Raw genomic sequence first — 72089 nt, forward strand, 5'->3', positions numbered from 1 at the left:
CACACTCTGAGGGCCCTCACCTCCTCCCTGTAGGCCGTCTCGTCGTTGTTGGTAATCAAGCCTACCACTGTTGTGTCGTCCGCAAACGACACAACAGTGGTAGGACGATTCGCTCCAGCTGCACGAAACTGTGGTGAAAGTATCCAGCCTTCCCAACAGAGTATCCTCCAGCCAAAACCACTTACTCACTTGAATAGACCACTCTATCCAGATTTCCACCAGCCCGCATCGGCAATAGTGCTATGATCCCAACCATGGCCAGCTAACTCCATCCAGCTTCACCAGGTAATGCCAACGCCCCTTCATTCATATCCTCAGAGCAAACCAAGAAGCTAGCCCGTCTGGTTGAACCAGATCTAATTCCACATCAGTCAGCGAGCTACCACCCAAAACCACTTAGAGAGGGAGACACTGCCAAACTTGAATTGTGCGCACATAAGAAGTAACACGAACAAATTCCCTCAAATTCACCTGCCTGCCCATTTACTCCCATGGCCTCCTGACCTTAGCCACATTTGACATCTTATTTAAAGACACAATCCTGAAGCTGTTTACCTCACTTGCGAAATACCCAAATTAGAAATAACCTCTGTGATCTCCATCCTGCTAGCTACTATTTTGTGTCTGGGGGATGTTTAGGCTTGGGCGACAATAAGGCCCAAGGCAGAGACAGTAAGAACGCTGTATGTCCCAACCATGCTCTTTCCTCTATGCCAAACTGATGTTGTATATGTACAGAATACATATGTTGTATACGAAAGCCAGAACATTGGTTCATTGTGGGAAACAACCCGTCTGTCTAGAGAGATTAGTAACCGAGTGACATTGTAGCACTTTGCTACAAAGAGTGCAAATTATTAACTCATTTCATATTAAAGCTAAAATACATAAAATACATGATTTTACATGAAATTCCACACGTGAATTTATGTGAAAACATGTGTTTTTGGAACACTTCACATGTGATCACGTGTTCAAGTGTAGTTGAATGTTATCGTATGTCGCTTTACATGTTGTCACATGTTATCACATTAACTTCACGAAAGATCACATGGGTTCACATGAAAACATGTGTTTTTGGAACATGTGGCTTGTCATAAGGGTTGAAACGCAGGCGAGAATTGTGCTGGTGTACAGCCAGGCCAAAAAGCGGATACGACAGTGACGTTAAAGGTGACGTGCTTCCCATTTCCGACTCGTCCTCTCTGTCTCTGTCGCAACTGACGCCGGAACCCACTACAGACGTGTTAAGCTGGAGTACTGGTAAATTGCCGGAAGAAACCCGTCTGTCCCGATGATCACAGTAAGGGAAAAAAACATTTCCAGTATGGCATTGCCATTGGTAAGAGTAGGCCTACAGCCTCTGTGGGTTAAACATATTGATTTAGTGTTATGTTACAGGGTATCTTTCCCCACTTCGTCCCCCTAAATTTGCTACAATACTTATTGGGTCCTGATACAACAACAAGCAATTGTTACATTTTTTTATTGTGTTGCAGTCTATAGGCTACTGCAGAAGAGTGTTTGCTAATATGCCCTATTAAATAAGACCCAAAACATCTGAAAGACAGTCCACTGTCAGCAAACAGAAACACATTTATTAATCCTGATGTGAGAGGAGTAAATTCCAGATCGAGAGACTAAAAAGTTTGGCTGCACATGTGATATATTTAGTGAAGCCATTGTTTGTTTTATTTAGGGAACAAATTGAAGATTTTGCCAGGCCCATAAACTGGAAGGCACATAACGTATTTTATCAGGTGTACCGTCCGGCTATGGGTTACTGTAACGGCTGTTGGTGGAAGAAGGTGAGGACCAAGGTGCAGCTTGTACGTGTTCATCTTTTTTATTTGAACTGAACACTGACTAACAACAACAAAGAGAATGAACGAAACCGAAACAGTTCTGTCTGGTGCAGACACAAAAAGAGAAAACAACTACCCACAAAACCCATGTGGGAAAAAGCTACCTAAGTATGGTTCTCAATCAGAGACAACGATAGACAGCTGCCTCTGATTGAGAACCATACTTAGGTAGCTCTTGCCCACATGGGTTTTGTGGGTAGTTAATTTCTGTTTTGTGTATTTCTGCACCTGACAGGACTGTTTCGGTTTTCATTCATTCTCGTTATTTTTGTATTTAGTGTTCAGTTTCAAATAAATAATATGAACACGTACCACGCTGCACCTTGGTCCTCACCTTCTTCCACCAACAGCCGTTACAGTTACACATTAGAGTTCTGAGGGGAATGTTGGTTGCCAATATATGCTGTAAAATGTTGTCGTATTTAGTACTTCATAAGACAGGGGAATGATTTGTTCTCTGAAAAAAGCGTTTGTGGACTATATGAGAATGTGAGAATATATTATTAGGCTTGTGGAAAGAGGAGGAAGGGAAGCGCTACTAAGGTACACAATAGTACATTTTGGTAGATAGAAGGTGCTCTTTGGTAAAAAGGGGTAAATTGGTCATCAAAAAGAAAGGAGGACCAAGGCACTCTTCATATAATTGATGAAAATGCCTTTATTAGTATGGCATGTTCAATAGAAACAATGTTTTTAAAAACCTACGCGTTTCGGTTGCATGGCCTTCGTCAGTGACGCGTCAGTTTTTAAAAACGTTGTTTCTATTGAACATGCCATACTAATAAAGGCATTTTAATCATATTATTAGGATTATAGGGCAGCATGATGCATAAAAGGGAGCAAGGTAGGCTTAAGGGGCGCTGTTTAGTGAAACCTTTCAAATTCATAAACCTCAGTAAAATGTATTAGTTCCGAGGTCTCTAGGCCAAATGCAAAAGTTTAATAAGTAGAAATGTTTGTTTTATATCCGAGCCATTAGCCGACTAACATGACTTGGCTGTGTTTCGTTCTATAGCAATTTCTGTGTTTTATACACTGAGTATACAAAACATTAAGGACACCTTCCTAATATTGAGTTGAGCTAAAACAACAACAAAAGTGTTCCCTGTCCCAATACTTTTTAGAGCTCACTGTATTTCCACACTATGAGGTTGTAACAACACTGTGAAATTGAGAAAATTATGATAATGCCCCGTTTAGTGTCAGAGCTGTTGAAAAAGACTGCCTGAAATTTCTGCCTGTTTTGGTGGGATGGGGTTTTGGCTTTCCATGTTGACATCACCAGGCGGTAAATTAGCTAATAGACCAATAAGAAAGATAGTTCCAAACCTCTCTCCCAATTATAGCTATGTTTCAGTTTTTCTCTCTCCTCTCGAACCTCTCCCAGACAGTCCTTGCAACATTTTTGCTTGAGAAACTGCAAAATTCTTGCTAAGAAGCTGTTTTTGTTTATTTTTGACTGAAAACAATCACAGTAAGGTACTTAATTGTTACCCAGAAAGGATTTGATATAGAGATCCATTTTTTTAATGGCTGCATTTGACCTTAAAATTAAAACCTACTTACCTGGGCCTTGTTTCCCACTTGTATGTAACTTAAGCATTACGATGATCGTACCAGATGCATCATTATTTTACGAGACAACGTTATATGTGTTCCCCAAACTAGCACGTAGAGAGAACGTTTGGTAAATCCATCATTAGACCATGTGTCAAAACTGACAGGATCGAAGGAAGAGCAGCGCTGCTCTCGGATCAGCTTTCTCCATTCAAATCTTACCTTTAAACCCCCTTGAATCAATGTATGCACTTTGCATCAATCAATGACCATAAGAAAAAAAATCCACATCAAAAAATGTCTATTTTAGATAGAGATGCAGTGTCTGATTTTTGTGTGGGCTACACCCACCTACGTCGGCCTTCCGCATCTGCAGGTGGAAAGTGGCAGAGCTACAGCGTTGTTTGTCCGACCAGGATACATCCCACACATCTACAGAAAGATGAGACTCTCACAAACATGGCGGTGTTCTCGGTTTTGCTCTATGACCGCCCCCAACAGCCCCACGGGACTCTTCTGACATCGGTACCACCGATGTGCCAACTTCTGTCAGTAGCGTCCGAACTGTTTTGTCGACAAAGTGGAGACTCTCACAAACACAATGATGTTCTCCACAAGTGTATTGGGACATGTCTGAAGGTAACCTGGTACTTGTTTTAAAAATGTATGGAAGTCTGGAAGTAGTTTTGTTCCCCCCCCCAAAAAGGGGTTAAAAGTGTGTCAAATGTTTTTCATAGAATCCCTGAGCTTTCTTGTATCTCCTAGATATTGGACAGACACTTAAAACCTTATTCCTTATTTGTTTTTTGACTGTCTGTTTTGCACATTTATTAATGTGTTATTCAATGTGTTTCTATGGGCTATAGCGGTAAACACCAAATTCAATATTTTATCCCCCAAAAATATATATAATTCAAAATCAAATAGCTAAATGATCCATGGAATGACCATCTTAAGACAATCCCATATGTTAGCTTAGTAGAACCCTGAATTACTTGTAGATGTGCGAAGGTTTTTAAAGGCCATTTTAGTAACGAAGGCTCTGGGAAACATCTCGGCTACTGAAGAAACATTGATAAAAGGTTCTAACGATGATCTTAATGCTACAAAGAATCTGGGAAACGAGGCCCTGTAACGTTGTGTGGGTGACTGGAGATTGTGCTAAATGCCTTTAAAACACTGCCGCTGCGCTCATAGTCAGCAAGGTGATTGCACTCTGCTAGTCAAGGTCAAGCAGATGCTGAAATTGTCCGCACAAGGCTTGTCACAGGCCCATGGTCAAGAAGCCGTGTAGCCTCCCAGCTTGCACATTTTGTAATGTTCTGAAAACCATATATTTCTTAGTGCTTGGTGAGAGTGTGGTTGTCCGATGGTTCTTTTTCATACAACCTTTCCACAACTTTCTGGGAATGGTGCGTTGGAACATTCTCAGCACATACACTTTGTGACCAAAAGTAAGTGGACACCTGCTCGTCGAACATCTCATTCCAAAATCATAGGCATTCATGTGGAGTTTGTCCCCCCTTTGCTGCTATAACAGCCTTCACACTTCCGGGAAGGCTTTACACTAAATGTTGGAACATTGCTGTAGGGACTTGCTTCCATTCGGCCACAAGAACATTAGTGAGGTCGGGCACTGATGTTGGGCATTTACGCCTGGCTCACAGTCGGCATTCCAATTAATCCCCAAGGTGTTCAATGGGCTTAAGTTCAGGGCTCTGTGTAGGGCAGTCAAGTTCTTCCACACTGATCTCGACAAACCTTTTCTGTATGGACTTTGCTTTGTGCACAGGGACATTGTCATGCTGAAACAGGAAAGGGCCTTCCCCAAATTGTTGCCACAAACTTGTTGAAGTGTGATTCATCACTCCAGAGAACGCGTTTCCACTACTCCAGAGTCCAATATGTCAAGCTTTACACCATTCCAGCCAACGCTTGGCATTGTGCATGGTGATCTTAGGCTTGTGTGCGACTGCTCGGCCATGGAAAACCATTTCATAAAGCTCCCAAAGAACAGTTATTGTGCTGATGTTGCTAACAGAAGTAGTTTGGAACTCGGTAGTGAGTGTTGCAACTGAGGACAGACGATTGTTATGCGCAATGTGCTTCAGCACTCGGCGGTCTTGTTCTGTGAGCTTGTGTGGCCTACCACCTCGCGGTTGTCGCTCCTAGAAGTTTCCAATTCACAATAACAGCACTTACAGTTGACCGTGGCAGCTCTAGAAGAGCAGAAATTTCACAAACTGACTTGTTGGAAAGGTGGCACCCTATGACGGTGCCACATTGAAGGTTGCTGAGCTCTTCAGTAAGCCAGCTCTACTGACAATGTTTGTATATGCAGTTTGTATGGCTGTATGCTCAATTTTATACACCTGTCAGCAACGGTGGTGGCTGAAATAGCCCGAATCAACTAATTTGAAGGGGTGTCCACACACTTTTGTTTATATAGTGTATGAGGAACTTGACCAAAAAATATATTTTCTTGGTATTTAAATACAATTCAATCACGGGTACATTAACCCCTTTTTTTGTTGGCACTAAACTACCTCCAGTCTTCCATTCATTTTTTTAGTCGGTACCGAGTTACCTTCAGACAAGTTCTGTGACATTTGTGGGGGTTGTAGAGCAGAACAAAGATCACCATCGTGTTCGTGAGAATCTCCTCTTTCCTTAGTGGGGTCATATTCATTTCTAGGCCAACCGTTTGCGTGAGAAGACCGTTTTTTTGTGATGTCTCATGGTCTGACTAACACTGCTTTAGCTCAATCCCCTTCCACCGCAGATGCGGCAGGCCAACGATTGAGATGCAGCCCATGAAAACCCCCCAGATATATCTAGTTTAAATTGACAGATTTTTATGGGGATTTTTTTTATTATGTTACTTAGATTGATGCACTGTAGCGTCAATAGACTCTTATTAATTTCAATTTTGGTAATGTTTTAGGAACGATCTCCAACTTGTTGGGAATGTTCTCAAATCATTCAGAGAACGTTAAGAAACAACGTTTTCTGTGGCAATTTCAGTACTTCAGCATTATGTTTCCTACAGGATTCCACATGATACTATTTTATGTTTATGTTCTCAAATTGTTCCAAGAACATTCAGAAACAATGTTCTTCTGTGGGAATTTCAGTACTTCAGCATGACGTTTCCTAAAGGTTTCCTTGTGGTTCTATTTAAAGTGATGTTCTCAACTTGTTCCGTGTTTTTTTTCTCCATAAAAATCACACGAAAACTTTAGAAACGTTCAGAGAACATGAATATTATTTAAAAACGTACAATCCATTCTCAGCATCAACAAAACTCTCTCTATCCTCTATGTTGTAAAGTGTGTTCAGGTGTGTTGGCCACGCCCACTAAAAGGGGCCCACTTGATCTTAATGAGTGCTTGTTTTCTTTTAAATGGGGTCTGTTTGAATAGACTAAAATTAACAGCTTGTGTGCATAAAAAAACAAACATGGCAAGCTAGCTCCATCCTGCTGGTGCAGTGGACTAATTCCATGGGCCAAGAACAAAGGATTATAGGTTTGAATCTCACTGACATTGTGGCACAATAAAATAGAAATGTGTTTGCATGATGAATGCCTAAGGAAATACATTTCCATTTGTGCTTGGCGTTTTAAAAAATTTGACAGAAAACAAGCTAGCAGTTTTATTGAAACATTCAGTGAAAGTTTTAAGGAAGTTATTCAAAATCCTCCAAAATAACCTATAATTTCGGTTCTCAGGCCGTTAATAAAATCTCCCAGGGAAACTTTCCAGGAACCAGAGTAAAACGTTCTCAGAACCTCCCTGTAATCCCCCAAAAACGTTCCAGGAACGTTCTCAGAACGTTTAAAAAACATTTGCCGGTCAAGAAATGTATGGCTTCGTTCCCACAGCCAATGTGAAACCAAAAACATATGTTCCCACAACTTCCAAGGAACCATATATGCTACTGTAGCTGGGCGGCGAAAGAGACATCTACAGGTGGGAAAAGTTGAATGTTTCTGAGTCCCATCTTGCCGAAACACTATTTTTTTGTTTACTTATAAAATGGGCCATTTGTCACTGCTGCACTCTAGACATCTCTTGACCAAATAACGAACCCAGCTTTGACCTTGTGCATAGGCTATGATTTTGCTGTGTCATTAATATGTAGGCCTATCGAGAATATAAACATTTTCATAGTTGATTCCAATAGTGTGCTGATTTATACCACTGCCAGAGTAATTTAATTGAAGAGGTACGTGTTCCTATTGTCAAGCATGGCTTTTTTGCAATGTGCAGACTTGTCCCAAAGAATAATATTTAGATATTTGTTAATTAAAGTGTTAGAGAATAGGAACATTTTATGTTGAAAAAGCTCCCATCATTGCTCTGTGCTCCTGTACTATCTTTCTTTTTTTCTCTCTCTCTCTCTCTCTCTCTCTCTCTCTCTCTCTCTCTCTCTCTCTCTCTCTCTCTCACTCTCTCTATCCCTCTCTCGATCCCTCTCTCTCTCTTTCTATCCCTGTCTCTCACTCTGTAGGCTATAACACCAAGGAGAGGAAAGGGGTGGGGACAGGGGTGGGGATTCCTGAATACTCAAATTTGCAATTAGAGACATAATATGCCCATAAAACATTAACAGCCAGGGACCCTACAGTACATCATGATTCAAGTATTTAGCAACACTAGCAAACAACTGATGTGAACACAAGAAGCATCACGAGTCTAGACCTATTCTGTAATAAAGGAATTTCAAAACATGATGTTGCTAAGTTAACAGCTTGCGGTATAAAATCTTAATAAATGCCGCATGGAGAACATTTCAACAAAACCTTTTGAGCATCAATAACAACATAAGGGTGCACACTGAATATGTCATGCATTTCATAACCACGTGTGCGCGTGCATGCATAAACACTGTAAAACAAAATGTTAGGGTCTGAACACATAAATTAACACTTTTCTGTAACACTTTTTAAAATGCCTCAAGGCATTTAGAACTTCAATGAAAATGCTTCACAGTGTTTAGATGTAAACACCAGTACATGTTTATTCACTGTACACTTTTTAAACACATTAACACGTTTATTCAACACAAGGCGTTTAGGTTATAAACACTAAATAATTGGGGCTGTTATTTTAACAGAGAAGGGTGTAAAGCTGTATTTGCATATTTCCCAGCATGCCATTCCAGTGAATGTGAGAGATACCCACCTATTATTGTGTTTGTTAGTGACAGCGATAGGCCTGTTTCATTGACTAATTTTCCTGATGCCTTATCCAACTGACTAACAAAGTAACTGTTTCAATTAAAACCAAACCATTTAATACCAAGAATTATACATTTCATAAAGCCTTTCATTATGGCCAAGTTATCCTTGTCATTGTGGTCTGAAAATCCTGGCTCATGGTCCACATCAAACCAGCAAGTCAAAAAATGATGGTTTATGAAATGATCAGTAAATAGTCATTCTTATCTGAATCCAGCTGGAGGGAGGATTTACCAGGATTTTTTTATATTTTATCACCAACAACCTGCAATAGGAATTACTGCTTGGAGAACAGATTATTTTTTTTACCTAAACCATCTAAACTGGAACAACCATCTTAGTAATGGGAGCAATAAATCCAAACCCTTACATATTAGATTATTCTAGAAAAATGTATTTATCTTTGTATAGTATAAGATTAATCAATGTGCATGAGGAAACATAGATATTCAAACAAACTATTCTAAAACGCAACCTGCAACAAAGCATGCTGGGAAATATGATCATGATGCCCCTCACACATCTTTTTCACTTTGAGAGAGTTGAAGACTCACTATGCAAAAATCACTCCGCCATTTCCTGGTTGCTAAAATTCTAATAGGTCGGCTAATTTCAGTTGATGTGACAAAACAACCAAGTAAAGTGTAGAGAGTCATTGTACTATCTAACCCCTGTGAAATATATTTTCCATAACCAAAAATATTGCATTTTCAGCTGTTTGTACAAAACCTTTAGTAAAAGACCAAAAACTAAACGTAATATCAAAACTCAATTTCTTTGTGAATTTGGTCAGGGGTCGCCAAAAAAAATTACATATTGCAGCTTTAACGGAACTTAACTCAACACAGTCAAGTAACAACAACATGTGATTAAAATGATTTCTTGAATCAAATGTCCTGTTCAGTTGAGATGAAATGTACAGTGCATTTGGAAAGTATTCAGGCCCCTTGACTTTTTCCACATTTTGTTACATTACAGCCTTAATCTAAAATGGATTGCATTATTTTTTCCCCTCATCAATCAACGCACAATACCCCATAAAGACAAAGTGAAAACAGGTTTTTCGAAGTTTTAGCTAATTTATTACAAATTAAATACCTTATTTACATAAGTATTCAGACCCTTTGCTATGAGACTTGAAATTGAGCTCAGGTGCATCCTGTTTCCATTGATCATCTTTGAGCTGTTTCTACAACTTCATTGGAGTCCACCTGTGGTAAATTCAATTGATTGGACATTACTTGGAAAGGCACATACCTGTCTATTTAAGGTCCGACAGTTGACAGGGCATGTCAGAGCAAAAACCAAGCCAGGAAGTCGAAGAAATGGTCCGTAGAGCTCCGAGACAGGATTGTATTGAGGCACAAATCTGAGGAAGGGTACCAAAACATTTCTGCAGCATTGAAAGTCCCCAAGAACACAGCTGCCTCCATCATTCTTAAATGGAAGATGTTTAGAACCGCCAAGAGCTGGTCGCCCGGCCAAACTGAACAATCAGGGAAGAAGGGCCTTGCTCAGAGAGGTGACCAAGAACCCGATGGTCATTCTAAACAGAGCTCCAGAGTTCCTCTGTGGAGATGGGAGAAACTTCCTGAAGGACAACCATCTTTGCAGCACTCCACCAATCAGGCCTTTATGGTAGAGTGGCTAGACAGAAGCCACTCCTCAGTCAAATTATTTCCTGAGTGGTGCAGCAGTCTACAGCACTGTATTTCAGTGCTAGAGGTGTAACTACAGACCCTGGTTCGATCCTGGGCTGTATCACAACTGGCTGTGATCGGGAGTCCCATAGGGTGGCGCCTTTGCAGCACTCCACCAATCAGGCCTTTATGGTAGAGTGGCTAGACAGAAGCCACTCCTCAGTCAAATTATTTCCTGAGTGGTGCAGCAGTCTACAGCACTGCATTTCAGTGCTAGAGGTGTAACTACAGACCCTGGTTCGATCCTGGCCTGTATCACAACTGGCTGTGATCGGGAGTCCCATAGGGTGGCGCACAATTGGCCCGGTGTCGTCGGGTTAGGTGAGGGTTTGGTCATGGTAATTGTAAAATAAGAATTTATTCTTTACTGACTTGCCAAGTAAAATTAAGGTTCAATTAAAAGAAATTACAGTTTGCCAAAAGGCACCTAAAGACTCTCAGACCATGAGAAACAAGATTCTCTGGTCTGATGAAACCAAGATTGAACTCTTTGGCCTGAATGCCAAGCGTCACGTTTGAAGGAAACCTGGCACCATGCCTACTGTGAAGCATAGTGGTGGCAGCATCATGCTGTGAGGATGTTTTTCAGTGGCAGGCACTGGAAGACTTGTCAGGATCGAGGGAAAGATGAAGTACAGAGATATTCTTGAAAAAAACTTGCTCCAGAGCACTCAGGACCTCAGACAGGGGCGCAGGTTCACCTTCAAACAGGAAAACGACCCTAAGCACACAGCCAACACAGGAGTGGCTTCTAGACAAGTCTCTGAATGTCCTTGAGTGGCCCAGCCAGAGCCCGGACTTGAACCATATACTTATGTAAATGTAATATTTCAGTGTTTAATTTGCTAAAATTTCAACAACAAAAAATATGTTTTTTCATTATGGGCTATTGTGTGTAGATTGATCAGGGTGGCTAACTATTTAATCGATTTTAGAATAAGGCTGTAACATAACAAAACGTGGAAAAACTCAAGGGGTCTGAATACTTTCCAAATGAACTGTAGGTAAGGTGACAGACATTCCTTTCACAGATCTGAATAAAAGGTATGTAACTTCACATCAATTTATAATGATTCAATGTACTTTAAGCAGGACTATGGCAAAGTAAACACCAGTGCTTAAAATCTGAACACTTTAGGTGTTCTTCTGGTTGGAAACTGACTGGAAAAAGCTGACTATTGTGTTTAATATTACATTCTAAACGCCTGTGTTTCAGATGAGAACACTTATTGGCAAATCCAAATGTCTAGTGTTTAAGTTTTAAACACTGACGTTTAGGTCATAAACATGTCATGTTTCATGGTTATTCAGTGTAGGCTACAGTCTTGACCCAAATAAAAGTAGGCCCTATTAAAACATTAGTAAAATAATAAGTCACAAAATCATGATAAGCTCATTTGGATAGGATGCTAAACTTAACCCCATAGTATTTGCAGGTGTATGTTATCTTGAAGCTAAAATGTAACTGTGGCCAATGATAGGTGTAGATGATTGGTAAAATAGGTATAATAACCCTCTGGGAAATGGGCAATTAAAGTTACCAGGACTATGTCTTTCTTACTTTATCTTAAGGCAGTTGAAGAAAGTGTCATACATTCAAATGTGAATATTACAAATAAGGTGTTACTTATAGGGCTACAGAAACAATGGCAGTAGTTGTTGAATAAGCTAGGCAGGGCCTAATGGTAATCAATGGTTATCCGTGATAATGAAAATTGTTTACCTCAGCTGATCTTGTGGCCTATGCAGCACTATCCAACATAAAAAAAGGAATAATCCCAAAAAGTTAGTTTGCACTTCTAGAATGGATAGGGTGTAACTGTCTCCTAAATGTTATATAATGAAAGACCTCAATCAATGTGTGTATGTGCGTGCGTGTATGTTTCCTCAGTTATATCAACTACATAACAACACGAAACCTTTGACACCTATATTTCACAAATATTATTTTGAAAAGGGCACTTCAAGTTGATTCAAAATCTCATTTTTGTAGTTATTTTTCCATGTTTCCGGCATAGGCATCAAAACCACGCGATCAATATCATTAGAAAAAGACCGTGAACCATGCAGCCCGCCAATCGGAATAACAATCGGATTTTTGTATTTTTATTGTTGTGTTTTTGTGTTTGGAAAACATCCTCATCTCAATAAGCCTATCTCTGCACCATGCAAGCCCCCCCCCCCCCCCGCCCTCGTTAATAATAAAATGAGAAACTGTATCCGAGAAACTACAATGTTTAATTTATTATTATGTAAGCTATTTGGGGGGTGATTATATGGTAATTGCTCATTATTCTTGTATATTTATCGCTGTACCTTATGTCAAGGCCAAGGGAATTGTGTAGGGTTCATTCTCTCGTTTCAAGGATCAATTTCAGAAGCAATTTGTGAAACAGGACAGATCAAGTTTGTCATGACGTCAGATTCTGACAGTGCAACCGCAAGCTATAAGTATCAGCTCAAAAACACGTTCTTCTCTGACACGACTTTAGTCTACTAGTTGAGATGAGAATGTGAAATGGCAGTAGCTGACACTGTGTAGACTGCACTGTATACAATGTTTTAAAAAAGGTAACTACCTAACTCATTATAGAAATGTAGTAGTGGCTATTCAAACATCTCCAACGGTCAGTGTATACAGTGAAAAGTATAATTCTACAATAGTTTGTTGTGCTATGATGTGTAATTGATCATGGTGAACTGATATCAAAACCGTCGGACAAATTGACGTTCAATAATGAGACAGGCCAGTTCCACTATCAACAAGGTCATGTGTACGTACTAATCTTAGGGCTCTATTTAACCAGCATTGCGGAAGTCCAGTTTTACAGCGTGCTTGAAATTGAAAGGCAATGTTCCTGCTTTAGTGGAGACTACGTTCATGGAAAATGTTGCATATGTGGGCTCAATCGGAAATTACCCTTACATTTATTTTGCGGAATATGTCATTCATCAGATTTACAGATTGAATAGAGCCCTTACTGTCAGAGGCTAATGCAGCATCCTGTAATGCTTGTGGCTCTACCTCCAGTTACTGCAAGAGGAATAAGCAGTGTGCTCAACAATGCCTGCTAAAATTAAAAATGGTCAAATACATAAAACAATGTTAAACATTAACACACGATCACTAACAATTAGCCTACTAATCAGAACTACGTAGACCTACTGTTTACACTTGAGGAGAAAAAAATACATTTTAGTGTTCACTACAACAAATGGTGATGTTCAAGTAACTTCAATCGTTATAGTACAGAATACATAATGCAATTTACAACTTCAAAAGATACGGATGTTGATTATGGCTTCCGAGTGGCGCAGCGGTCGAAGGCACTGCATCTCGGTGCAAGAGGCGTCACTAAAGTCCCTGGTTCGAATCCAGGCTGCATCACATCCGGCCGTGATTGTGAGTCCCATAGGGTGGCACACAATTGGCCTATCGTCGTCTGTTTTGGGCCGGGGTAGGCCGTCATTGTAAATAATAATTTGTTCTTATCTGACTTGCCTAGTTAAATAAAGGTTACATTTAAAACATTTTTTTAAAGGTCACTTTATTACTTTAAGTATTGAACACTGAAATACTTTGAGTTAGCAGAACTAATGACTTTTTTACAGCGTAGCTAGTGTCAAGAAACGTGAATGAGAGGACAGAAGTTGGCATTACCTAGTTTCGAGCAACGTGAATCCGAGTAGGACGGAAGTCGGCATGCACCACTATGGCCTAGGCCCTAGGCCTACCAGTAAATGCAAAAATGTCTTTAAAGTCTTCAAAAAGCGGATCATAAATCACACATGATATAAGGCTGCACCATGCTTGCAGTCGCTCATCTGTGCATAATGGTGATGAAAGGTAGCCTATATTTGTGAGTGCAAGTTATTAGTAGGCTATAGGGCCCGTGCTACTCTAACAAGAGCAGATTAGTCTCATTGCCTGTTTTATATAGTGGACTTCATCTAATGTGTGTTTGTTTTTGCAGATATACTTGTTTTCAGTGTTTAGGCTATAGCAGGGGAGTGCGTTATTGATGTGTAATGGTCGCCATCCAAATACCATTCACATTAGCAAAATCAGCGGACATATTTAGACCTACTAATTGCAGATTAGGGGGTTTGGGTCACTGGGATCATTTGATAGGACGGTTCTTTAAATGGCGGATAATTATTTCACGTCAGGTAAGTAGCCGAGACCTTTGGCTTACTTGCTATCCTTTCAGATGGTGTCAGAATCCATATTCCTCATCGAGTATTTAGCAGCCAGGAATGATCTGACTATAGTAACTAAATAATAAACCCGAGCCATGGGGCTTTGATGATTGATCGTTTCCCAGTCCATATTAAGGGCGGCCAAAAAAAACGTTAGCCTCTGTACCGTGGAGCAGCGCAAGGTTAAATAAGCGGGTCACAAGGTCCCCAGCACTCCTCATACACACAGCTTTATTGTTTGGGAAAGGAATCGATTGATACAGTATATGGGGTCTAGTATCTCATAACTTAACATTCACTGACCCAGAGCAAGTTTGAGTGGAGGAAACAGTAGGCCTACCGGAACCACTAAAGATTAACAATGACAAACAACGTCTTCACCTGCCTTGTTCAAAAAGACAGGTGCGCTTTCCTGCGCACATTGGTATTTTATCCCTTGCGTTGCTGCTTTACCTCAGTGAAAATGTAAAAATGTTAAACCCCAAGATATGTAAATCCTTGCAATTGTAGGCCTTGTAAAAAAATGAGAAGGTCGAAGCTTTACGCAGTCATAGGCCTATGCACAGACTTCTATGAAAAATATGGGCCTATCATAGCCTTTATCACAAAAAAACACCGAGTTATGTTGCAGAAAAGGACACCAAATAGTGTGCAGTGTTAATCCAATAGCCCATTTGACGAATATATCCACTATAAAATAAAATACATTTCAGCATGTGTCATAAAGGCATGCAATGCACGGTTTGAATAGAAATGTCCTCCCCGAGCTCCAAATTAGCTCTGTGAATAGCCTGTATAGACCTACTTGTGTAGAAGTGCTAATGTATAGGCTATTCATGGGAACCCGTGTATATTTGAACAGATCCGGTTCTTCATTATAACATTTATTTAATTTCGTTGTATACAATAATCTGCCTTTAAATTCAAAAGACTGGCTTGTTTAAATCAAAAGAGTGTGCAATTCATACAACGAGACCCAGTCATAATGAGGGGGCTGTCCTGCTTATTGAGGCACCGCGGAGGGAGAAAGTGCGCCAAATTTGTTTGCAGCGGATCAAGGCTCACCGCCTTCACTGCACTTTCTTTATCTTAATTCCAACTTGAAAATATATAATTATCTAGTTTGAACAGGACTGCTATCAAATCCTTCTTTAGGCAGGGTAGGGAGAAGCTCGAGTGGATTGCGCGCTCTGAGCCGCTCGGTGTTGCCGGAGATAGGAGTAATGAAGTTGTGGAGTCCGGAGATACAAAGGGCATTAACCTCATTAGCATGAAACCTTTTCTTCTAACTATTGTGGGACCTTTTCAGCCCTCTAATCCCCCTATTTCAAAGCTGGGTTTGTAATAAAGCTTTTAGGGTTTTTTCAAAGCTAATGGTATTCTCTGAAGATTCTTATTGCTGTTATAGTCCATGGGCCGATTAAAACTCCCCATCCATATATGGGGACCGTAGTTTGTATGTAGGCCTATAGCCCCCCCCCCCCCCCCACACACACACACACACACACCACCCCCTCCGAAAAGCTCCTTTTCAAGATGTGAAACAATTATAGAAATAGACACTACACCTCACATCATACACTGTGCATGGTGGGGACTTCACATGTTTAGGAGATACATAGTGTAAATATAATACAGTTTAATTTTGCAAAATTTAAAACAATTTGATGTGCATTTTTCCCATGTGCATTAATTCATTTAATGGTTCACCCATTGATCGGGTTCCTATAAATATCTGGGCATTTGGATTGGCAAGGGTAAAAAAATATATTTAAAAAACACGCTGATGAGCTAGTTTAAACGCCTCTCTCTAAACAGCCGGAAGCATATTGTAGTCAACTTTCCTGCCAGTTCTTGACTATGGTGACACCAGTTACCAGAATGCAGCAGCCACTACTCTTAAACCGTTGGATGCTGTCTACCAAAACCCTTCGATTTATCACAGGTTGCGGTTTTAATACGCATCACTGCATCATGTATTAAAAGGTTAGCTGGTCCCCATTAAAGTCCTGGAGGTCACTTCAATATTCCCTTTCTGTTTACAAAACTCTACTACCCAAGCTTTCCGACTTACCTAACTTCGTTGTTGAAGCATAAAAACACGAGATACCAAACTCTTTCACATAGTTGGTTAAATCTTGAGGTTCCTCGGATCTCCACCGAATTAGGTAAATAATTTCTTACTTTTAATGCACCTCACTACTCAAACAATTCACAAAACTCATTACAATAGGATGTTCTAGTGCGGCTATGGCAATTTAAATGATTGACTGGGGATTTAGTAGCTGAGGAATATAACATTTTGTAACTGAGGAATATAACCGTTTTTCTTAAATTGTGTTGTGCCGTATTTTTTTATTGTATTTTTTACTTTGTATCGATGGCTGTTTTGTTTCCATATTGTATTTAAGTTTGTTACTGTGACCAGGGCACCCTTGTGAATGAGACATTGGTGTCAATGGGTTTTCCCTGAATAAATAAATAATCAAATGTTATGTTTGAGTCACTTGTAAAACAAAAAGACGTTGTTCTATTAAGCTCTTAGATGTAAAAAACAACCCCCAAAAATATATAATGTATTTTTGCCGTACAAGCGTAATAGGCTAAACAATCAAATGGGAAAAGCGTATACATGCGTTGACGCTGTTTTGTTTGTGATCAATTTGTGGGAAGAGCGCGTGTACGCATATCCTACTCGTGGCTGTCGGAGACAAGATTTTAAACAAAGATCTCATTTTGCTGCACATTGCAACCTTCCCTTATCGCTTCGTGAGGGGTAGTCAGATTGTACTAAATTATGTCCAACCAAGCCCCCTTGGATCCACGGATTAAGAGATTAAAGTGGACCACTGGGCAATGCATCCCCTTTCCCCCTCATATTACTCGCATGATAATTGCCTAAACTGATTTGCACTTTCACAAAAGCTCGTAGGACTCTTTGTAGCCTGAACAGACCAGACGCTGCCCCTCTAAATAAAAACGGATTAATGCAGTCTATCAGACTGAGGAGCAAATGAACCACCGGAAAAAACAACCATGCACTTGCCACAGACAAATTATTTTGGATTTTATAAATTCATTTTAACAAGCCACATTGTCTGGATTTCTTCTAAAATTAGTCATAGGCCTATCTCAAATATAAGCTAATTGTGAGACTGGTTTGACGAAAATCAAGATATATGAAGCGGGTGATTGGTGGCAGCCAATAGCCTATAAAAAGTGTTAAATAATACACGCTTGAATTGAAGAGCGTAACAGGTCTCTTTATAAAATGTCAAGATATGAAAGTTGATCTAAAATCAAAACCCTACTTTTACTCCGCGCGCAACATATTGATAAAACTTTATTGACAAAATATTAACAATTACATACTTCTTGGAAGTATACTTTGTGTTAAAATTGTAGCAAACTTAACACAAACACAACATTATTTACATTCTGATAAAAGAGGGTTTAACAGAAACATTAACTTTTAGTATCTCTGTACATGGATACGCTCAGTGCTTGACGTTTTCTCGCCTCTACGGCAGTCAATTCTTGCATTAGTCCTTTGTGGCAACTCTCACCGAAGGGTCAAATCCTGACAATATGCTCGTGACAGAATAACGGAGACATGGTAAAGCTTTAGGTTTAAGGAATGTCCTGGATACTTTCCCTTTAAGTACTTTATCTGTGGTTTGATAAACTTTTATAAAGTTTTCGAAATACATTTTCTTTAAAAACACTATAACGCAGCACTGCTACTTCATACTGTTCTCACAATCACTTTAACACGATAATCATTAATTAAAAGACTGCACACTTTGTAAAAAGGAAGAAGCACAACATCTCTGAGATTGAAAATAGAGTTAAAACAAAGTTGTTTTTGAGAAAATTATCAAATTAAAACAACTACCAGAAAGTCTACCATGCAATTTAAGTTTTACAAAAACAGTTGTGGATTTTGGTATCTTGAGTGGAAACGTTCATATTTAGAAACTTTCAGAAGTGCAAATGTCCAATGTGAATTGGAGATTAATTTTTGGGTGGTTCGTGGGAGATTGTAGTGGTGGGTTGATGCGTGGAAGGTGGTCAGGTAGGTGGACTACGATACTGTCAATCACTTTTGCCTGGGCAATTTGATATGGTTTGACAGACCCATGGTAGTGACAGCAGTGCCACCAATCGGATCTCTCACCCTCAGCTGCCGATCTCCGAAGAATCGAAATGTGACATTGGCTTTACCCTCTCTCTGCCTCTCTGTACACATCATCCTTAGCCATGTCTTCCTTCACGTCACACGGCTGTCCCAGGTTCAAACAATTTCGTATTTTAATCGTCTGAAGTTACATCAATTTCCTCCGGGCTTCCCGATCCTTGTTTAGTTGCGAGTCTCCATCGGTTTATGTGATGGGTCCCCTTCTTCTTCTGTTGCGAATCTGAACCCTCCTCCTCCAACTTTTGACGCTTGAACTTGGTTCTTCGGTTCTGAAACCACACTTTTACCTAAGGGAAATACATAAAGGCTACAATAAATACCAAAATACGAAACAAAAACTATCCATGTGCGTAAAGTTAGAATTCAAATAGCAGAATAGCAAAAGAGATACAAGCATAGACTATAAAAGGAGTGCAAAGGCCTAGAATTTTTGCATAGGCTCTCATAGATCGCTGTGTGAAAATTTGCCCAATGCTATAGGCCCTAAATGACTTACAAGTTAGGCTAGAAGTACGGTTATTTTCAGATGGGATATTGCCTAGGTCAAAAATGGCATGTATTGCATACTCTATTTTTTTAATAGTACAAACATAAGCCAATTACCAGACATTGACATCCCCTTGGTCGAAAAAAACGGGCGCAAACAGGCCTACGAATATGCAATGCATAACAAATAAATGTCATTTAATTTCTAATAATTTCCCCCAAAATGTAAAAGCGACATTGCTTGTTAATTTTAAGCCTTTTGTAAATTCATATCAATAGGCTAGTGGGCAATATTAATATATACAAGCCATCCGTCTGACAGCTTGGCAAGTGAGGTGCATTTAATGTGCTTTCAGTCAGCTAATTGAAGTGGGTGATGGTTAATTTCTCCCTCATTCCCCTCTGAAAGCCTCCGTTTAGAGAAGAGCCGGTGGTGACACTTGGACAAAAGACACCGACCGTTCCACAAGCTGATAGGCACAAATACGATCTTAAATATGGCCAGGGAAATTCATTGAGTCCGTCTCATTCTTTTTAGCGTGCCATAGATCCTTTAAAATGGTTAACTGGTTAATTGCCCTCCATTTTGAATGGAAACCTTTTTTTTCCCAAAACAAAGTAATTCAACCCAACGAGGTTGTACAATGGTCATTGATTTCATCCAACTAAAAGCCTCAAGGCCGATGGTGGTGTAGACATTTATTTTTGTATCTCTGAAACTGTGTGTTTACAGGTCAATCCAATAGTAGGCCTAATTTTGAAAAATGAATAAACGTGTGTTTTCATTTATATAATCCCCCCCCTTCATTTCAATTTTTAAAATGGAATAGCATTTAGGCCTATGTGAAATTCCTAAATTTGACGTGCAATACGGATTAACCATAGCATGTGTGAAGTTTACCCCAATAGACAACACATTGTCGTGTTTTCAAGAAATGAATAAATAATTCCCGTAATGGCACTTATGGGCTGGCATATGAATTCCCAATAAATAATTAGCCTATTCAGAGAAATTTAGCATATTCACAGATTCCGTAGCCAACACGAAAACAAGTTATTATTGTCCTATAGCCTAATGTAGGTAGGCCTACAGGCTATAAAACACCCCTTGAAAAACACCCCACAAACCTGTGCGTCATGTCAGGTCTGGTGCAACTTGACACAATCGTCTTTTAAATCCATCCCCTATTCAAAGGAGGCCTAATGCGGACTTAACGATACACTTGTGAATATTCAATTCATTTTCTTACCTGAGTTTCTGTGAGGCTAAGGGTGTGCGCAAGCTGTTTTCGTTCGGCACCTACGACGTAATGATTTTTTTCAAATGCGTGCTCAAGCCGCAGAAGTTGGGAAGGGGAAAAAGCTGTCCGAATTCTTTTGGGCTTTCTGGCCAGTGCATTGTGCAAAAGGAAGCTCTCCGGGCTTGTTTCGTTACCTGAAAACGACAATGGGAGGGATATTAATTATGACCACTCTTACATTGCAAACTGAGGCTAAAGAGATGATGATGCTATGCTCATAATTTGGCTATACCGCAGACTTGGGCCTTCTAACTTTTGACTAAAGTCTACGGCAACACTCAATTGAACATTGAAACCAATTTAGTCACAAGCAACACCTTGACAATTTTTTTTGCAATAATTTTAACAATAGCAAATTGATACAGTTTATATTATTCAAATGGGAACAATAGGGCTATGCAGTGGCTAAAATAAGCGCCGTTTCGATTTACAGTCTTTGGTTATCCTAAAAACACTAGGCCTACACATAAAAAATAGCAACACAATGGTCTACAATCACAAAGGGGCCTAGAAGCCTCTATAGCCTAAACCTTTTCAACTTTTCTTTTTAACATTAGCCTACAGTCACTGGTATACTGTAAGTATGTGGTGGAGAATTAAATAGACTACTTTAGCCTATTTTTTTTGTCAGAATTACTATCAAGACCCTTATTAAAATAACCATTATGAAAACAGATCGTTCACTTATTATACAATTTGCATGTCACTGTTTTCAGAAAAAGATTATGTGCATCCACCAGCAAAAAAAATAATTTTCTAATATGACAGTCCAATTTGGGGGACGATACATTAATAGTGCGATTTTAAAATAGTGCATTGTGTACAATTTCTTAAACAGCAGTTTGGGGAATAAAAACATAGCCCACAAATACGACCCAATGCCTATTCCAAGGCACGGATGATTACAAAAAAATACACAGGCATCTAGAAATGTAGTTAAGTTGATTTGCACTCAGTTTAAACATGAAGTAAATATCTAGGCCAAATTAAATCATTATTTATTTTTCAATAATCTTTTTTTGTTGTTAAAAATAACAAGTCAATTAATTATATAGCCCTACACAATTATATAGCCCTACTGCAGTTGTACGGTTGTATGCTTATTTTGTTTCAATTAAATGTTTTAGAGGCTAAAGGACTTTTTAAAAGTCCACTCTTTGCACTTCCTTTTTTTTAAACAAAATGGAAAATAGGCTATATAGGCTATAGACTACCAGCAAAATAAATTTGAACCCGTGTCACCACATTGAGAAATACTATGCCGTACATTAGGCTACTAAAAGTACCCTAGCCTATTCCAGTTGAACAGTGTTCTAATTATAACAGACAAAAACAGTTTTTAAAACTGTCCGAGACAAGGCGATAGCACATATATTTCCAAAATTCGATAGCTCACTGATATGTATCATTCGTTTCTTTATTCTCATAATTACATGTTATATTGGCCTACATAAATGCTATGGAACATCCAAAAAAGGGCTTAACAGCATAAATAAGTAATAAATGCGTTAAAAAGACCAATGTAAATTCAACCTACCTTGGAATCTGTGACCCAAGTACCTATATCTATGTATTAGCCATGGGTAAAAAGTTGAGGGGTCCCTTTGCTGGCTGGCAAAAAGATGGTGCGGACTATGTGAGGATGAAAGTGGGTGAGCCAACGCGTGTGGAGGTGGTACCGAATGAACTGGGACACCGGAGTTGTTCTGATGTGAGACCGCCTCAGCGAACACCAAGTCCGGATTAGAGTAGACGCCCCTGCCGCTGGAATGAAACCCGTTCAGAAATGGATTCATCTGGCTGGAGTTTGCATAGCTCAGAGCTGCTGGTCGTATGGGCTCCTCAGACCTCGACACTGGTAGAGGATTATCCTTCGCTACCAACGATTCTATAGTAAAACACCTCTTCGGTGTCGGTTGAAACATGGTTTGATAGTCAAAATTCCCCAGCTTAGAGTTTAAGAGGTGCAGGCGTTCTTCGTAAAAAAAAATAGGTTACTACTCCACACCGAGAAAGTTTGTCAGCATAAATAACTTTGGAACGAAGAATGCAGCAAGAATAGAAGCCAAAGTAACAACAAATCAACAAATAGCCATAAAGGTGGTCAACTGCGCCAGACAATCCATGGATGTGATCGGTTCCTCACCAGTTGTGCAAGCGATTTGTTAGTTCATGAGCCTAATTAGCGCTGGAGTCACATAAACAGCTCCCTCTGAAGCCTGTAATGGCATGGTGATTGGTCGCTGCTACTCGCCTTAAGGTTGAGGGAAGAGTCTTTAAGTGCGTCAATAGGAACAGGCACGGAGAGGCGGACTCAAGCAAAACGGAACGGATTCGTTCAGAACCAGATCTTCAGAACATTTTTACATAGGCTACTCAGCTGAACCAGTAGAAAAGCTCAAGGTACTTACGTTTGCATTTTTGACTACCGATAAGGCCTGGGGACAGTCGGTCTTAAAGGGGCCTTTATGTTTATCAGTGTTGAGTTTTATGTTGAAGTATGGGGCTAAGAGTCGGTTTAACATTCTTTGACATAAGTGTGATACGTTGTTAGTATAAAATGTAGCCTACGCCATTGACCTGGGTGTGTTTACCAATAGCCACCACATAGTTCTGTTTAAATAGGAGTTTACCGATGTTACATTTTAGGGGTACCTTTTATATTAATTTAGATTTACCATTATTATGGTAATTACAGCATACCCAACTACATACCCTGGCCTCGTCTCTCCGTGTTTTCATTTTCTCCTATCAGTTTGTGATTAGTTAGGGGTTGAAGGCTCCCCAATTTCTATTGGCCGGAAGATTGGGACGATGGATATTGGATCCACACTATATTCAGTGCAGTTGGTTTGTTGTATTGACATATAAACGACCCATTTAATTTAGGCCTACGTAAATTACCCTAAACACAACTTTTTTTGCGTAGGCTAATTTCTGCTCAATGCAAGTCAAGCATTCACTGACGAAAGGTTTATCATTTGTAATTTGAGGTTTACAAAGTGCATAGGAAGATGCAGGCCTTTTATTTGACCATTCCAATTAGCGTAAATGTCTGTACCATAATAATAAATCCACCTGTAACATATAGCCTATTATATGCCGCAATAGGTCTCCATGTATTAGTGATATCTTCATTATTTTTGCTATTGCTGAATTCCATGAAAATGCGCATGATGGTTTTCTTAATCCAATAAAGGACCTCAGTTGGAATAAGATAACTATGTGTTTCTTTCATTTAACTGTAGGTTTTTAAGTCACTGTCATAATTATGAAGCTCATCTTCGGGGACATATGATTCAACCCACAAGTAGACTATAAGAAAATGGGTTGTGAGTCCAAATCTGCCCGGGCTATGAGTCTCGGTAGTTTAACTTTGTTTGCGATGTTCTGCTTATTAGATCTACGTGGCCAATCCGTCCTGCATTACTACAAGCCCATTACATTGATGGTAAAATTATTATGAATAACAACAAATCCATTTAAAAAAAATGGATTATTATGATTATTAATTAGGTCAATTCATATTATGCCAAGGTTACACTTTTGCGAATTAAATCTAAGATATACTTAAAAATATAAAATAAAGATATCGAAGGATGACTTCAGTTGAACAAATTTTACGTCGGGACAGCTCATGTAGGCTTTAGTGCCAAGTCGATCTTATGATAACATGGTAGCAAGCCATGGCTTGTACCTGAAAGCTGGGATGATGAAAATTTAACTGAAGTCAGCACGCATTGTGTTATTTTAATAAATTATAACCCCAATAAGCATTTGTGTTGCACATCGATATTGCAACATTGCACCATTGTAGGCCGTTGTCTCCTTGCGTAGGAATATGCACTATTTCCCTCTATGTGCAGTGTCTTTGAAAAGGTCCTGTGCGTATGATTTACATTTGACCTGCTGTAGGCCTGATTTGATTTGATTTATTTCATTCACGCTCGCAGTCCACAATACTGAATTTTGCAGAATGCACAGTTACAATTAGACAACACTTAAAAAACACAAGATATTGCATTCAATTAAAAAGGTCCCATATGTCTTTCGAAACGTCCTGTGCATATGATTGACATTTTATCTGCTATAGGCCTGTATTGATTTATTTAATTCATACTCGCAGTCAGCAAGACAACATTTTGCAGAATGCACAGCGGCATTTAGACAATATTTAAAAAAAAAACACAATATATTACATTAAATCAAAAAGGTCCCATGTCTTAGGAAACAATACAGTTAAAAAATCACAAAATCAAAGTCTGATGGCTGTGGCTGTGGTAGAATTGACCAGCCTTTTTGTCCTTGCGTTGATTTTTGGACAGTCGGTTCTGGTTTCAGAGGACTCTGCCAATACTGTCTCCCTTTCTCTGTGGTAGGAGATCATGTGGAGGGTGGTCAGGTTGGTTCATGGCAGTGACCAATCTTACGGCTGCTTGCTCTTTCCGTGACTGTAGTGGTGGAAGGGTCAGTGGGATGTCTCTGTTTTTTTGTTATTATCTTGCTTGTCCTTTTCTGTACACAGTGCAGCTTGCTGCTTCTTTGTGTAGCCCTACAGCAAGACATTGTCTGGCATACTCCAGGCATCAGATGGCCTATATATCATAATGGCCTGCATTAGTCAATGAGATAACGGACGTTTTGCAGTTACAGACTGATAAACAGTAGGCTAATGCATCTACTTCAGCACTAAGGCAGAATATTAGTGATAATAAAATCATGTAAAAAAAATAGAACAATTATTATTGTTATTATCAGTTATTATTAGTTCATCAGTATTATTTTCCAGAAATTATGATATTAATAGCATAATAATAACAATAGGCCACATGCCTATGTAGTAACGAATAAATTAAGGTCTACTCAGTTAGATCTACTTTAGTGAATTGATGCTAAGAGGTAAATGAATAAAACATTGTTAACAATATAGCTCGCAAGATTCCCTTATATTACACTGGTCTCATTCTTTGGATTGTTTATTATTGGAATCCATTCAATGAACCAGGGATGAAGGAGCGTTTCTCATGGGTGTAGGCTCAGTAGGCTAGCTGTTCAAAACTGCGTCACCTACTGGTAGCATTGGCAATGCAAATATGTACTTACGCGGATAATCGTTTGTTTATCATAGATTTTTTTTTGCAGTTTTTTTTTATTTCCGTTGCATATCTGTTTGTATAGTCCTAGATTATTTTGGAAAAACTCAACTTTTTTTTTTAACAGCATCCATGACGGATGGTTCTAAACCATTATGGTTCGTGCGACTTCTTGGTTTTGACCATAGAGATAGATAGAGGAATCTAGTACCCAAAAGCCTATCTTGTAGCATGAGCAGCGCCCATTGACTTTCACTATTTTTAAGTAGTCTAGTGGGTGGGACTTCCTAAGGGTTAAGGAAGAATCACATAATTCCATCCGGGTTATCAGGGGGATCATCCAATGATTTATACTTGTGTGCAAACATTCCATAACGTCAAGTAGCAGTAAATCAAATCACATTTTATTCATCACATGCTTCATGAACAACAGGTGTAGTAACAGTGAAATGCTTACTTATGGCCCTTCCCAACAATGCAGAGAGAAAGAAAATGGAGATATCATAGAAAAGTAAAACACGTTATAATAAAAGTAATAATAAATGCAAAATGAGCAACGATAACTTGGCTATATACACAGGTACCAGTACCGTGTCGATGTTCATGGGTACGAGGTAATTGAGGTAGATATGTACATATAACTAGGAATAAAATGACCTATAATAAACAGTAGCAGCAGCGTATGTGATGAGTCAATAAAAGTTAGTGGTCAATGCAGATAGCCCAGGTAGCTATTTGGTTCACTATTTAACTAACTATTTACAGTCTTATGGCTTGAGGGTAGAATCTGTTCAAGAATTGGTTGGTTCCAGACTTGGTGCATCGGTACTGCTTCCTGTGCAGTAGCAGACAGAACAGTCTATGACTTGGGTGGCTGGAGTCTGACAATTTCCTGGATGGCAGGGTGCTCGGCCCCAGTGATGTACTGGACTGTACGCACTACCCGATGTAGAGCTGGTTGCCAAGCAGTTACCATACCAAGCGGTGATGCAGCCAGTCAAGATGTTCTCAATGGTGCATGGTGTAGAACTTTTTCAGGATCTGAGGGCACATGCCAAATATTTTCAGCCTCCTGAGGGGGAGAAGACATTGTTGCGCACTCTTTACAATTGTGTTGGTGTGTGTGGACCATAATAGATCCTCAGTGATGTGGACACCGAAGAACTTGAAGTTCTCAACCTTGACTTTATACCTGTTCAAACAGCACACTGCAGGTGGCAGTATGCACCCTTTCAGTTTCTTTACCAACTCATAGAAGTAGTAGAAGAAGAAATTCAATACTTTAAAATCGAGATGGCCTCAAAGGAGCTGCAGGTACTCTCACAGACGCCATAAACGGATAGACACAAACAACAGTCCTCTATTCTTCTCTATGGTTTTGACCAACATTCAGCGATGGTGCGCTGCCGGCCTCCGGTGGACATCTTGCGATAGTGCGGTAGAATTATTACTATGCTTTTTACACCCGTTATTAAAAAGTTGCAGCTTAACTATTCTTTACTAACACTCTAAATGTGTTAATTTCAGTTACAGGAAACAACAAGAATGTGAGAAAAATGGCTGAACTATGTCTTCGAAATTGTACTCACGAGAAACATATTATGTCATCGCTTTGTATCGTGCTTTCAGAAAGTATTCACACCCTTTGACTTTTTCCACATTTTGTTGTGTTACGAAGTGAGATTCAAATTTATTTCATTGTATTTTTTTTGGTCAACTTTCTACACAAAATACTCTGTAATGTCAAAGTGGAAGAAAACTTCTAACATTTGTATAACAACAAAAAAAATGAAGAAAAATAAAACACAAATATATCTTGATTAGATAAGTATTCAAACCCCTGAAGCAATACATGTTAACATCACATTTGGCAGCAATTACAGCTGTGAGTCTTTCTGGGTAATTCTCTAAGAGCTTTCCACATCTGGATTGTGCAATATTTACCCATTATTATTTTGAAAGTTCTGTCAAATTGGTTGTTGGTCACTGCTAGACAACCATTCTCAGGTCTTGCCATAGATTTTTAAACAGATTTAAGTCAAAACTGGAACTTGGCCACTCAGAAACATTCACTGTAGATTTGGACTTATGTTTTAGACTATCGTCCTGCTGAAAGGTGAATTAATCTCTCAGTGTCTGGTGGAAAGCAGACTGAACTAGGTTTTGTGCTTGGCTCCATTCCATGATTTTTTTATCTGGAAAAACTCCCTAGTCCTTACTGATTACAAGTATACCCATAACATGATGCATCCACCACTATCCTTGAAACTATGGAGAGTGGTACTTCCGAATGTATTGTAACACTTTGTATTCAGGACAAAAAGTTAATTGATTTGCCACATTTTTTGTAGCATTACTTAAGTGACTTGTTCCAAACAAGATGCATGTTTTGGAATATTCTGTACAGGACTCCTTCTCTGTCAGTTAGGTTAGTATTGTGGAGTAACTACAATGCTGTTGATCTATCTTCAGTTTTCTCCTATCACAGCCATTAAACTCTTTAACTGTTGTAAAGTCACCATTGGTGAAATCCATGAGCGGTTTAGTTCCTCTACGGCAACTGCATCTTTGTAGTGACTGGGTGTATTGATATGCCATCCAAAGTCTAATTAATAACTGCACCATGCTCAAAGGGATAACATTCAACGTTTGCTTTTAGTTTTTTACCCATCTACCAATAAGTGCCCTTCTTTGCTGTGAAGCATTGGAAAACCTCCATTGTCTTTTTGGTTGAATCTTTGTTTGAAATCCACTGCTTGGCTGAGGGATTTTACAGATTATTGTATGTGTGGGGTACAGAGATGAAATAGTCATTCAAAAAAATAATGTTAAAAATGTAAATTTAATCCATTTTAAATGCAGGCTGTAACACCGAGAAATGTGGAAAAGTTTAAGGGGTGTGAATACTTTCCGAAGGCACTGATATAGGCCTAGCCTATTTAATTATCAAAATTGTGTGTAAAGATGAAGCATTTCAAACTATTTCCCCCCCCAAATAATAAAGTAATCGATTATTAAGTCACAACATAGGCTACGATGCATTGACATATCTAATATAGGAAGCTAATATAATCATGTAATATTTTTCCATGTTCATCAAATTGAAACGGATGAAAATAGCTGTTGAGGCAGAATAATTCCTACAAACTATTCTAGAGCCAACATTTTTGCATAATGACTATTGAAAAAATACACGTGTAAAATATTGCTGAATGATAAGCTTTGGACTAGTATTTTCTACAGCCTTCACGTAAAACCAATACGCTGTATCATAACATTTGCACTCTGCTACACTTTTGCGAACTAATTCTGTCGAGAAAAAAAAGCAAACATATTGGCCAACACAGCTTCCCCTATCTTCATAATCATAGCCCTAATATTGCACATTTTAATCGGCCGTGATTTTCGAAACTAAAGGTGTGTTTGTGTGACTGTGAGTGCGAGTTAACATATCCCACCTGATTTTTCAGACTACGGTGTTAGCCGACTCCTTTTAAATTGACATGAAAAACAGGTTACCCCAGTTCCCTATAAAGGTAACTTTTTTGAAAGAAAAAAACAACCACAGATGTGTACGCAACGGAATAATATTTATGCATTTGACAGCCCTATATTTGCAGCATATATCAAACAATCAAACAATCTACATTAGCCCTATATTTGATGAATTTTCTTTTTAGCTTTTTTCGTTTTGTATTTATACATCACCCTTGCCTTTCTGGTTTCGGATATGTAGCTACTTTACATGGCTTTGCTTCAAATACAACTGCATGTCAATACCTCAAGAGGAAATAGTTGTAGCGCATTCCTTGCAGAGATCACTGCAAATAGCCTCCTTCCACGGTGGCAAAATAATATAACATATTCTACACGCATTTCAGACACGTCACAGTAGGCCCACCACTAATATATCAAATCAGGCCTAAGATCCAAAATCACACAAATATGTCTATCGAACTAATGAGGGGGAGTGTTGTGGTTTGGGTAGTTAATAGGACGCGTAAAGAATGGACACAGACTGGTTGCATGAAAATGTAAGATTCGAAATGAAACCAACCATAGCTTCTTTACACATTCTTATGGGTAGAATCCAAAGGTCAAACGAGTAGGCCTACACTCGATGGGGATGGGAATGGGAGATGATTGAACCCTTTGTTACATAGCCTATCCCTACATAATTGTATAGCCAGCCTAGGCTACATAAACCCACAAAGAGCTTTGTTACTTGTTTTTACATTCTCAAGTAGAATCATGTATTTCACCCAAAAGGAGAATTAAAACTAACAGGGAACAACTTTTCTCAAATGAACTAACCTCTGGATTTAAGATTTTCAGCCATTTCAACTGAGATATAAGATTAAATGCGATTCTCTAGCTTTCACTCCCCCTTATGGATTTAAAAGGAATGGACTGCTGTAAGAAATATGGTGGAAACTCTCCCCAGCCATGCTCACTCGAATCCAAGGGTGTAAACCCTATCAGTCCCGAGATTCTAGCAAAAATCGACATTTCATTTATCTGACTTTCATTAATCCAGCCCTTATATTTGTCCTCACAGTGAATTGTTTTACCATTTCATTTTCAGGACAACCAGGGCTACACGTAGAACACAAAACGATTTGATTGTTGCATTCGTGACTTTTATTTAAAAAGGACCAAGTGTAAGAAAAACTCTACAAAGAACAAGCTATGCTCTAACCAACCCTTCAGGCCTCGAGTCTCAACAGAGAAATAAACTGTTGCCCAAAGTACTTTGTTAATAAAGGCTTTATCTATAAACATGCAATATGGTTGAATGATTTAAAATAGAACCAGACACTAGATATTGAGTGAGACCAATTATACCGAACAAAAATATAAAAGCAACATCAACAATTTCAAAGATTTTACTGAGTTACAGTTCATATAAGCAAATCAGTCAATTGAAATAAATTCATTAGGCCCTAATCTATGAATTTCACATGCCTGGGCATGAATTGCCCCACAGTGAATTGTTTTATCATTATATTTTCAGGACAACCAGGGCTACAAGTAGAACACAAAACAATTTGATAAAAGTCATGAATGCAACTATTGACAAATGGCAATTAAAAAACAAGGTCTGCCAAAGCAAAAGCCTGATAAAAATGAAGTCATATGAATGCTGTTAAGTACAGAAATGATTTGCTCACTGGGAAATTAATATCTAACTAGTCAGTGACAACTGTGTGGAGTTTGTGACAGCAACTAAACTGGACAGTTTTATCTCCATCTCTTCATGCAAAGACTCAATCATGGACACTCTTACTGACAGTTGTGGCTGCTTCGTGTGATGTATTGTTGTCTACCTTCTTGCCCTCTGTGCTGTTGCTTGTGCCCAATAATGTTTGTACCATGTTTTGTGCTGCTACCATGTTGTGCTGCTGCCATGTTGTGTTGCTACCATGTTGTTGTCATAGGTCCCTCTTTAATTAATGTTGTGGTGTCTCTCTTGTCATGTGTGTTTTGTCCTATATTTATATTTTTAATCCAAGCCCCCATCCCCACGAGGCCTTTTGGTAGGCCATCATTGTAAACCATTTGTTCTTAACTGACTTGCCTAGTTAAATAAAGGTTAAAAAAAATATAAAAAAATAACTATGTGAGCTTATTACAGTATTGTAGACACTATGTCCTGGGATTTCCTATATCTACAGTGCCTTGCGAAAGTATTCGGCCCCCTTGAACTTTGCGACCTTTTGCCACATTTCAGGCTTCAAACATAAAGATATAAAAGTGTATTTTTTTGTGAAGAATCAACAACAAGTGGGACACAATCATGAAGTGGAACGACATTTATTGGATATTTCAAACTTTTTTAACAAATCAAAAACTGAAAAATTGGGCGTGCAAAATTATTCAGCCCCTTTACTTTCAGTGCAGCAAACTCTCTCCAGAGAGACCTCTCTCCTGTTGACCTAAATGACTAATGATGATAAATACAATCCACCTGTGTGTAATCAAGTCTCCGTATAAATGCACCTGCACTGTGATAGTCTCAGAGGTCCGTTAAAAATGCAGAGAGCATCATGAAGAACAAGGAACACACCAGGCAGGTCCGAGATACTGTTGTGAAGAAGTTTAAAGCCGGATTTGGATACAAAAATATTTCCCAAGCTTTAAACATCCCAAGGAGCACTGTGTAAGCGATAATATTGAAATGGAAGGAGTATCAGACCACTGCAAATCTACCAAGACCTGGCTATCCCTCTAAACTTTCAGCTCATACAAGGAGAAGACTGATCAGAGATGCAGCCAAGAGGCCCATGATCACTCTGGATGAACTGCAGAGATCTACAGCTGAGGTGGGAGACTCTGTCCATAGGACAACAATCAGTCGTATATTGCACAAATCTGGCCTTTATGGAAGAGTGGCAAGAAGAAAGCCATTTCTTAAAGATATCCATAAAAAGTGTTGTTTAAAGTTTGCCACAAGCCACCTGGGAGACACACCAAACATGTGGAAGAAGGTGCTCTGGTCAGATGAAACCAAAATTGAACTTTTTTGCAACAATGCAAAACGTTATGTTTGGCGTAATAGCAACACAGCTCATCACCCTGAACACACCATACCCACTGTCAAACATGGTGGTGGCAGCATCATGGTTTGGGCCTGCTTTTCTTCAGCAGGGACAGGGAAGATGGTTAAAATTGATGGGAAGATGGATGGAGCCAAATACAGGACCATTCTGGAAGAAAACCTGATGGAGTCTGCAAAAGACCTGAGACTGGGACGGAGATTTGTCTTCCAACAAGACAATGATCCAAAACATAAAGCAAAATCTACAATGGAATGGTTCAAAAATAAACATATCCAGGTGTTAGAATGGCCAAGTCAAAATTCCAGACCTGAATCCAATCGAGAAGGGATGGAAAGAACTGAAAACTGCTGTTCACAAATGCTCTCCATCCAACCTCACTGAGCTCGAGCTGTTTTGCAAGGAGGAATGGGAAAAAATTTCAGTCTCTTGATGTGCAAAACTGATAGACATACCCCAAGCGAATTACAGCTGTAATCGCAGCAAAAGGTGGCGCTACAAAGTATTAAACTTAAGGGGGCTGAATAATTTTGCACGCCCAATTTTTCAGTTATTGATTTGTTAAAAATGTTTGAAATATCCAATAAATGTCGTTCCACTTCATGATTGTGTCCCACTTGTTGTTGATTCTTCACAAAAAAATAGTTTTATATCTTTATGTTTGAAGCCTGAAATGTGGCAAAAGGTCGCAAAGTTCAAGGGGGCCGAATAGTTTCGCAAGGCACTGTATGTAGAAGAGCCTTACCTTCTAACGACTCTTGTGAGCATCATAGATCAAAACATGTCACGTGCAAGTTTGTGAAAGTCTCAGCTTTTCATAGATTGCTTTTAATAGTTTGTAGCTTGAACCATTCTGACTCTACAGAGGTTTTTGTATAAAAGACCTGGCCCCGGCCCTCGTCTCACAAACACCGCTCTAGTTCAGCCCCCATTAATCACAAATGGTTTATCTACGGATCCAGAATAGACAAACAAAAACTGAACAAAAATATAAACACAACATCAAAAATTTCAAAGATTTTACTGAGTTACAGTTCATGTAAGGAAATCAGTCAATTTAAATAAATTCATTAGGCCCTAACCTATGGATTTCACATGCATGGGCAGGGGAGCAGACATGGGTGGGCCTGGGAAGGCATAGGCCCGCCCACAGAGGAGCCAGGCCCAGCCGATCAGAGTTAGTTCCTCCTCCTCAGACGATCCCGCAGGTGAAGAAGCCGGATGTGGAGGTCCTAGGCTGGCATGGTTGCACGCAGTCTGTGGTTGTGGGGCTGGTTGGACGTACTGCCAAATTCTCTAAAACGACATTGGATGCAGCTTACGATAGAGAAATTAACATTCAATTCTCTGGCAACAGCTCTGTTGGACATTCCTGCAGTCAGCACGCCAATTGCACGCTCCTTCAAAACTTGAGATATCGGTGGCATTGTGTTGTGTGCACATTTTAAAAGTGGCCTTTTGTCCCGAGGACAAGGTGCACCTATGTAATGATCATCCTGTTTAATCAGCTTCTTGATATGCTACACCTGTCAGGTGGATAGATTATTTTTGCAAAGGATAAATGCTCACTAAGAGGGATGTATTTGAGAGAAATAAACCTTTTGTGTATATGGAAAACGTGTGGGATTTTTTATTTCAGCTCATGAAACATGGGATCAACACTTCACATGTTGCGTTTATATTTTTGCTCAGTGTAGATACTCTTAAAAATGCACATCAAAATGGGAATCAACTACTTTTTAGGTTAAGAAGCAACTTTAACAAAATACATATTCAATGGCAATAGAGATAGTTGTTGATGAGATGACACATTTGATTTAACAATAAAACAGCTTTGCTATGCCAAAGTTTTTATCAGCTTATGAAAAGGTTAAACCACTAGGAGGCAGGCGACAATAAGGGGTACATTAGCCATTGCGGGGCCATTTTGAAGCAGATGCTTTGAGAGAGGGTGGACTCAGCGGCGGGCCACAGTGGTCCAGCCGTCATCGTCGGTCTCGTCGGTGGTCTTCTTAGGGCGACCAGCGTTCTCTTTGTCTTTCTCGGAGCGCCAGGAGCTCTTCTCTCCGTCCTCTTCACGCTCGCCCTCTCTGGGTCTGGGAAGAGTCGGACGTTCCTCTTTACGCTCCTCACGCTTGTCGTCACCTGCACGGCGCCAGGAGCTGCCTCCTGTGTGCACAGAACCTCGTCTTGTTAGGGGATGGCGTGTTAACTCTTAAGTGTTGTTTAAAAATATCTCCTCCAGACTGGAAATACCACCACAGGACAGGGGTTACAATGGTCTTGATTTTCATGGTATAGGCAATGAATGATAGTGTTGCTGCATTAACAGGTTGACGCTTGCAATAAATACAGAGCAAGTGGGGACACCTGCTGGCTAAGTGGTTTAAAATGAAAGCTTTATAGCAAAACTTTAAACGGTCTGCAGAGGACTGAGCTCATCTTACCTTCTTCAGGCTCTCTGCTGGGTGGGGGACGGTCACGGTCATCTCTGCGATCAGGTCGCTCTCGACGGATAGGAGGGCGGTCCTCGCGGGCAGGCTCTTCCTGACGAACAGAGTCTCTCCAGCTTTTCTTTGGCGCCTCATCAGCACCTGGCCTTCTCCAGGCACCACCACCTCCACTACCCTCCTCCCTGAAAACAAAGAGGTCCCCCATTACTCCACAAAAAAACCTACACCTCGCCATAACACACATATGCTACTTTATTTTCACAATATCAGTGAAACCATCCACCCGTTTAGGACCATTCCTGATCATATGGTATATGAGCCTCCATTATCACAGCAGTGCCGTTTGTAGTCCACATACTGTGTGTCTGACCTGGGTGGGCGGCGCTCTGGGAAGCGTTCGCTCTCCTGTTTTTCCTCTCTCTCCTCCCTCTCGCCCTCTTCGTCCTCCTTGCGGCCACCACCTTCGCGGGGTGGACCCCAGCTCTCCTCGCGGGCCTTTTCCCTCTCACGCCAGCCTCCACCTGAAGCAGACACCAGAGCAACTGCCCATGATCCAGCACAACGTGTGAAAAGAACTGGCAACAGTTGCCACTACACAAACTTTTACTATTGGAAGTTCAAAAAATAATTAACAGAATTACAGGAGAACAAGTATAAGGGTGCTTTCACCAACAACAAACGTACTACACAAGACAAACATGCAACCACATTAATTCAATGATCCATATTTGGAACAGATTAAATGAAAAACGCATCCATACCGGGCCGGACAGCAGGCTTCCATGGCTTGTCGTCACGGGGCCCTCCCCTCTCGTCATCTCCTCCTCTCCTGGGGCCCCAGGTGTCATCATCAGCCCCGCGTCTGGGGCCTCTGGACTCATCCATGCCTCTGCGGGGGCCATCATCGAAGCCTCTGCGGGGACCGCGGTCCTCGTCCCCTCCCCTTCTGGGACCACGGTCATCATCCCCAAAGGTTCTCCTTGGTGGACGGTCCTCATCCATGCCTCTGCGCAGGGGGCGGTCGTCATCCCCGAAGCCCCTGCGTGGGGGTCCACGGTCATCGTCTCCGCCACGGCGAGGGCCGTCTCCTCCTCTCCTGAAGGGTGGCTCTCGGTCTCTGTCCTCGCCGACATCCTCGCGGCCCTCGGCTCTCCAATCCCTAGAGAGACAGAGCGAACGTACAGCACAGTTATAAGACAGATATAAGACAGATATGTCACTTTAACCAGTGAACACAAACATACAAAGTATTTTAAACCAGGTAAAATACTTAAAATTTGCAATCTGAATGAAATCCCACTCACTTAGCCTGTACGGTGACACTGTAGAGAATAATAGACCAGTTTTTGATCAGTGAACACAAAATGATTTTTAACCAGATGAAGAGCTTCAAAAGTACATTCTGAATGAAACCACACTCACTTATCAGGCACGGGGCGACGCCTCTCTGATTCAACCTCGGTGCGCCTCCTCCATCCTCCTCCTCCCTCCTCCTTCTCAGCGCCCCAGTCCTGGAGAGGAAAAGAGTGTCCAACACTGAGTGACGGGTTTCATTACCTTTACAACATAATTATGATCATTTTATCCTACTCAATATACCTTTATCTAAGCTCATTTTCAAGTCAACAGGGTACTAAGTCGACAGGGTGAAGGACTACATTCATTTCGCATTCTACACCCAGTGTCAAGACACTTCACACTGTGACGGGTGCCTGTGCTTGTTGCTCTCAGATCGCCGGTGAAATAAAAGTGCATTTCATTTCATGTCGCTGTTTGAGCGATCAATGGAGGAGAATCATCACTGAGCAAACAAAACTTTTAAGTGACTTTGTGTCCATTAAAAGCGCAACATAAAACCCATGTATTAATATTAGATATTGATCTTAACACCCCTTGAAAAGTGAGTTATCTTTGACTCAACAGGCAAAGTGAGGCTGTGGGAAAGTGCTCTGGGAGGAGATGTGTAGTAGGCTACCTTGGCTTCTCCTCTGGGTTTCTCCTCGGACCTAGCAGGGGCCCTCATCTCCTCCTCCCTGCGTCGCTCGCGCTCCTCAATCTCCTGCTGCCGGGCGCGCTGCTTCCTCTCCTGCTCCTCCAGTTTGGCAAGGCGCTCCTGGTACACCGCCTCCTCTGCCTCGCGCGCCTCCTGCTCGATGCGCTCACGCTCCTCGCGCTCTGCAACAACACATGGATAATACGTAAAACACAGGACCACTGAAGACTTATGGGGCAAGTGTCACATTGGACACCTAGACGAACAAACTCCAACCAAAAACCACACTGGACCCAAAATCTAACCTACCTAAATCTGTGCACATAACTCAAGTTTTTGCACACATCTTTAATTGACATCAATTAAACTATTCCTCCAAGGCCTAAAACTAACACCTGCAAAATGCAGGCATATTTTGACATTGGAGGGTAAGACATCTATTTCACCAGCCATGTTGGTGGCAGGTCAGGGCTACACAGTGAGAACGTTTTACTCGCATCTGTGACTAAAAATAGTCAAATATGATCACATTTATAGTAAAATAAATGCTGCAGTAGCTGTTTTCAAAGTATTTCCGCTGTTCTGTTCCATAGTTGATAAATTAATCGCACAAAGTCAAAGAACTACGAATCCTATATAGCCTATTCCACCTCGTGATGCAACACCGCCAAGCTTGGGGCTGTGTGCATGTGAAGAGCTGAGTGAAATAATCATTTTTAGGAGCGTTGCACAGGCATAAAAGTGGGTCTAATTTACTTGATACGAAAGCCTACTTTGTCCTTCTGTTTCTTGGTTATTTACATTGTTTTGTTCACAAGCTAGGTTGTTCTTCTAGGGAAAAGATAACGCTTCTACTAGTCAGACTCAATCTCACAGGCAAACATGACGAGTCATGTTACCACAGTAACCTCCCATCCTTCAAGTGGCTGGTAAACATTTTTGCATCATCTGTGATATTTTTGGTTAAAAGTAAAAAATTAAACAATATACCACATTACTTCTTACTAGTAATACATTTGTGTTAGAAACATTACAAAACATTCTCATCTGTTAATTCTGTGTTTTGTTGGTGTGATTTTAGCGAAAAATTATATTTTGGCTGGTAAAAAAATCGCACTCGCTGGTAGATTGCCCTGAATTCCACCCTTTAAAAGAAACTCAGAGGACTTGATCTACGCTAATTTGACAGTCATTCTATATATCAAGTCATCTCTGGACCTGAGCGGTAACTCGTGAGGTACCTTTTTTGAGCTGCTCCTCGTGGATGCGCTGGGCCTCCTCCTCCTTATTGCGGTAGAAGGTGTTGCGACGGTCCTCCTTGCGGTGGATCTTCCTCTCCTCTCGGCGCTTCGTCCTCTCCTCCACCAGCCGCTCCTGGAACTGTTTCAGTTTTTCCTTGGAAGGTAAAGAGCAAAGACACTTTAGGCCATACGCATTCAACATTCTTACTGAGGTGTATTCTGAATATGATGAAAAAGAACACCGGCAAAATAACTTGTGGTGGAACACCCTTGACACTGGTATTACTGTTGTTTGATTATTCCTGCTTTCTTAGTAGCGATTGATAATAGCTCTTTAATGTCATTGCCAATGGGCTTATAGAATCTGTGGTTTCATGCACGTTCAAATGGCGTTTACCTCGTAGATGAAGCTGCGAGCGTCGGTTATTTTGCCCACAAAGTTCTCCTTGTCCTGCATCATTCTGGACATCCTCTGTTTGTGCTCCAAGGCCTTCTCACGCTCCACCTTCATGTTGCTGATCTACAACACAAAACACATGGACCAGTCAGCCTGACATCACTAGAGCGCTCAGTTCATGCATCCCATCTATGATGGCTTTAGGGCTGACACGATTTAGTCGACTGGTCGATTTGGTTGATAGTCTGTTGGTCGACCGAGATTTCTTTAGTCGAGCAGTTGCTAAAAGAAATTGATTCGCATCTGTCTGAGATGACTGATCCATTGTGGAGGCCATGGGTATGGCACAGTCCATCAGTCTAGGACATGTGATACTGAAATTGTATATGGTTACATTACATAAGAACAATGGTGCAACAACCAATAAAAATATGATTATTTTATAACAAAATGCACTCTCCGGCGTTGGATAGTGGTCACTGTCCACGGTTCAGAAATACATCAGTGGGCTGTTGAATTGAGGCCCGTTTCCTTGACCATGTTGCTATGTGCATAATAGCAAAGTTAAACAGCATATTGGTATTGAGAACAATGCAGCAGCAGCAGAATGAGGAGATGAGAAAACTTGCCATTGCCTTCTTGTCTACAAAAAGTGAAGAGAGGAAACCAACTTAATTAGGTCTATAATCAACAGCCTAACTGTTAAAGGTGCCTGGCTTTATGAATCATCAATATATCTACAGAAATTATACAGATCCTGCTTTCGTTGCCTGTTTGTTTGTTTAATAGCCTACTGATTCCGTAAGCCTAAAACGTCACGCAACGACATTTCAAGTAAACAATTTCATCATTTAAAAAAAATGTACACTGTTATTATATATAAATTGTGGTTTACACTGCTCCAAATTATTACAAATATAATATTTCTGTCAATAATGCTCCTTTGTCTTCATCTACATCTTATTGTTGTTACTATTATGATCATAAGTAATGCCATTATCATCAGTAGGCTTAGTATAGCAGCCTTGTGTAACCACCATTGAGCTGCAGGCCTAAGAATGTATCCAGTTTAGTCTTAATACCGTAACTTACTTTAGCCTATATTTCAATGCTTATATAGGCTTCTGCAGCAATCAATAAGTCATAAGTCATTTATGTCATCACAATGCATAGGAGTCATTCATGATTTGAAATGCATTTTTTTTTTAACTAAGTGAGACTTGAATAATTAGCTTAAACAATAAATAAATCGTTCCATTTCGGAATTGCATTCATGAATGAATGCAACTGTTTTTAGTCTTTGCTGTAATAAAGGCTTAGCAAACAAACGTTACAACAGACTCTCTGGTACGCATATCATTTATTTAGTGTTGTTAACATTGTTCCAAACGGTCAGATAAATTATATTGTAATCTATACAGCACCTGTTTGGCAAAAATAATATGCACACAGCGCTTGCTCCTTATCTTCTTTTCTTGATCTCCAATATTTTCCACAATTAGCGAAATTTATTCCACACATCTGACTTTCCTTTTACCTCCTGAGCAACCAGTAAGCATTCCCCCATTTCAAGTTTATTTGTCAGGTCCTCTGCATTCATTTTGCTCTTACATGTGTTACGGTGTTCTGAGTTTGTTATAACCAATTTGATTATGATACGCTATAGGTCAGGTCCTATTGTGCCCTATCTGGACGGGATTAGTTTTACTGGGGGAGGTTGGTTAATGTAATTATGTACACAATCACTGTAATTTTTGTCCAGTCCAAATCTGCCATGTCAGTAATTTTTACATGGCAGGAAAGCAACAATTCCAGGCGGAATAGCCTTTGATAATACTAGTCCCGTGCTAATCAAAATCCCTGTGTTTTGGGAGAAATGCCTGAGTTTGACAGACGTTGCTCGCGGTTTAAACAAGAAAACAATAACTGATTCGATAAATAGGCATAAGCTATATATGAATGATCAACATGTAGCCCATCAACTTTCACAGTGAATGCTTTTGTTTATATGTTTTGTGCATAGGAATTGAATATTGCCAAATGCATCAGTAAAACATTTTGAGGCTATTTAATGCAACCCTTGCTGTTAATAGATCACAAAGCAGCATACAACTGACCTAAATGCTTGGAAATGATAAGTTAACTTTCTCATCCGTATCCTTAAAACACATCTCAAGTGTAATTGCACTGTTTAGCTCACACCTGAAGGCTGGGGGGGTATTTAGGACGTACTGCGGATCGCTAAAATATCCTAATGATTATGACCACACTTCCTCAATTCAAATGTTATGGCAACACTATACCAAAGACAGTTTGATGTGGTTTAGAAACTTCGGAAGCAAGCTCGAGTTATCAGTGTGGCCTTATCTTCACGCCTAGAATAAAAACCTCCAAGCTTCGGTCATAATTATCGATTTACATAACAAATAATCATAATTACAGGGGGCAGTTTGGAAAAAACTTATCCCGTCCGAATCATCCTCCAGAATAGCGGGCATTCTAGAGTAATAATTACATAAACCAACATTCTCTAGTAATATTAGTCCCATGTGAATAAGTCTTTGGTCACATGCATGTGATTCATACATGTGTCATGTAAAGACAGCAAGGGTTGAGGGAATAGGGAATGTTTTTCCCTACATTTCGATAACTTCTCAGTCAGAAATGGCTGTAATTATGTTGCAGGCTCAGCAACACGGAGAGCACGATAAACACTGTTGATGTTCTGTGGTGGTCGCTGCAGCAGGGAGGAGAGAAAGACAACGGCTGCTTGTCACACAGTCATTCGCAGTTTCTTTTTTTTTTTATAAACACAGCGCAGCAAGTCTGAGCCCGGCCAAGCACAATCAAATCAATTGCTGGTCAGACTCCCTCTAGTCATTTGTGTGTCTTAATTATTAAATAAAAGAGTGTGATTAAAGCATCAGACAAGCTCAGTGAATATAGTTGATTTGGCCTCCCGGGTGGCGCAGTGGTTAAGGGCGCTGTATTGCAGCGCCAGCTGTGCCATCAGAGACTCTGGGTTCGCGCCCAGGCTCTGTCGTAACCGGCCGCGACCGGGAGGTCTGTGGGGCAACGCACAATTGGCCTAGCGTCGTCCGGGTTCGGGAGGGCTTGGTTGGAAGGGATGTACTTGTCTCATCACGCACCAGTGACTCCTGTGGCGGGACGGGCGCAGTGCGCGCTAACCAAGGTTGCCAGGTACAGTGTTTCCTCCGGCACATTGGTGCGGCTGGCTTCCGAGTTGGATGTGCGCTGTGTTAAGAAGCAGTGTGGCTTGGTTGGGTTGTGTATTGGAGGACGCATGACTTTCAACCTTCGTCTCTCCCGAGCCTGTATGGGAGTTGTAGCGATGAGACAAGATAGTAGCTACTACAACAATTGGATACCAGGAAATTGGGGAGAAAAAGGGGTAAAAAAAAAAGAAGAAAAAAAAAGAATATAGTCGATTTGATTAAAACACATAAGATGTGTCAGTATATGGAAAAATACACGTTTTAAGAACAGATAACTCCAGTTCGACCAAGATTTTTTTTGGGGGGGGGGGGGGGACAGCCCTAGATGGCTTAGGATTTACAAAGGAAATATATTGCCATACCCTCTCCTCCTCTTGGAGCTCCCATAACTCCATGTCTTTTACACGCTGCTCCTCATAGGCCTTCTTGATCAATGGGATCTCCTCCAGACGTTTGGCACGCTCAAAGTAGTCAATCTGCAAGGACCAGTCGAAACATGAAACAATGTTGAGTGAGTCATTTCACCCCCTAGTAGAGGTATTTATGTATCACCTGTTTGTGTAACAGGCAAGACAGAAAACATGGAATCGCCTAATTTGCTGAAAATTCTGTCTTCACCTTTTTCTCCTGGTTCTTCAGGCGGTCTTGAAGTTCTCGCTTCTCCTTCTCCAGCTGCTCTACCTGCTTGGACATGATGAAGTCAGGGTCCAGGTCTTCAAGGTTCTGTGCAGAGGGTGGTTAAGAGTTAATTTCATCATTGTACATACACAATTATTTTCCAAAACCCATTCTAGATTGTATCTACATTCCAGGTTTACACTTATGGTACTGATACAAGTATGACCCATTGGGAAAAAACTTTGTCTTAACATCATTGACATAGAATTAGAATACTAGAATGAATAGGAACCTTCTTATGATGGCCAGCCATTTTGGTCATGGAGTTGGGCAACGATGGTTTTCCAGATGTGTTTATATAGTGTAAAATAATTAATTTGAAGAATTTACCTGCACTGTATGTTTGTTAGATAGCAAGCCAGCTTGAGAGGACTGATTCCATTAATTTGTCAAATTAACTGCCAATAAGCCAACATTCCATTCAAACAATTATGTCAACATGATAGGATTTAGTCAATTGATGATAGGATTTAGACTAGCTGTAAATGCAACTTGTACCGATATGGTATCATATACACTAAACAAAAATATAAACGCAACATGTAAAGTGTTGGTCCCATGTTTCATGAGCTGAAATAAAAGATTCCAGAAATGTTCCATATGCACAAGCTTGTTTCGCTCAAATATTGCACACAAATTTGTTTACACCTGTGTTAGTGAGCATTTTGGGATGCTCTGGATCAACGTGTTCCAGTTCCTGCCAATATCCAGCAACTTCGCACAGCCATTGAAGATGAGTGAGACAACATTCCACAGGCCACAAACAACAGTCTATGCGAAGGAGATGTGTCACGCTGCATGAGGCAAATGGTGGTCACACCAGATACGGACTGGTTTTCTGATCTGACTTTTTTTCCTTTTTTAAAGATATCTGTGACCAACAGATGCATGTGTCTTCCCAGTCATGGGGGGCTGTGCTCACTAGCATGGATGCAGATTTGGGCCTAAGGAATTTATTTCAATTGACTGATTTCCTTATATGAACTGTAGAATCTTTGAAATTGTTGCATGCTGCATTTATATTTTTGTTCAGCATAATAGCACTCACAGCTTTCCAAGAAAACTAAATCTGAGACATTTATGATCAGTTACATATAGAGGCTATTTAAACAGAAAATCGGTATAAAAGCAGTATTGTACCTTCCTAATATTGAGTTGCACACCACCTTTCCCCCCTCAGAACAGTCTCAATTCATCAGGGCATGGACTCTACAAGATGTTGAAAGCGTTCCACAGGGATGCTGGCCTATGTTGACTCCATGGCTTCCCACAGTTGTGTCAAGTTGGTTGGATGTCCTTTGGGTGGTGGACCATTCTCAATACACACGGGAAACTGGGGACGGTTAAAAACCCAGCAGCGTTGCTGTTCATGACACAAACCAGTGCGCCTGGCACCTGCTACCGTACCCCGTTCAAAGGCACTTCAATCTTTTGTCTTGCCCTTTCATCCTCTCAATGGCATACACACAATCCATGTCAAAATCCATGTCAACACACAATCCATGTCATAATCTATGTCAAGGCTTCAAAATCCTTTTTAACCTGTCTCCTTCTCTTCATCTACACTGATTTTAGTGGATATAACAAAGTGACATCAATAAGGGATCCTAGCTTTCAACTGGATTCACCTGGTCAGTCTGTGTCATGGAAAGAACAGTTGTCCTTAATGTTATGTAAACTCAGGGTATTTATAACTATATGACAATATTTAAGGTTGACAACTCTATTACAAAACATGCCTTACTTTTATTTTCCTGCATAAGTAAAATCTGGATTATACCTCTATTGCCCTTCATTCCAATTAGACTGGTTTGGATATCTCCCTGACCAATATGGCTGCCATTGTCACCCCATTCAGGACCTTCGAGGGTTTAAAACATAGCCCCTCTAGTAATCCAAAGATGCACTATGCAGAAATCTCTCCTCCATTTCCTAGTTGCTGAAATTCTAATAGTTGACCTAATTTCTGTTTATATGACAAAAAAAGCAAGTAGAGTCGAGAATCATTGTACCATCTATACTGCTGTGAAATATATGTTCCATAACCCAAAATATTGTGCTTTTAGCTTTTAACCAAAAGTAAAAGACACAAAAATGAAACTTAATGGAAGCAGAGCACACATAGAACAGATCTACCGATTCTTAGACTTGCTTTCAATGAAAATGCAGATCTATAACACACATTTCTATGTGAATTTGGTCCAGTCAATCAAAAAGTTACATATTGCAGCTTTAATAGGATCACTAGGGTTAATATGTTTGATCAGTGGCATAATGTACAGCTTATTTGAGCTTATGTGTAGTTTACCTCTATATCGAAGTATTTGAATGCCTTGGCTCCCAGCTCTGTCTTCTTGATCTGCTCCAGCCGCTCGCGCACCGTCTTCTTCTTGATCTGCTCGTGCTCCTGCATGATGCGCTCCCTCTCGCGTTCCTTGGCCTCCTGGCGCAGGCGCTCCTCTTCCGCTTTGCGCACCTTCTGCAGCTCCGCCTCGCGTTGTTCCAGCTCCTCCTTCTCCCGCTGGATGTTGAGGTTCTCTAGGCGCTCCTTGCGCTCCTCGATGGTCTGCCGGCGGGCCAGGATGCGCTGGTGCTCCTTGCGGCCATTCTTCAGGTAGGCAGTGATGGCCAGATGGCTTTGCTCCTCACGCTCTTGCTGGAAATGGCAGACAAGAGGGTAGAAGAGTGAGAGACAGGGACAGGTTTGTTTGAGCGAGAATGAAATGGAGCAATAGAGATTGTGCATGAATGGGGGTTTCATGCGGTATCAATGTGAATTGGTGCTGTGTTTGTATGTATATGCATGGAACAATACATACAATATTGGCCCTAAATACCATAGAATCATTTATGGAATGTGCATCGGGGATGATAGAAAAGCAAGTCTTGATAATAGATCAGGGAGGACAGCGACATTGTCGACTTGACGTTTTTAGGGCTTGCAATCCATATCCAAATGCTATCTCGACAGGGGGCTGTGCTCACCAGCATGGATGCAGGCTTTATGACCTGGATCGCCTTGGCCAAGGAGGACGACATGGCTGTCAGCTGGTTCCGGATCTGCGCCGAGGGCATGTTCTGCAGGAACGGCCCCACAGGAGAGTCCTCTTTGGTTGAGTAGTTCAGGTCTGAACCAAAGCTCAGGTTTCGAGTGGTGTGGTCAATTCGAACCTAGAACAGACGTTTTAAAAATGTTTTTCATGTGTACCATTTTCACTGCAGGCTGCTGAGGGGAGAACGGCTCATGATAATAACACCTGGAAACCATGTGTTTGATGTATTTGATACAATTCCTCGGCAGTCATTAACACATGCCCGTTCTCCCCAACTAAGGTGCCACCAACCTCCTGTGACCATTCTGTGTAATATAAACAGAAGTGTTCATCTTTTAGTTGTGGAAATACTGATTGAATTCAAAGTGTATCGGTATGAAAACAAAAAAAACGGATTAAGTTCAAAAGTTCACTTTCTATGATTTTGCATAGAGAATCTCATTGTTTCAGGCAAAATCCATGTCCAGTACTCTACCTGCAGATCGCAGTGTCGGGCAGCATCCACAATGGAGCGCTCCAACTGGAAGGCATCCACAAATGGAACCAGGGAGGCCAGACGGCTGAACTCAATGCTCTGATAGATTTGCGCCACCTAATATATAGAATAATAGAATAAACCGTGTTCAGTGATTAGCTCATAGGACCACAACTTACATACAATACATGACATGTGTTACAAAGCATTTTGTTACAGTGACAACATGCATTACACACTATAGCGGGGATGGGCAACATCTTGAGGCTCGAGGGCCATATTAGGACTGCTTTTTTTGTTGTTGACCATTTTGCTAGTCAAAACCAGTTAATTTAAAATACATAGAAAGTATGTAGAAGTTTAATCGTCTCACGGGCCTCCTGGTGCCCGTCCCTGCACTACAGTTACAACAAGGACAACAGACATGGTTAATAACAAAGCTCAATTACATTTTATTTGATTAGTTATTGTTTGACACATTTTCGTGACTTTTAACTACAAGTGAGATTAACAGACCATCAAGTATAAATGGCCTAAGACAAATGAGCAATAAGTCACCTGCTGCAGCAGCCGGAGGATGGTGTTACTCTGCAGGTGGGGAACGTACTGCTGGAGGTCCGCCTCTTTCTCCGACTGGTCTCTCACCCAGTTCAACACCTAACAGGAAGAAGGGTAAATTAATCAGCCGTGTAACAAATAGCTGTTGTTTTTAGAGGAATTGTGTGTATTTATTGTACATTGTGTATTGTTTTTTTTTGTACAGTTGCAAGTCATATTGCCCAATGTCGCGACACTACAGCTTTTCTGAATCTGAATTCAAATGTTACCTTTGCTACTCTTCCGCTCAGCTTCAGTGGGTGGAAGTCCATCTCCAGCCAATTGTACAGCTCCTTCACCTCAGGTACAATGTACTGCAGCAAATTGAACCTCACCTGAAGGTAAACATAACACACACATAGCACTCAGTGAACAACCCCCGACAAAAGCAACAGCAGTTGGTTAACATGTTTGTTTTCATTTTCAATTATGTAGTAAACAAACATATCTGTACGTGTTGTTCACAAGACTAAAACAAGTCTAGCACTAAAATACAAACTCCTAACATTGTCTGACATATCGGACATTCTGTCACCTGCCTCTTATACCCAGCCTGCTCACAATTTTTTATTTTTTTATTTCACCTTTATTTAACCAGGTAGGCTAGTTGAGAACAAGTTCTCATTTGCAACTGCAACCTGGCCAAGATAAAGCATAGCAGTGTGAACAGACAACACAGAGTTACACATGGAGTAAACAATTAACAAGTCAATAACACAGTAGAAAAAAAAGAGTCTATATACATTGTGTGCAAAAGGCATGAGGAGGTAGGCGAATAATTACAATTTTGCAGATTAACACTGGAGTGATAAATGATCAGATGGTCATGTACAGGTAGAGATATTGGTGTACAAAAGAGCAGAAAAGTAAATAAATAAAAACAGTATGGGGATGAGGTACGTAGAATTGGGTGGGCTATTTACCGATAGACTATGTACAGCTACAGCGATTGGTTAGCTGCTCAGATAGCAGGTGTTTGAAATTGGTGAGGGAGATAAAAGTCTCCAACTTCAGCAATTTTTGCAATTCGTTCCAGTCACACGCAGCAGAGAACTGGAACGAAAGGCAGCCAAATGAGGTGTTGGCTTTAGGGATGATCAGTGAGATACACCTGCTGGAGCGCGTGCTAGTTATTTCTATACTGTTCCATGCACGTATGTATATACCATGTCATTGATGAGGCTCTGGCGGGTCGGTGGGGACTGCAGGCCCAGTAGTGTGGCTAGCCTTCGGTGTTTCTCCACGATGATGCCATCCATGTCCAACAAGCGGGCGATGTCCGTGCGCTCTGGGGTGATTGGAATGGACAGGGTGGCAAGGAGGACCCTTGTGGACATCCTGAGGAAGAGAGAGAAAAGAGAGCCGTAAGCACCTGTCTGACCTGCAACCTCGGATCTACCTGTCAAACATTGACTTGCGAATGACCATTCTAGTAATTATATTTCTACGTGCCACATATACCAGCAGAGCAGAGACTGGTAAGGACTGGACTAGCATACCTCTGCATCTCCTCCTGGGTGAGGTTCTTGCGCATCTCCCTGGAGAGGTGGTAGAGGCGGTGGAGGGTGCAGGCGTGGAACAGGGCGTTCCCAGACTTCCAAAACACAGTGGACACCTTGTTGTAGTAGTTGGCCATAAGTTGAGGCTTGGGGGGCTTCTTGGAAAGGGCAAAGAGACCATGGATGTCTTCCACAGCCTTGAAAGCTTCCTGTAAAAATCAAAAATCTAATTTCACATTTATGTATGTCCCCATAACACATAAAATCAATGTTCATAATAAAATGTAGATAAAAAAGGGCTTATTGAAAAAAGAAAATGGACGATGAAGTATTCTTCTCCCAGATGCAGCCGTTACAATATTGCAAGCCAATTATATATGCAGTGATGGAACTCAAGGCTTTTGGGCACTGGCCAGCCAGGCTAGTAGACTAGCTAAGATGGTACTAGCCCAGTTTATATAGTCATATATGCAAGGTGAGTGCCCAGAAGATATAGACCTATGTATTTGCTTTTAAATTGGAAATTAGATAAGTCAGAGTCAGGCATAAAAACATATTGGAAAACCTCTCGTTCCCGGAACATTTCACAATGTTTAAATTATGTTGAAACTACTATTTGTTTGTCAGTTGTAGTTTTTTTTGGTGTTGGGGGTGTTACGTTTGCAAAAAAAAGATATATGTATTTTCTTTGTTGCTAGCTACCAACGACAACTATTCACACACAGCTGTCAAACGCAACAATGTTCCCTTGGCAACCAAACTAAGCTTGTGTGTGTATCTGTTGACCCGCCGCTGCGAAGACAGAGGATCGAGGCTAATGGTCAACTCGCATGCCAATCAACTACACTGTAGCTAGCTACGTCAACATGAGCAATCGCTAGACACCAGCTAAGAAGCCCGCCTACCCCAGAGCAGTAATTTGACTTTTAAGGTAGAGTTGTTGTTGTAGAGAATTTTAATGCATGTGCAAACCACAGCGGTTTATAAAACACCTTAAAATGAGTTTCCCTTGCTCTCTGAAAAACACTTGCCTCAGGCGAGCAGGCGAGCTCAATTTCCATCCCTGCATGTATGACATCATACCTGCCAGAGCTCCATGGCGATGGCACTGTCCAGCTGCACCAGGCGTGTCTCCAGGTGCATAGACTGGCTCTCAGGGTTGTTCAGGTTGATGGCCGTACTCTGGTTGTGGTGGCGCTGGATCTGACCCAGATGCATGCGTAGATTGTCGCACAGCTTCCGGAACTCTGCCTTACGGGTGTACTGAAGGCAGAACTTGAAAGCTGTGGAGCACATCAGGATATGGTTAGGATGCAGAGCAATATACATATTGTTTCATTTACATCAACGTTTAGAACACTGACAGTTGTTGACTTTAGCTTTAATTATGAACCATAATAAGTTGTGATGCACTGATATTACATTTTTGTCCGATACCGATATCCAATATTTTATTTGCCCCCCCAAAAACTATACAGATAACCAATATTAAAACATTTTGCTGCCTTTTAAGCATTCTAGTACATTTAAATAGTTAGACCGCTGTGTCTGTGTGTGTGTTAAGGCACTGCATCTCAGTGCAAGAGGTATCACTACAGTCCCTGGTTCGAATCCAGGCTGTATCACATCCGACCGTGACTGGGAGTCCCATATGGCAACGCACAATTGGCCCAGCGTCACCCGGGCCGTCATTGAAAATAAGAATCTGCTCTTAACTGACTTGCCTAGTTAAATAAAGGTCACACACACACACACACACTGACCAAAAAGTTATTTTGTTGGCATTTATGTATGTCCCCATTACCAGTAAAGCATAATGAAATCCTATTTCTTTCACTTACTTGCTGTGTTGTTTCGTTGTTCATTTGTTCAGTCGTTTCATTCTAAACCAGGATTTCTATGGAATGCCGTTTGGGTCTTTGCGTCTCAAAAAAGATACACGTCAAATAACACTTTTGACGTGTCAAATAACACAACATAATCTGTTTCAGTAGCTATAGTTAGCTAACTATATAGCAAGGTGTTATCATCTAAAATAACCCTCATTTATAAGACACTTCTTATTTGATTAATGGTGGTCGGATTCATTTATGTGAAGTTAGCCATAATAAGGATTAGCAACAAAAAAAAAAGTATGGCATAATTCTACTCTTTGTATTCATTTGGATCACTGTCAATTAAATACTTTATTTTGAAGGCAAACCACAAATTCCACTATTGTGCCTAATCCTTATTGTGGCTAGCTTCACAACACACACGACCGGTCCGGTCGAGCCTCACTAGCCCGATGAAGCTAGCTGGCTGCTTTTAACCTTAGCTTTGCGCAACAGGGTTAAGTAGCTGGCAAGCTACTTATTTTGAAGTTCAATTTCAATAGGCGAATAACAAGTGGCAACATAGCTAATACTTACTCACAAGGATTCCTAAATCATTGCTAAGAATAATGAAAATGACTGCAGTTTCTACTGGTCATTGTTTTCAGGCTGGTTGTATTGGTGCGAGCTAGATACCAAGCTAAAGCTAGCTACCCCAGAAGTTGCAGTCGAACAAACGATACTTTATTACCAACGCGGTATTGTAAACACATAGTTCGTTGCCGGTGTTTGCTTATTTGCAGACTGTTTCGTCCAGCTTTGACAGTGCTACTGTATCTTTTTTGACATACAAAGACCCAAACGGCGTTCCATAGTATGTATGTCGTGAAGCTAATAGCAGTGACGCTACTACTTTGTAACTTCAGTTGGGCAACATCTGAAAAATAGCGCACTTGGTAGTGTGTACCGGTACTCGACCAGTCGGTGAAAACCAACATCACCCACGACAGAGAACGGTTGATTGTCAAGGGCAATGATTTCCATTATCTTGGCTTTAATGGATTTCGCCTTTGAGTTGTCTCGCTGATATTGTCTTACTCTTTCAAATGACTGCTCGACTTGTTGACTGCTCGATCCACACAGCAAACGTGGGCTAGGTTAGGAATGCTGTGTCGCGCATGTAGCGCAAAAGTTTACGTGCCGTTATTACGTCATGTACCTACGTTACATAGGTATGCACGGTAGCTTTGACATCGGTTTTAACACAGTGGTAAACTAGACATCGGGCCGATTCCGATGTTGGCATTTTTAGCTAATGTCGGGCGATTCCTTTATATTCACCGATATATCGTGCATCCCTAATAATAACACTTCATACTGTGATATGGTGACAGAGTGTGAGTAAACCTAACATTAGGAAAAAAACTAAGCCACAGCATACTACACCTACGCATCTCAGACTAATATATATTTCTAATAACAAGATTGTTAGATAATATCAAACCTACACTCAGACCAGGCACGGATATGAAATTATTGTTATTTTCAAATACAATCTTTTTGGGCTACAAAGCCCAAATGTATAAGTTTAAAGGAGCAGCTGAACATTTCTGTCTCACCTACATTACTCAAATATTTGGGTACATAGTGCTTGATTGAACATGGAACACTCCAAAAACTTTTATTCATAAATGTTTAGTCATTCCTTATCATTAAAACACTCAAATAATTGCATTGTGTTCCTAAACAGACGTATGTACTCACTGTAAAAAATGTCAGCGTTAGAGCCCTGAACTAATAATAATAAATAAGACTTATCACTTGATTTGTGATGTTCAGTTGTAGAACTGTGTCTGTTTTACTATTGTATCTAAATGATTGGTTAAAAGACTCCGGTCACAAAAATTCAACTGAGCAATATACCACATTACTTCTTACTAGAAATACATTTATTGTTTTAGAAACACTACAAAGCATGTTCATCCATTATTTGTTATTTTTGGTGTAATTAGATGGATTTTTTTTCTCTCCAGCTATCTGCCACAGTGGCTGTTGGACCAAAAAGTTCATTTCCCACCCTGTACATCATGTTTAATATTCAGATTGTGCTCACCTTGTTGGGCAATGTCATGGTATAGGCGCTCCACCTTGGAGTTGTTACGCAGCAGGTCCAGGCATTGGCGGTAGGATTCCCACAGAAATTTCACCCAAGGAGTGAGCAGCAGACGGTCTGTACGATCCTGGGTGTCTTCACCACTCACAGCACTCAGAAGTACACTAGGATCACACAAGAAGTTATGCATCAATACTTGAGCTCACAGAACTGCACCGTCAACATTGTGGGGTGGCAGGTAGCCTGGTGGGTAGGTGCTTTGGGCCAGTAATCGAAAGGTTGCTGGATCGAATCCCCGAGCTGACAAGGTACAAAATCTGTCGTTCTGCCCCTGAGCAAGGCAGTTAACCCACTGTTACCTGGTCGCTGAAGACGTGGGTGTCGATTAAGGCAGCCCTCCGCACCTCTGATTCTGAGGGGTTGGGTTAAATGCGGAGGACACATTTCAGTTGAATGTATCCCCCTAGTCAGTTATACAACTGTGGTGGTATACACCACTTGAATGGTTTACAGCAGAGGTGAAGCATGACTGTTAGCATGGTTACCACCATTAAAGGTAGTAACAATAAGTGTGCAGATAGTCCAATATATCTGAATTATAGTATCAGTCCATCACAATACAGTTTTAATAGCCCCATACCTCAAAGCTATTTCCTGGTTAAATAAATACCTCTCAGGAGTCTGAATGTTGTCAAGGTCCTCAATGTCCAGGACCATCTGCTGTGACTCCCCCTTGGCGGTCTCGGTCTTCTCCTCGGCCAACTTCAGGTAGGCTCGAACCACATCCTCGAGGGATTTGATGTTCACCTACATCACGAAATAGAGGCTCATGCTTAAAGGCCCAGTGTAGTAAAAAAAATGATTTTCCTATTTTTAATATATACACAGTGCCCATCAAAAGTTTGGACACACCTACTCATTCCAGGGTTTTTCTTTATTTGACCTGGCCTCCACAATCACTTGACCTCAACCCAATTGAGATGGTCTGGGATGAGTTGAACCACAGAGTGAAGGAAAAGAGGCCAACAAGTGCTCACCATATGTGGGAACTCCTTCAAGACTGTTGGAAAAGCATTCCTCATGAAGCTGGTTGAGAGAATGCCAAGTGTGTGCAAAGCTGTCATCAAGGCAAAGTGGCTACTTTGAAGAATCTCAAATATAAAATATATTTTGTAAAATACTTTTTTGGTTACTACATGATTCCATATGTGTTATTTCATAGTTTTGATGTCTTCCCTATTATTCTACAATGTATAAAATAGTAAAAATAAATAAAAACTCTTGAATGAGTAGGCGTGCCCAGACTTTTGATTGGTACTGTATAAAATGAGGTTGGAATAATACTGTGGAAAGGATGATAGTTCTATTTTAGTGTAAGAGCTGCTTGAAAAGAGCGCCTGAAATTTCTGCCTGTTTTGGTGGGGTGGAGTTTCGGCCTGGCTTGGTGGCATCATACAGGCAGTAAACTAGTTAATAGACCAATAAGAAAGAGTTCCAAACCTTTCTGCCAAAAACAGGTAGTTTTCAGTTTTCCAATTCCCACTCAGACCACTCCCTGACAGTCCAATCAAAATTATTGCTTGAGAAATTGCTCTTACTAAGAATCTATTTCTTTTTGACCATTTTAATTGAAAACATTCACAGTAAGATATTTATTTGATATTGAGATAAAAACGTCTGCAGTGGACCTTTAACTCCGGCAGGTGAGTGACTAAGTAGAATCAATAGTATCCAACATTTAGGGTTATCAAAGAGAGGGCTGGGTGTGGTTCCACTGACCTGCTGGCAGATGTTCTTGTACTGGTAGAGACCCTCCTTTGCCAGATGGCTCTTGCGCAGGTCAACACAGAGCTCCAGGTACTTGACCATGATGGGCTCGTGGATCTTCTGCCATGTTCGATGCTTTTTGCTCTTGATGACATCGTACAAGACATCCAAAGCTGGCTGCTTTTTGCCAACCTCCAAGAACTCTGTACAAACACAGCAAATTACATAAAAATGGAGGCAAACAGCATAATAGTTTGGAAGGTGAGTCAGTTGCTACTAACATGTATATTCATGGGACACCAAATGGTTTAAAAACCAACCTGATAGTTGAAGGTAGAGCTATCAACCTAACCATTTAGCTAGCTACTCCTTAGCCTTTGAAAACCTGTCTTATTATACATAGGGTTTTCAGCAGTTAGCTTCCCCCACGGTTGGCTGCGTGTGAACTACAATTCCGACACTGTATTTTAAAGTTTAGAAACGTCAATAACCATTGCTTGCAAAACAAAAATATACACTTACTGTACCAGTTTTGCACAGATCCATACGCTATGTGCCTCCAGTTGACAAACTACACTTCTTCCCCAGTTACGCTTACACACGTGTTAAGACTGCGCTAGATAGCTAATTGGCACTGGTGATCACCTATATCTTCCATCTGTCTTCCTTAACAAAAGATCCCCGACCAGAACATACTATCATCAGAGGCGCTAAAGCAGTTAGCGTCTATGAATGGGGTAGCTCCTCCCCAAACCAGCTATATGTTGACTAACAACAACTATTGGTTCAACTAAGCGACAATATAACGGCAAGGTGTCTACTGACTCACTAGTGAGCTAGCTACTGCAATTGATTGACAATCTTAGTATGGCCTTGTTTTGGTTATGCAATCTTTATTTTATTTAACCTTTATTTAACTAGGCATGTCAAGAACAAATCCTTATTTACAATGACGGCCTACCACGACCAAATCCTAAGCCGGACAACGCTGGGCCAATTGTGCACCGCCCTATGGGACTCCCAATCACGTCCGGTTATGATACAGCCTGGGTTCAAACCAGGGTCTGTAATGACACCTCTAGAACTGAGATATAGAGCTTAGACCGCCGCACCACTCAGGAGCCCAAAGACAATTCTAAAAAAAAACATTAACCAGCAGCACTTGTTGCTTTTCAGTTGATAGTTCCCGATTGGCGCAGCGGTCTAACAGGCTGACCACAGCGCTCTCCTTACAAAATACATTTTGAAATCTATGTTATTCAATTATTGCACCCACACTGCTCGCGCGTGCCAACGAACGTCTGCGTTGCTAAGGGCTAAAATAGAAGTCCTTTCTATTTCTGATGCAGATCGTGCTGCAAGTCCTGCCTCTCCCTTCTCCTCATTGGTTTATAGAAGCAGGTACCCACTTGCTATCTCCTCATTGGTTATACCCACGTAGGTGACTGAAAGATGAACGAGGTCAGTGGTGGTAATGCACCTAATTTATGAAAGTAGTCAATCGCAATATAAAGTCGAGAGAAGAAAATGCCTGGAAGGAAGAGAGATGACTAGAAACAATTCGGTTGACCGATTTATGTGTGGATTAATTGGCGGAGTAGAGGACCTTGTGCATTTCAGGTAAAATAACAACTCAATGTTTATATCCCAGGACAAATTAACTAGCAACAGCAAGCTACCTAAATAGGACAAATTAGCTAGCAAGTGCAAGCTAACTAGCTAAATTACCATAAATGTTTAATTTATTTTACCTTTATTTAACCAGGCAAGTCAGTTAAGAACAAATTCTTATTTTCAATGACGGAGAATGGGTTAACTGCCTGTTCAGGGGCAGAACGACAGATTTGTACCTTGTCAGCTCGGGGGTTTGAACTCGCAACCTTCCGGTTACTAGTCCAACGCTCTAACCACTAGGCTACCCTGCCACCCCTACAAGCACACATTAATGCTTTTTGACCTGTCCCCAAATTAATGTAATTGGTTCAGTTTGTTTTGATATTTTAACCTGCGTGTCGTGATCACATTTGTGTTAAACATGGAACCCAAACTGGCTGCGTGCATGTGTCATCGTGCATTAATGTATTTTGTCCCCCTACACCAAACGCGATCACGATACGCAGGTTAAAATATCAAAACAAACATTAATTTGGAGACAGGTCAAAAAGCATTAAACATTTATGGCAATATAGCTAGTTAGCTTGCACTTGCTAGCTAATTTGTCCTGGGATATAAACATTTGAGTTTTTATTTTACCTGAAATGCACAACGTCCTCTACTCTGACAATTAATCCACACATAAAACGGTCAACCGAATCGTTTTTAGTCATCTCTTTTCCTTCCAGGCTTTTTCATCTTTGAACTTATATGGTGATTGGCATCTAAACTTTCATAGTATTACTAAGACTACCAGCAACACAGTTCTTCTTTCAGTCACCTATAACCAATGAGGAGATGGCACGTGGGTACCTGCTTCTATAAAACCAATGAGAAGATGGGAGAGGCAGGACTTTCAGCACGATCTGAGTCAGAAATAGAAAGGACTTCTATTTTAGCCCTTTGCAACGCAAACGCTGGTTGACTGCGTGCAAGCAGTGTGGGTGCAATAATTGAATAACATACATTTAGAAATCTATTTTGCAATGCTAGCGTGTAGTGAGTAGGCACTGCAGTCCCTGGTTCCAATCCATGCTGCATCATATCCGGCTGTGATGTGATTGGGAGTCCCATAAGACAACGCACAATTGGCCCAGAGTCGTCCGGGTTTGGCCGTTGTTGTAAATAAGAATTTGCTCTTAAGTGACTTGCCTAGTTAAATCAAGGTAAATGTAACAAAAAAAAGTATATTAGTTAACTAACGTTACATGTGGCCTAAACCGATTAGTTACGGACATCAAAGCGAGTTGGACAAGTTGCTCACTGTGTCACTACTAGTTAGCCGCGTATTATCTCAGCTTGACGATGACGGGATAAATTAATACGTTAGCCCTTCAGGGCTAGGATGTGCTGATGTTTAAATGTATCTAGGCCAGTATGAGCAAAGATGGCAGGTACTTTTATCATGTCAGTGGGACAATCTGATAGTTTGTGTGATTTCCGATTTCAAGCGGCTAATCTTGCTGAATTGGCAGGGCCATGACACATTTAACGTCATTGTGGGTGGTGGAACCCTAACTCTTAGGCCTAGTGACACTGGTGGCCTGAACGAGCGTATACCTGAAACATGGCTTCCCCGCCATGCGTAGCAAGCTGTTACGTTAACCATGGCAAGCCAACAATGAATACGCATAACTTGGGCTAGCTAGTGTAGCTTGCTAGCTAGCAAGCGATGACATCTAGGAAATTACCCTCTACGACTCACCATTTGCTCGTTTGAGAGCATTCTCCGGTCGTTGGAAATATGCCGGCATTTTATGACCTTGCTCGCGGAATGAAGAGAAGGTTGGTTTAGGTGAATTTGACTAATTTCACCAGTCCATCCGAGCCAGGCATTCACCCACTCTACAAGCTCCTGGGAAAGGAATTAACCACGTGGGCTGGGTTGCCAGGTTCGAAAAATCCTAGCGACTACGCAAACAACTACTCAAAACGACTACTCAAAAAGGCCTGAAACATAGCCTAATTTCCCCCACAGCAAGAGGAGAGTTGCCACATGTATAGTAGTTACAAGTTTGTCAAAATAATAATTATTGCAAACTATGACATGACATAATAAACTCATTTGAATATGTTGCAAGAGTAAATATAATTTGCCCTTATTAAACTCGTCAGATCATTTTCCATCAAGGAATGTCGATTTAACTCGTTTGACTGCTATGATTGAGCAATATGGTATGGTATATGGCCAATATACCATGGCTAAGGGCTGTTCTTCAGCATGACGCAACATAACGAGCCTGGATACAGGCGTTAGCCCTGTAATATTGGCCATATACCACAAAACCCCAGGGTGCCTTATTGCTATTATTAACTGATTACCAACATAAAATTATTTTTTTTGTCATACCCATGGTATATGATCTGATATACCACGTCTGTCAGCCAACAACATTCAGGGCTCGGCTGTCAGCATTCAGGGCTTGAACCCTTTTATAATCAAGCGATAAGGCCCGAGGGGTTGTGGAATATGGCCAATATACCACTGCGTAGGGCCGCGTTGATTCGTACATACAAACAGCCCTTAGCCGTGGTATATTGGCCATATACCACAACCCCTCGGGCCTTATTGCTTAATTATAAACCTTGGAGGTGCCTTATTGCAACTTTAAAAAACTTTAGGTTTTTCAAGGTACGAAGTGCGTGTGCTTCCCAATAGCCTACTAGAATAGGCTACTGAGGATTGAGTCGTAATTTCAATTAAATATTAAATACTAATAATATGTATATGAACTGAATATGCTTGTCAACAACAGTCAGTGTTTAACTTTTTTTCATTTAGCCTAATCTGACTGACTGTTACCATCAATCTAATGCATTCTAACAACTGATCTGAAATAGTGATGGCTTTGATAACTTCCAAATGAATTAACTACACATGTCCGTTAATAATTGCATAATAACACAAGGCTACAACAACAATACACTGAAGTTATAGGCTATTTATTAAATCCGTTTGCCAACTCCAAGTAGACTACACAAGTGGCAAAAAATTGATTTGCAATGACTCCAGTGATAGTCATTTAAACATATTTATTGTATCAAATGGTAGCTTACAATGGCATGTAAATTGGCAGCAACAGGTCACAGTGAAATAAATATATATTTTTTTTAAAGATAAATGCAAGACTGCCACTTAATAGGTAAATAAAATAAAATGAAATCCTCGACCAATACATTCTCACCCGTGACATTGTTTTCTAAGTGTGCTATTACAGGATAAAATACGAACATGGCAACCTTGCTCGTGAGCGGCCTACATCAGTAACGACATAAATTCCCGTATGTACACGAAGCGCTTTTCATAGCTAGACAGGCAGTAATTAGCAAAGTAAATAATGAAATATATAGTACCAGTCAAGAGTTTGGACACACCTACTCATTCAAGGGTTTTTCTTCATTTGTACTATTTTCTACATTGTATTTTTTTTTCACCTTTATTTAATCAGGCGGGCCAGTTGAGAACCAGTTCTCATTTGCAACTGCTACCTGGCCAAGATAAAGCAAAGCATTGCAACACAAACAACAGCACATGGAATAAACAAGCGTACAGTCAATAACACAATAGAAAAAAATATTAAAAAGTCTATATACAGTGTGTGCAAATGGCGTGAGGAGGTAAGGCAATAAATAGGCCATAGCAGCGAAGTAATTACAATTGATCAAATTAACACTGGAGTGATAGATGTGCAGATGATGATGTGCAAGTTGAAATACTGGTGTATAAAAGAGCAGAAAAGTAAATCATAGTGGAGACAAATAGTGAAGAATAATAGTGAAGACCTCAAAACTATGAAATAACAGATATGGAATCAAATAAAATCATTGTATTGGTCACATACACATGGTTAGAAGATGTTATTGTGAGTGTAGCAAAATGCTTGTGCTTCTAGTTCCGACAGTGCAGCAATATCTAACAGTAATCTAACAATTCCACAACAGCTACCAAATCCACACAAATCTAAGGTGTAACGGCGTTCTTCGTTTGTCGAAAGAAAGTCGGACCGAAATGCAGCGTGTTGGTTACTCATGTTCTTTAATGGAACAAATGACGATACACAAAATAACTTATAAATACAAAAAACAACAAAACGGAACGTGAAACCTATTACAGCCTATTTTTTTTATTTTTTTTAATAAAAAATAATTTATTATCATCAATACCATTCATTCTTTACAACTCACAATTTACATACATACTCAAATAATGGTATTTTTAATTAAACTAATTCAATTAAACTAAACATAAACCCCAAACAAAACCTCAGGGGAGCATCTTCCCTCCCCGTCACCCTACAAAATACCTTCCCCTATCTCCCTGTCCCTAATCTATCCTCTTACAAATCTAAATGACACCCAGCCCTAAACCCCCCTTCCACCTCTCCCGAGCAGCATGCTGCCCCCACTTCCTCTCCTCCCTCTTCATCCTCCCCCTCAAATCTCCTTCCACTCTCCTCACTATCCCTTCCACCCCCAATCTCTCCCTGTCTTCTCCATGTTCAGCCTTGCTTCCCACAGCCCCCGTTTAAAGAGACTAATGAGAAGCCAGAGCAGAAACCTGTCCCTATCCGTCCCTCTCGCTCTCCCTACACCCCTCTCTAACCTGGCCCACGTCAATACAAAATCCCCCTTTACCAAACCTAACAACACCCGTGCCCTAGCCCATACTACTCCAGCAAAGGCACAGTCCCAAAAGACATGGCGCACAGTCTCCTCCCTGCCACAAGAGGATCTTGGACAGGTGGGGGATTGCACTAAACTATACCGGTACAAGATGGAACGTACCGGCAAACACTTATGAAGGCTCAACCAATTCAGGTCTTTGAGCCTGGGTACGCACGCAGCCACTTGGCCGCATGACCAAAGTGCCACGGCAGTTGTTCCGCCCGAGGACCCGTGTTAGACCACACCATTATGCTTCTCGCCTGAAACGAGAAAAATACCCGCAGGAGGTAACCGGACGGGTGTATCACTGGCTGAGCAAGCTCCGTTAACAAGAAAGAAACAAAAATTGTGTCCAGCTTGAGGGGGAAATGTGATACCCCCTACCTCCCTCCCCGATGGGACAGATCATGCGTGCCCTGGCGACCCACTCATACCTGCCACTCCACATAAACTGAAACACAAGCTTCACTAGAGGCCTTCTCAGACAAGCCGGCAATGGGTAGATGTATGCCAAATACAAAAGCGACGGCAACACATCCACCTTTAGGACCAGGACTTTGCCCATAAAAGACAAATACCTAGCTTTCCACATTGCTAGCTTCCTCTGTACCACTGCGATACGCATGTTCCAGTTTAGCGTCGCTGAGCCGGAGGTCTCAAAATGGACCCCGAGAATCCTCAGGGCCCCCTCACAGAGAGATAACCCCCCAGGCACATCCGTTCTACCGCGCCATCTTCCGAAAAACTTGACGGAAGACTTTGCATGGTTCAGAACTGCTCCCGACGCTCGAGTGAAATCCCCAAAGATGGCAAGGGACCTTGTCAGGCACGAGTCTTTACACAACAACAAGGAAGTGTCGTCGGCGTACTGCGTCATCTTAACACGCAGTCCACCACTTCCAGGGATCAGCAGACCTTCCACCCCTGTGTCTGCCCTAATGGCAGCCCCCAGAGGCTCCATGTACAGAACGAAGAGGAGAGCCGAGTGGGCACCCTGCCTGACCCCAGACGAGAGGTCAAAAACGTCACCCAAGTGACTATTTACACTAACTCGGCACCCCGCTCCGACATATAATGTACGAATCCATCCTATAAACTTCTCCCCAAATCCTAATCGACCTAACACTCTGAATAAAAAGGATCTATTCACGCGATCAAAGGCTTTCGCCTGATCTAGCGCTGCTACCATAAAAGGCAGTCCTCTATCTTCAACCCAAGCGATGGAGTCCCTGATTAACTGTAGGTTCCATCTAATAGAGCGGCCCTCTACCCCGCACGTCTGATCCTTATGAATGACGTAGGGAAGGGCTGTGCGCAACCGGTCTGCTAAAACCTTTGAAAGTAGCTTGTAATCTACACACAGCATGGTCAACGGCTGCCAGTTGCCAAGGTCAGTTACTTCCCCCTTCTTATAAAGTGACAGCACACCAACAGCCATTGATCCCCCCGGGACCCCGTCTCAAGGATGGCCTTCAAGACTTCGAGGACCACTGGTCCAAGTATACCCCAAAACTTGAGATAAAACTCAGCCGGCAGCCCATCCATCCCAGGCACCTTCCCTTTTCCCATCCTCCTAAGAGCACTCAACCTCTTCTAGTGAAATCTGGGCCTCCATCACTTCTCTAATGTCCTCCGGCAACCGCCTGGACAAATGTTCTAAAAACACATTTCCCTGCTCTACATCTATTTCCCTTTCCTTAAATAAACCTTGGAAATGATCAGTTGTCACCCTGACCATATCCTCTGGTTCTCTAACTATACTACCATTTTCTTCCCTAACACCATGCATTACCTTCCTACTCTGTCTTGCCCTAACCAACTTAAAGAACATAGCAGAACAAGACTCATTATGTTCTAGAAAGCCGCTATGCGCACGCTCCAGGAAAGCTCGAGCCTTCCGCTCCTGCAACTCCCTGAGCTGCGCCTTTAGGGTTGAGGATCTCTCCCAGTCAAACGACCCGCCGAGGTTGCCTGCCTCGTATTCGAGTTCAATTAACCTTTGGATACGATCCACCTCCCTCCTCTCCTCCCTTTTTTCCCTCTTGCAATACCCTATTATAAAAGCCCTAATCCTCACATTAACTAATTCCCACCACTCTAACACCCCCTCGCACATGGACCGGAGACCCTCAAGCCTCCTAAAGAAAACATAAAACCTGTCAACAAAAGCCTGCTCCTCCAGCACATCCCGATCTAGCTTCCAGTACCCCTTACCAAAGAGGCAGACTGGCGACCCCACCTGCAGGAGCACCCCGTCGTGATCCGAAAAGAAAACAGGCAACAGCCGCCCAGACAACTTTCCCAAAGACCTGGGTACAAAAATATAATCGAGCCTCCGCTCAACCCCCGTGGAGTTACGCCATGTAGGACCGTCCATTTTCGGAGTAGTGTGCATACCACCATCTACCAGACCATGGCAAGCCATTAGCGTAGCAATGGCGCCTGCACTGTTATCCCCCCCTCTTCCTAAATCTGTATTAAAATCCCCCCCTATCACTAATTTCCTATTTGTGACACACAGGGGCGTCAGACAGTCCACCATCTCCTTCCTGTCTGCCACCACCTGTGGCCCATACACCACCACTAATCTAAATTTACAATCCCTTATCGTGACATCCACCCCTATAACCCTCCCCTGCATTACCACAAATGAATCCTCCACTTTAACCTCTCTGTGCCCACACAAAATCCCTACCCCCGATGAGTGCACCCCCCTACACCCCAAAACGACTCTCCCTTGTCCCACTCCCTCTTAAATCTACTAACATCCCCTCCATCCCTCAGGTGAACGTCCTGTAAAGAACAAAAATCAAAACCCACACCCTCCAAATAACTAAAAACCACCCTCCTCTTAACAATATCTCTTAAACCCCTTACATTTAAACTAACAAAAGTAAAATTAGACTCCATGAAAAAAAAATAAAACATGTAATACACACAAATTCTAAACTCAGACAGAAAAAAAAAACAAAAACAGGAGACTCACCCGATGCTCCCCTGCTCCATATCTACCGGTGAGAACACCATCCGTAATCCCGACATCCCCCCCTCTTCCTCCATCACACCATCCCAGGATGCAGGAATAGTGTTTGGCTTCGGGGTGCCCTGCACCCTGGGTCTACCCCCACAATCCTCCCCCTCCCCAGTGTTGCAGCTGGTTTGGAAAAAAATTGGGGAGGCTGAGTCCCAAAACAAAAAACTCCCCACCTCCTCCTGTACCCAGTCCTGAGTCTTGTTAGGTGTGTCCCCACCCAAATGAAGTTGAGAGTCTTGGGAAACCAGCAGCAACCCAGAGGTTTCTCCCACCCCCATCACTCTCTTGGCTATCCCCTCCCCGTCGGCCAATCGCACCCTCCTCTTCATTCTCTTCTTTGGTGATGGCGGCAGTGGAGAGATACCACCCCCCCCCCCCCCCGCCAGCTCCTCCACCATACCCCTCATCTCTTCCACCATGTCACTTTCCCCCCAGTCCACTTGCTCTTCCACCGTCTTCTTCTCCACCACTCCTCCCTCGCTTTCTTCTCTCTCATGCTCCTCCACTCGGTTGCCTTCTTCCACCGCTTTTCCTGGTTCTCCTACTCCCGTGCCTTCCGTTTCCTTCTCTCCTCCATCCGCCGCTTCTTGCTCCTCTTCCTTCCTTGTGGCCTTCCCCTCTGGACTTGTATTCTTGTCATGAGGCGTGTTTCCTTCCCCTCCTCTTCTTCCCCCATCCCCCGCTCCTGCTCCCCCCCCAGCCGCAGACGCATATGACCTCTGACGGGCCGGGCACCCCCGCCACAGGTGTGCTGACGAGCCACACCCATGGCATGTCTTAGGCTTGTCACAATCCCTCGCCTCCTGATCCTCAGATCCACAAAATCTGCATTTTCTCATGCTGCACGAGGCGAAAATGTGACCGTAGGCCATACAGCGCCTACAAAATGGGGGCTGACGTGCATAAAACAATGTCCCCCTGTCAGCCCCAAGGGAGAACATAGCAGGAGGATGGAGGTAGCCACCATGTCCCTTTGGGTCCTCCCTGAGGAGGGCCTGGAAACCTCTCCTCCCATTCCAAAACCCAAGGGAGTCTTTGAGGTGCCTAGCTGAGGAAACGTTATCCATGTATCTCCCCAGAAAAGCCCTCACCTCTTCATCCTTAACGTAAGGGTTGTAAATGTTAACAGTTACAACCCTAAAGTTATTCTTCGCCAGACTTGATATTTCGTAGTGGCATATCGGCCTCTCACCTCCCACTGCTCTTGCCCTTCTCAGGATATCATGTTTTTCTTCCGTATATAGCGCGACGTCGTATGCTCCCTCCAACGAGTTGCCTTGGAAACAAAACACGTCCTTCACCGTCAGCTTTAGAATCCCCATCTATATTATCCTTCCAAAAGATTCGTCCTAAAGGCTCCAACTCCTTTTCCTTCCAAGCAAAACGAATCGTGTTAGCCAGCCCAATCCCAGGGACCGACCGTGATGATGTATTTAGCACCATCTCCGCAAGGAGAATGGCGCTCGTACTCTTCTTCTTCCAATACAAGAAAAAAAGAAAATCCAAAAGTGACCGAGTCTGCCTGGTGAACACTACACAGAGACAGGAACAATCACCCACGAAATGCAAAGTGAAACCCAGGCTACCTAAATACGGTTCCCAATCAGAGACAACGAGAATCACCTGACTCAGATTGAGAACCGCCTCAGGCAGCCAAACCTATGCAACACACACCCCTAATCAGCCACAATCCCAATAACTAAAAAACCCCAATTAAGAAATACAACAAACATAAACCCATGTCACACCCTGGCCTGACCAACTAATTAACTAAAACACAAAATACTAAGACCAAGGCGTGACAAAAGGAATGAAATAAGAATATATACATGTAAATATATGGATGAGCGATGACTGAGCGGCATAGGCAAGATGAAATAGATGGTATAAAATACAGTATATACATGTGTTACGTTCCCCAGTTTATGTGTTGTAGTTTGTGTATTTGCATGTGTTTATTTCAGGAAATGGCTGAAAGTGACTTACTTAGGGAAACAAGTGGGACGAGGTCAAGTGCGCCCAGTAACTGGCAAAGTGGAAGCAATTGTTGCTTTTCCTGCTCCCACGACTCGCCGCCAGTTGCGCAGATTCCTGGGGATGGTAGGGTACTATCGTACGTTCTGTAAGAATTTCTCAACGGTAGTAGCTCCCCTTTCATCTCTGCTTAGTCCCAAGGTACCATTCAAGTGGTCCAAAAACTGTAACTATGCTTTTGAGTCCGCTAAAGCGCTACTTTGTAGTGCCCCAGTGCTTGCCACCCCCAACTTTGATAATCCTTTTAAGTTGGAGGTAGATGCTAGTATAGTGGGGGTGGGTGCGGTTCTCTTACAGGAAGATGAAGATGGAGTGGATCGGCCCGTCAGTTTCTTCTCCCGTAAGTTCAACTCGTGTCAGTCAAGGTACTCTACAATTGAACAAGAGACGCTGGCTTTATTGCTTGCCTTACAGTTCTTTGAGGTATATGTGGGCTCCAGTGCCTTGCCTGTTATGGTCTTCACGGACCATAATACATTGGTGTTCTTGAAACAAATGTACAACCAGAACCGCCGCCTTATGCGGTGGGCTCTGATTTTACAAGGATATAATGTACAGATTGCTTATGTGAAGGGCACGGCGAATGTGGTTGCTGACGCTCTATCACGGGTTTACTAACTGGGGATGCGTTGGCTTTTGTTATTGCAAAACTAGGTTTGCAATTTTTGTGGTGGGCGTGTTACGTTCCGCAGTTTATGTGTTGTAGTTTATGTATTTGCATGTGTTTATTTCAGGAAATGGCTTCCTGAAATCCCTCAAGCAGCTGATTGGTCGACTCCATGGCTAATTGGAGAGCTGACCCCGCCCCCTCGTCAAGACGCAGCTGTCTCCAGTTACACATTCATTCTGAAGCTATATAAAAGCCAGTGTTCTGTTCAGGAGAGAGTCATTGCTGGGAGGTCATTGCAGAGTGATTGAATGTGATAGAGAATCATTGCTGAGAGAGGAGGCTGATGGCTGTGGATAATTTACTATGTTAGTTGTTGGTAGCAGTTGGTATGTTCAATGAGTTTGTTGCTCAGATAGAGCTTATTTGATGTCCTTTGTTTCTTAGTTTGTTTGAGAAATTATTTGTTCTCCTGTTTCATTTGTTCCCAGGGGGGAAGGGGAAGGCACCTAGGGAGTGCTTAGGCAAGAGGCCCGCGGGCATACATATACCCGTAGTTTATTCATTGTCTAGGCACAATAGGTAAGACCTGGGCAGACCACCCCCTGTATTTTGGTTAGGGCACCAGGTGGTGCTAAATTAGGTAAGTATTGGTTAGGCAGGTAAGATAGGAGAGGGGGCTTTGAGATTTACTTTCTTTGCTTTGGTTCCGTCCAGCCCCTTTTCCCCATATTACCGTGTAAAGGAATAAAGTCCTTGTAAACGGTACCACATTCTGCCTGTTGTCATCCTTACTCACGCCTACAGTCCATACCTCTTTCACTTCACGGAGAGTTGCGTTGTAGCAGGGTGTTGCGTTCCCTCTTCATAGAGGCGTGCGTAACATAATGGGGGCTCATCCGGGATATTTCCATTAAACCCACCGGACCCTGCTGCTCTGAGCTCTCTGTTGTTAGTGATTGAGGTGTGATGGTAGGTTTAGTTTGAATGACTTGTTTAGTTAGTGTGTTCAGGAGACTGCATTGTATAAGATGGCTGCAACGGCGATCTCCAAGTCTTTTGAAGCGCCCTCTATTGATTGTTTGGTGAGGTTTCGTAAAGTAGACCTTATAGCTATAGCTGACCATTATGGATTTGTTTTCCCTGAGAAAGCCCTAAAGGCTGAGCTTTTGGTGCTAGTCAGGGAGGGTTTAGTGAGAGAACGGATTCTCTCATTGCAAGGAGAGGAGACGGGTAGACCTTCTGATGCCAAGTCGGAGGACAGGGCGGAGGGCGGGGTTCCTCATACCCCCTTTACATTGCCACGATTCGATCCTTTATCTTCTGCTTCGGGTTGTTCAGATGGGACTACTAGGCTGAAGGTGAGGCTGGCTCGGTTAGAAATGGAGCAAAAAGATAAAGAGACAGATGAATTTTGAACTTGAAATTAGGAAAATAGAAGCTGACAAGGTGAGGATCCGACAACTGGAGCTAGACGCTGGCTCCAGTGCGACTCCACAAGCTGCTCATCATCAAGCCCACTTCGATGTGAGTAAAAACATAGCTTTAGTCCCTCCATTCCGAGAGACGGAGGTTGATTCTTATTTCTCTGCGTTTGAGCGTGTGGCCGCTGCGCTGCATTGGCCACTCGAGGTTTGGCCACTCGAGGTTTGGCCGCTCCTGTTACAATGTAAATTGTCTGGGAAAGCCCAGGAAGTAGTAGCTGCTCTCTCCCTGGAAGACAGTTTACACTACGATACAGTTAAAACTACCGTGTTGCGGGCTTATGAGCTGCTGCCTGAAGCTTATAGACAGCGCTTCAGGAACCAGAAGAAACCCTCTCACCGTACATTTGTTGAATTTGAGTCTCTGTTTAGTCACTGGTGTTCAGCCAGCAAAACGAACACCTTTGCTGATATTCAGGAGTTGATGCTGTTGGAAGACTTTAAAAGCAACCTCCCAGATAGAATTGTAGTGCATTTAAATGAACATAAGGTGGCGACATTGGCCCAAGCAGCAGTGTTGGCAGATGAGTACGCTTTGACACACAAGACTGTCTTTGGTGCACCTCGTTTTGAAGGCTGGACGATTACGTCATCAGTTCCTCGTTCAGGTCGCGTTTCCTCTGACAACCCTAAGCCTTTTCATGAAATCTGTGAATGTTTTTACTGTCACCAAAAGGGTCACGTGATTGCGGACTGCCCAGTTTTGTGTTTCCTTAACAGGAGAACAAGCTGATCAAAAGCCTATCCAAATCCTACGAGACACTGGGCGGCGCAGTCAGTAATCGTTACTGAAGCTTTACCCTGGTCTCCTGAAACATATTGTGGCTCGCATGTCATATTACAGGGGATAGAGACAAAAACCGTACCTGTACCATTACACTGGGTCCACTTAGTGTCAGACTTGGTATCAGGACGTTTCCGTGTTGGTGTAGTGTCTACACTGCCAGTAAAAGGAGTCACATTGCTACTAGGGAATGATGGTGGTAATGTCACTCCTGTGTTAGAGGTAGTAGACAACCCAGAAATCAGAACTACAGATGAAAAATTGGTTCAAGCATTTCCACATGTTTTCCCTGCTTGTGTGTTAACGAGGGCACAATCTCACAAGCTAGGAGATGTGGTGGATTTGGCTAGTTCCATTTGTGAGAATGTTGAGGTAGAAGACAATGCACCAAGTATGCCTTCTGCAATGCCGACAGTTTTTACGGGAGTAAAAACTAAGGCAGGGGAAAATGAAATTGTGCCCCAATTACATAACATTCTTTTGTCTGTCATCCCAGAGAAGGTGATTGAATGTCAAAAAGAAGACACCAGTCTTCGCAAGTGTTTTGCTTCGGTAATTTCCATTGAGGAAGCTAAAACTAGAGAGACGGCTTACATTATGGAAGCAGGAGTTTTGATGCGGAAATGAGCATCTCATGACACCATTAATGACTGGAGTGAAGTGTGTCAAGTGGTTGTTCCTACACCGTTCCGACAGCAGGTGCTGTCACTCGCCCATGACCAGGTGTGGTCCGGACACTTGGATCACAAAGACCTATAACCGGGTCCTTCGTCATTTCTTCTGGCCAGGTTTGAAGTCTGACGTGGTCCAATTTTGTAAAACATGTCACGTATGTCAACTCACTGGGAAGGTGAATCAAACAGTTCCTCAAGCGCCGCTCTGCCCGATTCCTGTGGTGGGGGAACCGTTTGAAAGAGTGATAATTGATTGTGTTGGTCCATTGCCGAAAACCAGGTCAGGTAACCAGTTCCCACTAACAATAATGTGCAGTGCTACTCGATACCCAGAGGCTATTCCTCTCCGTACTATAACGGCTACACCTGAAACCCCACCTCTTCAAGGAATACCTAGGATAGGATAAGTAATCCTTCTCACCACCCCCCCCCCCCTTAATGATTTAGATGCACTATTGTAAAGTGGCTGTTCCACTGGATGTCAGAAGGTGAATTCACCAATTTGTAAGTCGCTCTGGATAAGAGCGTCTGCTAAATGACTTAAATGTAAATGTAAATGGCTAAGACTGTGGTGAAGGCACTAGTGAAGTTCTTCTCTACGTTTGGACTCCCTAAAGTAATCCAAACTGATCAGGGATCCAACTTCCTGTCTAAATTGTTTTCAAATGTGTTAAAGACATTGTGTATTTCCCATCAGGTCTCCAGTCCGTATCATCCAGAGAGTCAAGGGGCTCTAGAACGCTGGCATCAGACGCTGAAGGCAATGCTACGCAAGTATTGTATGGATACCAGTACTGATTGGGATGAGGGGGTGCCCTTTGTCCTATTTGCTATAAGGGAAACGATACAAGAGTCCTTAGGGTTCAGCCTTGCTGACCTTGTGTTTGGACACACCCCACGGGGTCCGCTGAAAGTTTTGAAGGAGCATGTCTTATCTCCTACACCCAGTAGTGCCCCTAAAAATGTGTTGGATTATGTCAGTAAGATGCGGGAGAGACTGCACGCCGCATGTGCGTTAGCCCAAAAGTCTCTCTCCTCGTCTCAAAAACGCATGAAGTTGCATTATGACAAAAAGGCTGTTGGCCGTTCATTTGCAACAGGGGATCAAGTTTTAGTTTTGTTGCAAATCCCTGGCTCATCTCTGTCAGCACGTTTTTCTGGACCATATCTGGTGGAAAAGCAACTCAATGACACCAATTATGTGATAAAGACACCAGATCGAAGGCGTTTTTCCCGTGTGTGTCATGTTAACATGCTGAAAACATATGTGCGTGATTCTCCCGACAGCTCCTCAAGTAAGCCGGTCCAGCCCGCCGTCTCCAGTGTGGCTGCGGTGGTGCTGGAGCCTGGCTGGGACCTAGAGGAGGAGGATAAGGAGGACGGGTTGGAGTTACGCCATACGTTACAGCAAGGTGAACGCCTATGTAACTCAGAGATGCTGAAGAAGTTACCCTCTCAAATGGAACATTTGGATAACGATCAAACTAAGGATCTTATCCTATTGATAAACAGTTTTCTCAGTGTGTTTCAGGACATTCCAAGTCGCACATCCATCTTGGAACATGACGTGGATGTGGGGAACACTGTTCCTATATGTCAGCATCCGTACCGGGTTAATGCTAAGAAAAGGGAGGTAATGAAAAGTGAGGTAGCTTATTTATTACAGAATGACATGGCAAAACCCAGTAACAGCTCCTGGAGTTCACCATGTAATTCTTGTTCCTAAGCCTGACGGTACGTCCCGCTTATGTACGGACTATCGTCGCGTAAATGCAGTTACAAAGTCTGATTATTTTCCTCTACCTCGCTTAGATGACTGTATTGATAGAATTGGCTCTGCTGCTTACGTTAGTAAGTTAGATTTGCTAAAAGGTTATTGGCAGGTGCCTCTGACCTCTCGAGCTTCTGAAATATCGGCTTTTGTTACGCCAGATAACTTTGTACAATACACTGTGATGCCCTTTGGCATATGTAATGCACCTGCTACTTTTCAGCGGCTAGTTAACATTGTTTTTGCAGATGTGCCAAATTGTACTGCTTACCTTGATGATGTGGTGATTAATTTGTCTACTTGGTCTGATCATCTCTCCACTTTGAAAAGTGTGTTTTCAGCAGTTGGATAATGCTTCTTTAACCCTCAATTTGGCCAAGTGTGAGTTTGGGAAGGCTACAGTGACTTACTTAGGGAAACAAGTGGGATGAGGTCAAGTGCGCCCAGTAACTGGCAAAGTGGAAGCAATTGTTGCTTTTCCTGCTCCCACGACTCGCCGCCAGTTGCGCAGATTCCTGGGGATGGTAGGGTACTATCGTACGTTCTGTAAGAATTTCTCAACGGTAGTAGCTCCCCTTTCATCTCTGCTTAGTCCCAAGGTACCATTCAAGTGGTCCAAGGACTGTAACTATGCTTTTGAGTCCGCTAAAGCGCTACTTTGTAGTGCCCCAGTGCTTGCCACCCCCAACTTTGATAAACCTTATAAGTTGGAGGTAGATGCTAGTATAGTGGGGGTGGGTGCGGTTCTCTTACAGGAAGATGAAGATGGAGTGGATCGGCCCGTCAGTTTCTTCTCCCGTAAGTTCAACTCGTGTCAGTCAAGGTACTCTACAATTGAACAAGAGACGCTGGCTTTATTGCTTGCCTTACAGTTCTTTGAGGTATATGTGGGCTCCAGTGCCTTGCCTGTTATGGTCTTCACGGACCATAATCCATTGGTGTTCTTGAAACAAATGTACAACCAGAACCGCCGCCTTATGCGGTGGGCTCTGATTTTACAAGGATATAATGTACAGATTGCTTATGTGAAGGGCTCGGCGAATGTGGTTGCTGACGCTCTATCACGGGTTTACTAACTGGGGATGCGTTGGCTTTTGTTATTGCAAAACTAGGTTTGCAATTTTTGTGGTGGGCGTGTTACGTTCCGCAGTTTATGTGTTGTAGTTTATGTATTTGCATGTGTTTATTTCAGGAAATGGCTTCCTGAAATCCCTCAAGCAGCTGATTGGTCGACTCCATGGCTAATTGGAGAGCTGACCCCGCCCCCTCGTCAAGACGCAGCTGTCTCCAGTTACACATTCATTCTGAAGCTATATAAAAGCCAGTGTTCTGTTCAGGAGAGAGTCATTGCTGGGAGGTCATTGCAGAGAGATTGAATGTGATAGAGAATCATTGCTGAGAGAGGAGGCTGATGGCTGTGGATAATTTACTATGTTAGTTGTTGGTAGCAGTTGGTATGCTCAATGAGTTTGTTGCTCAGATAGAGCTTATTTGATGTCCTTTGTTTCTTAGTTTGTTTGAGAAATTATTTGTTCTCCTGTTTCATTTGTTCCCAGGGGGGAAGGGGAAGGCACCTAGGGAGTGCTTAGGCAAGAGGCCCGCGGGCATACATATACCCGTAGTTTATTCATTGTCTAGGCACAATAGGTAAGACCTGGGCAGACCACCCCCTGTATTTTGGTTAGGGCACCAGGTGGTGCTAAATTAGGTAAGTATTGGTTAGGCAGGTAAGATAGGAGAGGGGGCTTTGAGATTTACTTTCTTTGCTTTGGTTCCGTCCAGCCCCTTTTCCCCATATTACCGTGTAAAGGAATAAAGTCCTTGTAAACGGTACAACATTCTGCCTGTTGTCATCCTTACTCACGCCT

The 72089-nt window shown here is 41.8% G+C and overlaps 2 protein-coding genes across 6 annotated transcripts; both read right to left on the reverse strand.

The window, feature by feature from the left end:
* Window positions 1-18617: 18617 nt before the first annotated feature.
* LOC135509979 (homeobox protein EMX2-like) lies at window positions 18618-22790 on the reverse strand. The gene is made up of 3 exons (XM_064930793.1): window positions 22087-22790; window positions 20499-20683; window positions 18618-19049 (listed from the first exon to the last, which is right to left on the reverse strand). The coding sequence occupies exons 1-3, from the start codon at window positions 22472-22474 to the stop codon at window positions 18876-18878; spliced, it is 747 nt and encodes a 248-aa protein (XP_064786865.1). The 5' UTR covers window positions 22475-22790; the 3' UTR covers window positions 18618-18875.
* Window positions 22791-32991: 10201 nt separating this feature from the next.
* On the reverse strand, window positions 32992-57037 carry LOC135510844 (eukaryotic translation initiation factor 3 subunit A-like). 5 transcript variants are annotated; one of them, XM_064932128.1, is made up of 23 exons: window positions 56874-57037; window positions 53528-53718; window positions 52419-52555; window positions 51749-51912; window positions 48905-49104; window positions 47822-48030; window positions 47489-47660; window positions 46553-46657; window positions 46284-46382; window positions 45726-45842; window positions 45183-45368; window positions 44506-44853; window positions 42138-42242; window positions 41882-41995; window positions 38284-38406; window positions 37887-38040; window positions 36628-36827; window positions 36075-36163; window positions 35957-35974; window positions 35414-35811; window positions 35011-35173; window positions 34647-34834; window positions 32992-34368 (listed from the first exon to the last, which is right to left on the reverse strand). In XM_064932128.1, exons 1-23 carry the CDS (start codon window positions 56920-56922, stop codon window positions 34157-34159), a joined length of 3741 nt encoding a protein of 1246 aa, XP_064788200.1. In that variant the 5' UTR covers window positions 56923-57037; the 3' UTR covers window positions 32992-34156. The 5 variants fall into 5 exon arrangements, with proteins under 5 accessions (XP_064788200.1, XP_064788197.1, XP_064788196.1 ...); XM_064932125.1 differs by having other exon boundaries at window positions 35023-35194; XM_064932124.1 differs by having other exon boundaries at window positions 35011-35194.
* Window positions 57038-72089: the final 15052 nt, after the last annotated feature.

The sequence above is a fragment of the Oncorhynchus masou genome, chromosome 23 (genome assembly GCF_036934945.1).
Source record: "Oncorhynchus masou masou isolate Uvic2021 chromosome 23, UVic_Omas_1.1, whole genome shotgun sequence".
In the NCBI taxonomy this organism is placed as follows: domain Eukaryota; kingdom Metazoa; phylum Chordata; class Actinopteri; order Salmoniformes; family Salmonidae; genus Oncorhynchus; species Oncorhynchus masou.

What these genes read in the sequence shown, in the direction of transcription:
- LOC135509979 (XM_064930793.1), bottom strand. Translation starts at nt 22,474, where the DNA reads ATGTTTCAACCGACACCGAAGAGGTGTTTTACTATAGAATCGTTGGTA. An exon ending in CTTGGGTCACAGATTCCAAG is followed by an intron (nt 20,684 to 22,086) that starts GTAGGTTGAATT and finishes TGTCGTTTTCAG; the next exon opens with GTAACGAAACAAGCCCGGAG. An exon ending in TTAGCCTCACAGAAACTCAG is followed by an intron (nt 19,050 to 20,498) that starts GTAAGAAAATGA and finishes TATTTCCCTTAG; the next exon opens with GTAAAAGTGTGGTTTCAGAA.
- LOC135510844 (XM_064932124.1), bottom strand. Translation starts at nt 56,922, where the DNA reads ATGCCGGCATATTTCCAACGACCGGAGAATGCTCTCAAACGAGCAAAT. An exon ending in TGCTCTCAAACGAGCAAATG is followed by an intron (nt 53,719 to 56,873) that starts GTGAGTCGTAGA and finishes GTGTTTGTACAG; the next exon opens with AGTTCTTGGAGGTTGGCAAA. An exon ending in TCAAATACTTCGATATAGAG is followed by an intron (nt 42,243 to 44,505) that starts GTAAACTACACA and finishes CCCTCTGCACAG; the next exon opens with AACCTTGAAGACCTGGACCC.